We start from the raw sequence: 71717 nt of genomic DNA, 5'->3' as shown, positions 1-71717 counted from the left end.
CATCTGGACGCGCACGATCATATAAGTGCCTTGCGGGATCCAAAAGAGCTGAAAAGGTTGAGTAGCTGTTTCAGAATCAAGGATCCTTTCAAACTGTTCTTGCAGGTCCAGCCGACAGGGCCTGTCAGTGGAGGAAGGACGCATTATGCGTCTACAGGGATACTCTAAGGGCAGGTATCAGGCTTCCCTTTCACCCGTTTATCCCCAATTCTTTAGTTGGGATTTTTCTGGTAAAAAAGAACATTATTCGATCTAATATAATTATTTTGCCAGCTGATGTGGGCATCAACCCTTTCCAACTCCCCCCTAATTCCTGGAGGCTCATTCTGTGCTATCTGTCGCAATGCGCCAAGCACAATGTCCCCACTTCTGTTGTTATTTTCAGAAAGATTTTCCAGTTCAAGAATAGCCCCGATAAGAATCCGGGTTGGGTTTCTTTAAACCAGCGCCCAACTATTCCCCACATAGTGAATGGGAAGTCCATCCCTGACAACAACTTGGGGTGGAAGAAAGATTTCTTGTTCGTCGTTTGGGAGGGTGGCGATTGGGGTACCCTATTTCGATCATCTTTTGGGCTAGCCGTTGATGGGAGCCCAAACGATATAATTTTGTCTGAGGAGGAGGCCAGAGCTTTCAACCTCCTGACGCAAGATAATGGGACTTCCCATTCTTGGGATCTTATCAGGGAGACCGTTCTTGTAGAATGCGGCCTTTCTCCCGTCCCTAAGAAGAGTAAGTTTCCTTCCTTATATATTTCTTTCTTCATTTCCTTCATCTTCTAACTTTGTCAATTCCTCATCTTACTTATCTCATTTATTGTAGTGGCTGAGAAAATTGAGGAGGCTAAAAAGCCTAAGGACCAGGAGACGACCAGGATGAAGCGCGCTAGAAAGGTCTTTAAAGACCCGTGCCTTGGGGATCGCTTCCCGGAGTTCCTACTCCAAGCAATGGAACCAGGCGAAGAAGGCCCCAACCAAGTTTTGCGCACCAAGTAAAAGCCAGGTTCTTACTTTCAACCTTCTTGGGGAATCCGGGGCAAGGATTCAATTGTTGGCAGCACAACGCTTGCCAAGGAATGGTCTAAGCATTCCATCTCCCCGGTTGACTATCAAGACTTTGTCCTTCAACAAGACTTAGATGGGAACGAGCTTTTTGGAGCTCAGGCTTTGGCGACGGTACATCTTTTTCCTTTGCCCTTCATAGTTGCCTTTTTGATTTTCCCATCTCATACTTTAGCTGTGTTTCTTGTAGGAGAACGCCCATTTTCAAGGGGCGATTCACCAAGCCAAGGCTTGGAAGGTTGGCCTGGTGGATGCAAACAAGAAGCTGGAGGAGGTCAACCAAAGAATAGAGGCCCTTGAAGCCCAACTTGCCTCTTCCACTTTTGATCTGGAAACGGCCCGGGCCGAAAATGTTATCCTGAAGGCTCAAAAGAATAAAGCCTTTGACGGCTGGATGGACACTCAGGAGTTCAAGGACTTAATTATGGAGCACGATGCCCTCCTTCATCCAGTTAGCTATAAGGAAGGCTGGGATGCCACGGTCGAGGCCATTCAAGATGAATTTCCAGAAGTCCTCGAACAGTCCTCCTTCCCTTGCCCTGTGTGAGTTCCAGCACTTGGGGGTGTTACAGAAAAGCTCGCTGATTTGATCAAGGACGGCTCATCGGGGAGTCAAGGCCAAGGCCAAAAGAGGAAGGAGCTCGAGTCCAGCTCTGGAGAGGAGGAAACTTCTTCTGAAGAGGAGCCTGAGCCCGTTACAAAGAAGGTCAGGGTAGAAGAGCCTCCAAAGGTAGCGCCTCATAGACCAGCGTCTCCTGCATCCAAAGCGTCTGAAGGCAGTTCCGAGGGAACCTCTGCGGGGACTTCCGAGGGGACGACTGAGACATCCGAGGAGACTTCGGATAGTGGTTCCGACGAATCCCAGCCTTCCAAGGCCTAAGTTTTTTTAAGTATTTCTTCTTTATTAGATAATATTTGAACTTTGTAATTGACTTTTCGCATTTTGTTCAAGTATCGACATATTTCTCTCTTGATTTTTCAAACTCAAGTTTATAACTTGGTTTTATCTTTCATAAAGCAATCAAATCTAATAGGCCAAGATTAAGTCGAATATTTTATATTATAACTTGGTATTCTGGATACCTTACATAAGATGGGTTCAACCCTGATAAACATATTTTCTATATAGAAAAACCCTAAATAAGCAAAGCTTCAAGGTGCTTTTAAACCTACTTGTCATACTGACAAGTGAGAATCGTACTTTAACTATCTCACACATAGTAAACCTTCAGGTTTTGTGCATGCCAAGTTCTCAGAACTTCAAAACCATCCATAGTCTCCAGCTTGTAGGTTCCTCTACCCTGAACGCTCTTGACTTTGTACGGCCCTTCCCAATTTGGGGCAAGTTTCCCTTTCTGCCCTACACCAGAAGCTTCCACTTTCCTCAAAACTAAATCACCTTGTTTGAAGAATCTTTCTTTAACCCTTAGGTTGTAATAGAATGAAGCTTTTTTCTGATATTCCACTATCTTCGCATGTGCCTCATCTCGTACTTCATCAATTAGATCCAGGGCTAACATTTGCCCTTCTTCATTTTCCTCAGCATTAAAAGCTTGAATCCTGGGGGAGGAATGTGATATCTCTACAGGAACAACTGTTTATGCACCATATGTTAACATGAAGGGAGTTGCTCCAGTCGTGACTCTACAGGTAGTCCTATAGGCCCATAGTATGGGGAGTATTTCATCCACCCAGTTATTCCTTGACTTCTCGATCCTCTTCTTTATTCCATCTAGGATTATTCGATTGACCACTTCCGCTTGCCCATTGGCTTGCGGGTGAGCCACAAATGTGAATCGTAACTCAATTTCATTTTCATCACAATACTTCTTGAACTCCTCGTTGTTGAACTGTGTTCCGTTGTCAGTGACTATGATGCGGGGAATTCCATACCGGCACATAATACTTTCCCACAGGAATTGTGCGACCTGCTTAGTTGTGATATTGGCCAAGGGTTCGGCTTCAATCCACTTGGTGAAATAATCAATGGCCACAATCAGAAACTTCCTTTGTGTCGTGGCCATGGGGAAAGGCCCTAATATATCCATCCCCCACATAGCAAAGGGGATGGCGGAGTTGATAGAGGTCAGCATCTCGGGGGGTTGTCTAACAACTGGTGCGTGCTTCTGACAACGGTCACATTTTTTCACATATTCTTTGGCATCAGCCATCATTTATGGACAATAAAAGCCTAAACGGGTTATCTTATGAGCCAAGGCTCTGCCCCCAAGTGTTGCCCACATATGCATTCATGTACTTCTTCAAGAGCCAAGCGAGCCTCATCAGGCCTGAGACATCTTAAGTAAGGAACCACGAAAGATCTTTTATACATTTTTCCATCTATCAAAGAGTATCTAAGTGCTCGAACAACCAATTTTCGTGCTTCAGTAGCATCGTTTGGTAACCAGCCGGTTTGAATGTGAGCCTTAATGAGATCAATCCATGACGTCCCCAGGCCTATAGGAGCCACAAGCTTAACATCAATGCTCCGTGTTTTCAAAACGCTATAGTATACACTTCCAGAACTTTCTTCCATCTCTGATGAAGCAAATTTTGACAACGCATCTGCCTTAGCATTTTCCTCCCTTGGAATGTGCTCAACATGGCATTCATCAAATTGGGTCATCATGGCCCTTACTAGGCGGACATATTTAGCCATCGTCTCAGCCCTTGCCTCAAACTCTCCCTTCACCTGGGATACGACCAACTTCGAGTCTCCACAGACTTTTAAGTTTTTGACTCTAAGTGTCCCTGCTAAGCCAAGACCAGCTATCAGAGCTTCATATTCTGCCTCATTATTTGTGGTTGGGAAGTCTAGCTTCATGACATATTCAATTAAGAACCCATCAGGGCTTTGTAAAACCAAACCTGCTCCACTTGAATTCGTTTTTGATGCTCCATCAAAATAGATAACCCAATATTCTTTTTCCTTATTAACCTTCTCTTTATCCCCTTTATCAACTTCTTTGTCTTGATATATGCTATCTTCCTGCCCCCCGACTTCTTGGTTGGGTATGGTACATTCCACCACGAAGTCAGCTAGTGCCTGAGATTTTATTGCCGTTGGTGGCTTATACTTGAGATCGAACTCTCCCAGCTCTATTGCCCACTTGATTAATCTCCCACTTGCCTTAGGACTGTGAATGATATTTCTCAGGGGCTGATTCGTTAGCACCTCAATCTGATGAGCCTGAAAGTAAGGACGCAGCTTTCTCGAAGCCATTACCAAGGCTAGAGCAAATTTCTCAATAGTTGAATAATTTAACTCAGCACCATGCAGAATTTTGCTGACATAGTATACGGGTTTCTGGACTTTCAGTTCCTCCTTAACCAATACAGCACTCAAGGCACTCTCTGAAACAGCTAAGTACAAGAATAAAACTTCATTCAAAACTGGCTTGGCCAACAATGGGGCATGCGCCATATATTTCTTCAATTCTTCGAAAGCCTTCTGGTTTTCCTCACTCCATACAAAGTCCTTAATGTTTTTTAGTGACTTAAAGAATGATAGGCACTTGTCTCCTGACTTAGAGATGAATCGTCCCAAAGCAGTAACCCTTCTTGTGAGCTTCTGAACATCCTTGATAGTTTTTGGCGGTTCCATGTCCAGGATTGCCTTTATTTTATCGGGGTTAGCCTCGATCCCTCTCTTGGAGACCATTAATCCCAAAAAATTTCCAGACCCTACTCCGAAAGCACAATTTGTAGGATTTAACATCATCTTGTGGTACCTCAGGACCTCAAAAGCTTCCCTCAAATGGGCTATATGATCAGTCTTTACTAGACTCTTGACTAATATGTCATCAACATAGACTTCCATAGTCTTGCCAATAAGATCCTTAAAAATTTTATTTACCAACCTTTGATAGGTGGCTCCTGCATTCTTGAGACCAAATGTCATAATAAGATAACAATAAACACCAAAGTCAGTGATGAATGATACCTTTAGGATGTCGTCCTTATGCATCTTGATCTGATTGTATCCACTAAAACCATCCATAAAGCTCAGCATTTCATGCCCAGCAGTGGCATCTATCAAGGTATCGATCCTTGGTAACGGAAAACAGTCCTTAGGACATGCATCATTTAGATCAGTGAAGTCCACACACATCCTCCATTTTCCATTAGCCTTCTTCACTATTACAGGGTTTGCTAACCACTCTGGAAATTGAATCTCCTCAATGAAACCAGCCTCCAAGAGCTTCTCTACTTCCTGTTTTATAGCTTCTTGCCTTTCTGGAGCAAAACTTCTTTTCTTATATTTTACCGTCTTCCGATTTGGGTCCACATTCAGCTTGTGAGTAATCAATTCCGGGTCTATGCCTCGCATATCAGCCGCTGACCATACAAAAACATCACTATTTTCTTGCAAAAATTTCACCAACTTCCCTCTAAAAGGCTCCTCGAGCGTTGCTTCAATAAAAGTCACCTTCCCAGGATCTTTGGGGGCCAAAGGAATTGAAACCAAGTCTTCTGCTGGCTTTCCCTTTCTCATCATTCTCTCGGATATCCAGATCTTCAATAGAAGAACCTGCCCCCCAACTCCATCTACCCTCAAAGAGGCCACATAGCAGCTTCTAGCCATTTTTTGATCTCCTCTTTCTTCTCCAATCCCATCTCGAGTCGGAAACTTCATAACTGAATGATAAGAAGAAGGAATTTTCTTAAAGGCGTGTATCCATGTTCTTCCCATGATAGCGTTATAGGTCGAACTAGCCTTCACCACCACAAAGTCCAACATCTGAGTTGCTTGCCTTGGTTCTTGTCCTATGGTTGTTGGCAACTTGATTATTCCTTCTACGGGGCATTCCACTCCTGCGAATCCATATATCGACATATCAGTTGGGGTCAATTGGGAGTCATTATATCCCATTCTTAAAAAGGTGTCATGGAGCAAAATATCCACTGAAGCACCATTATCCACAAGGACCCTTCTTACCGGGTTGTTCCCTATTATCGGGGTTATGACCAACGGGTCGTCATGGGGAAATTTCACACCCTCCAAATCAGAATCATCAAAAGACATTGTTACTCCTGTCCTGGCCCTCTTCGGGGCTTCCCCAATAATATGCATAACTTCTCGAGCATACGCTTTCCTGGAGTTCTTGGATAACCCGGCAGCAGTTGGTCCTCCAAAGATTGTGTTGATCACAGGCCCTTGGGGGCGCGGTCCTCTGAAGATTGTATTTATCACCGGTCCCCTAGGTTGGGGATTTCGCCCCTGATCTTCTTGATCTCTCCTTCGGTCATCAAAGTTCCTTCTCACGTTGTTGCTTCTATCCCCTCCTTCTCCAGTATATTTGTTCAATCTTCCTTTTCGAATAAGGAACTCAATTTCATCTTTTAGTTGCCTACACTCATCGGTGTCATGACCAACATCTTTATGAAATCTGCAATACTTACTCTTATCTAGCTTGGCAGGATCAGCCTTCAAGGGTTTAGGCCAACGAATATCTCTATCTTTCTCGATCTTCATCAAGATCTGGCTTCTAGGAGCATTCAACTTAGCGTATTCAGTGAACTTTTGCCCAGGTCCTCCCTTCTTGGGGGTTGAATCAGAGTTTTGCTCGGTTCTAGGATACTTGTCCTTAGCAATATACTCCAGATTAGTTTTCCGCTTCTTGCCTCCAGTGGGCTCATTACTTACTACGGTCTTCCTCATGCTTTCTTCAACCTTGATATACTTCCCTGCCCTATCCTGAAGCTACAATATACTTTCAGGGGGACGTTTGGCCAAGGACATTTTAAAAAACTCATCCCTAGTTCCTTGTTGCAGTGCTATCATGGCTACCTTATCATCAAGGTCCGGGACTTTTAAAGCCTCCTTTGTGAAACGATTCAGGTAATCTCTCAAGGATTCCTTTGTTCCCTGCACAATGCTAATAAGAGATGCTGAACTTTTCTCATGAACTCTCCCACTGATGAATTGCTTAATAAAAGCCTGACTTAATTCTCTGAACGACCCAATAGAGTTTGGGGGAAAACAACTATACCACCTTTGAGCCATACCCGACAGGGTTTGAGGAAAGGCCCGACACTTAATAACATCATTCACGGGCTGCAACAGCAGTGCATTAGAGAATGTTCTGACATGATTAGCAGGATCTCCCGTGCCGTCATAAACTTTTATAGTTGGCATCTTGAAATTCCTTGAGATTTGGGCATTCATTATATCTTCAGTGAAGGGTGGAGTAGGATCATCAGGATCTCCAAGGGGAAGAAGATTGTTTGGATCAACCCTTGGGACAATAGCCCTTCTCTGCACTGGACCATCCAGGTCTATGATGGGAGGAGGATTTCTCCCCCTAGGAGGTGTCGGGGGTCTGGTGGTCTGGTGCGCCTCCAGGTGGCGCCTCAGCCTTTGAATCTCAGCCTCGTGAGCCCTGATTCTTTCCTGCACTTCTTGAGGATTCGTCCCTTGGGTGCTTTGAGGGCGTTGGCTACCATCAACCATCGACTCTTTGCCTGCACGTCTCCTTCTTGGGGCTACTTCATCATCCGAAGATTCGGAGTCTCTCTCAGTGTAAGGACCAGAAAATTCCTAATCCTCAGGGATATGAGCTAAACCTCGTATGTATGGGGGCGATCGCCCTCGTGCTTCACTTCGCCCAACATGTCCGCTTCCTCCAACCTCGGGGTAAAGGGGCATCCCATAAGGGGGGTTAGTAGTAATAACAGTTGAATATTCATACCCGATGGGTCGAGAATTCACAGGTGCATGTACTTGTTTAACTTGAGGATTCGTACCTTGAGTAACTGAGGGGATCGTCCCTTGTTGCTGAGGTTCAGTTGCCCCTATCTGGGCTTCTCCTTGCGTGGTTGCATAAGTTGAATGAGGAGGTACCTCCACAGTTGAAGAAATCACTTGGATTGTCCCCGTTGGTATTCCTCCTCGAAGGGCTCTAACTGTTCTCCGTGTATTCGCCATGGTTATTGTTGTGCTTTCCCACAGACGGCGCTAAATGTTATGGATAAAAAACTAAGGTTATTATTTGCTGTATTTATTGCTAAGGTTCGGGAGCTCAAGGCCTTTAATGGCTGCTCTCGTGTTTCGTAGCTTAACCCTGCATTTACGAGATGCCTACGCATCTCTGTGAATTAGAGAATTAAGCCAAAAAATGTAGTTCTGATTTGTGGGGTGAGGCCCCTTATATAGATGCTGGTGGTCCTTGAATTGGACTTGATATAGGATACTTGGTGGGCAAGTCTCATAATTAGAATGGACTTTGGAGTCCTAAATAGTAGGAAACTGATTCCTTATCCTTTTAGGTCTCTTTGAGGCTAATCTGCAAGGATTTATATCCTTATCGGGACTCTTCTCAATGGTTGTTTTTTCCCTTATTAATTAATTACGAAATTAATTAATATTCAGGGTTTTTGGGCCTTCTTTGTTCCATCAGGCCTGATCTGGTCCATCAGGCCTGATCTGGTCCATCAGGCCTGATCAATGTGTTAACCTTTTTGGTCTGAATGTCATACATCTTCTTATTGGGCCTAGCAGCCCAAATCATTTATAATTAATGTAATATTTAATTACACAATCAGATTTATTTATAATTAATGTAATATTTAATTTTTTTTTATGAGGGTGCCCAGGAAACGGAAGAAGGTTAAATGAATGAGATTACATATTTGTGAAAATCGTTTAGAAACGATTGAGTGCGACGATTTTGTATTTCTTTTTTTTTTGCCGGATTACTCCCTCTTATTTATTATTTTCGGTCCGTAGTGGAACCTGATATCGAAATCAGTTGAAGATTTTAACATAACGTTAACGATTACTCAGCTATAGAAACTGTACGTTTAAGAGCTATAAAGTAGTAGTGGTAAACATAATGTGGTGATGTCATAATGTGGTCCGTGGTATATGAATGCAGAATGTAATTTAAGATTGAAAGATCCTACCTGAGAGGGTGCATTCTCTACTCGGAGCTTCAGTAAGACCTCACCTACCTTCTTTATGTTAGGAATAATTCTACCTTCTTAATGGTAAGCAAACATGTATGTAAGTCATTGGTATGATGTGGCTGACGTTAATGGCTAACTTTGTACACGAAACAAAATTATAATCTGGTTGTTCAGTGGTTAAAGATTTGGAAGTAGAATCCTTTCTAATCTCTCCAACTTGCACTTCAATAATACTGTTACAGGTACTCAGTTAGATTGAAGATTATGTTATCAACTCATTCCAGTACAACACAGCTAACTTCTGCAAATACTAAATACATTTTCAAATTTAACTAAATTTAATATAAGTCTACATATTGAAAGTGTTTAATTATTTTATTTCAATTTTAGTCATACGTAAACTGAATTGTTCCATATCTTAAACTTTTACTTGAATAATATTGGAGATATCATTTGCAGGAGATATATTCTATAATTAACTTTTTTTTAAAATGAGAAATAGTTCAAATTTAATTTACGTTGTATAGTTTAAGTTTATTTATTCAAAACCAATTATTCAGGTAAATGATAAACTATGTACGTAGCTTGATAAAATTTATTAGGTGATCGATACGTTTTTCACCTCCAATTTCCTAAAATTACATAATAATATCGTGTACTCATCATGTTAAGCAAATTATAATTTATAAATTTACTACGTTTAACTTCCCTAAGTTTCTTAAGAGCAAAATATCAATCTTAATATTCGGATGTCATTACTGATTGTAGCATTTGTTGTTACAACATTTTTTTGGTTAGTGCGTTAATTTGAAGAATAAAGTTTGTAAAACCTTTTGTAAGGAGTTAATATGTACATGTGAGTAAATAGTGCATTTTTTAACTGTTTCATTTAAGTGAATAAATACATATCTGAATTTTTAAATACAATGGACGTTTGTAAGTTCTTTTTCGTTGTATAGTTCAAGTTCATTTATTTTAAACCAATGATTAATGTAAATTAAAAACTATGTATGTTGCTTGATTATTTTTATTAGGTTATTTGCAAATTAACTATTTTTAACTTCTATAGGTTGTTAAAGAACACATTTCCAATCTTAATATTCAGATTTCATTACTCTTTAGCAATGTTAAAAAAAATGAACAACGTAGCTGTAAATAATAATTGTTTATTAATATATGTAGTTCTTAAACAATGTATTGGTTTGGAAAGAAATTAAAATTTTTAAGTTGAAGATAATTGTTTAATAGCACTTTTGTTTACTGTTATAGGAATTATGTGATTCTTTTATAATAAGTCTTCATAATTTACATAATGTACTTACGTTACAATAACCAAACTACATGATTACAGTGTCAAAATAATTTCCCTTTTCAGTATCCAATATTTACGTAATGAAGTACAATTAATGTTTCATTTTAAAAAATCTATATAGAATTTTAATCGCATATTAATCTCTGGATAGATGTAATTGATTGACATACTATTTTTTGACATAACTGGAGCCATCATTTGTGATTTAAAAATAATGTAATCTATGTTTTTTGTAAAAATCAAAATTTTTTATTTTTTATTCAATTAAACTCATAATTATGTATTTAAATCAAAGTTATTATTATGTATATAATTATTTATTATAATTAATATTTATTGGTTGAAACGTTTTCATCTGCTAACTAACCATTCGTTGAAGAGACACGCCTCTTAGATATCGTATTTTGGTGAACGAACAGATGGGTCATTGCATGTGATACTCCTGGACTATTCATCTCCCCCAACACCTCTATTAATGCATACTGCATCTGATTAGAAACGGTTCATTCATCATATCCTCTCACTCATATTCCTATTTCTCTTCTGCCTCATTCAACTTCAGATCAATCACAGCAATGGCCTCCGCTTCAAAAAACAGGTGATTCTCTTAACTCATGCATGTAGATACTTATGTAAATACTCCCTTTACTCTGAAATTGTACTCCCTTTATATGATTATTTTGCGTTTGCTTACTGTTATATGATTTTCTCATGTCTTCTTCTTACTCACTTGCATGTCTTCTTCTTACTCACTTGCATGTCTTCTACACCTTTTGTCCTCTTCTCACTTCTATGTGTTGTATAATAGGATGTCCACACCCATATTTGTTGTCCTCACTTTATGCCTCAACTTCTGTAGATTAATGGTTCATACCTTATGTCAAATATAGATTAACTTAGGCCTCTTATTAAATTTTTGATTCATGTGTTGTAAGTGCTAAATCGGGGGTAAAAGTCTGTAGTTTTCCAGGGTTGGGTTCATTCCTCTTACTTGTCATATGATTTATTTCCCTGTTATTTCAACAGACTTATGGCATTCTCATCATTTCATTTCCTGTTATTACATTATTGGTGAACTTAAATTTGAATTTTTTTATTTTACTCCTATGATATGGCCTTTTTTAATGTCTCCTAACAGTGGTAGCAGTTCCGATGAGTGCGAAAGTGCCAGATATGAGAACCGGAGATTCATCAGGTCGGAAAATATGGAAAAAAGCATGGCTAATCTCAATGTTAACTTGGCGGCTGTGTCGAGGATGGTGTTGGGTTCCGAAGGCATAAAACGCAGCGGATAAACGTAAATAAAACAAAAATTTCGAAACCCAAAAACAGGATCCATGTATAATTATGGGCAGATTATGGAGATAACGAATCATACCTTTCAAGATATTAACTTTCACGAACTCAACGGAGATCCTAGCTATCACGCTTTGTGTCTACCTCTCGGAGAAACACCTCTATGGTATCCACACGAGCACCTTCAAGAACGTCTCACGAACTTGACTACGGAATGGATGTACTAGCCTCCTTCTTGACGATCTGAATTGCCTATGCCTCTCTTTGCTGCTAGGGTTTTCTTAAAAAACGTACAAGCCTCTTTAACCTCTCATTATCTATTTATAATGACTGAATAAAAAGGCCCATAATAGCAAAGCCCAACCCTAGTAGGTATTGGATTAAATAATAAAAACAAATTTCTATTATTTAATTAATAACTAAGTCATACTTAATTATTATGGGCAAAAACATTCCTTTTAATTCGAATTTATATTATCTCAATTAAGTCTTACTTAATTATAATAAAATTCAAATAATCATCAATTAATTTAAATCCATAATTTAAATTAACTATTCCATTAAGTGCTCTATTTGTGCAATCCTATAGGCTATTATTTAATTGGCAATAATTTTATTCTCTAATAAAATTATAAACAATGAGCGGTATCTAGTAATACATCATTGTTACCCAATTAAACAATAATTAAATCGTGATTAGATAAAACCTTTCGTGATTAATGTTTTTCGTGTAATATAATCCCTTTAACCATACATATTATAGATTAAACTCGAGGCATGTATTTAGTCATCCTCTTCAACATTTAATCCGGGTTTACTTGATCCATGAGTAGATTATCGAGACAAATCATTATTTGAGCATGACCATGCTTTTATAATCTCACTCAATCAAGAGGCCAATAATATCTCTCCTAATTATAGGAGGGTTAAATCCTTTATCTATCATTCATATTTCTCATACGACTCATGATATACCCGATGTCCATATTTATCATCACCCGATCAAAAGTAACTTTTAATGTAGTCAAAGTATATTAATCCTCGTATAGAAATATAATAATTTCAAGTCAAAGGATCGTTACACCATTATCACTGTGAGTCTTTCTTATGACTTTATTAAACATGAAGAATCTCACTGTGGGTCTGTCCAGTACCATGTACTCTCACATGTACCTATGTATTGACTTTAGTATCCCCACACTTATAACCAATGAGATGTGGTTATCTTGTCAAACAACATACTAGTCTATCTATGTATTATTATTGTCCTATATAATAATACTCGACTAGGGACCTTTAAGAATATGATATATTATATAATCTCAAGTTCAAGTCATGTACTTAAACTATACAATTTGTATCATGATTCTAAGGACATTTATTATGCTAACAAAATATCGCAGTAATTAAGGATATAATAAATACATTTATTGAATGATCAACTAACATAAAGATAAAAGAATAATGTATTGCCTCTAGGGCACCTACACTAACAGATGGTAGAGGAGCTGGGGGAGAGCCACATGCAGTTCACTGGGCACATGACCATGCAACAGGAAGAGTTCAACAATAGGTTCAGGGTGCAGCAGCAGCTTCTGCTTGAGGAGATTAGGCTTCTGAGGATTGAGCATGGTGAGATCCGCATGAAGATGAATGAGTGGTTCTGAAGATGTAAGCTTGTGGCTGATTTTATGTTTGTTTCTGTTTAATTATATTTTTATTAAGTTTTAATGTTTTGATGAACAATACCGTTTTATTTTTGATGATCCGATTGAGATGTAAACATATTTATTGGTTTGCACTAATGTTTTATGAATGTGGTTTATTTCTGAATATTGTCATTCATTTTCATTTTATTTCAAAACTAATTATATCGTGTATTACTATGAAAAGGTAATGCTTCATTACCTATCTTTAAAGTAGACATTACTAAGAGTAGGGCTACGTGGAAAAATAGTGTTTAGAGGCATCTGTAAGTAACTATTAGTAGGAGGAAGGCCAACAGACTAACGTAATTAGTAAGGCTGGTTGGTAGGTAAATATACTCAAGGTTCTGTACTCTGGCAGAACTATTACTTCACTTAAACGTACTACTACTCCTAAATATAGATCATGTTAGTAGACAATTAGTATTGTGCAATATCGAGCCACTCAAAAGGAGTATGGCTGATGTCCTGACATATACAGTTGACGATACAACTCCTCTTCTGCAACTTGTACTTCAGCTTCCTTCTACTCTTGTCAAAACTGTTGTCTTACACTACAAAATTGAAGCTCCTGTATACATATATATTCTTTATTACATGTACTTCTATACATAATTTAGTTAATTAAATATTTTGGGAGATTGAAATGAAATAGTAAGGTCTGATTACAACTAATAAATGAGTACTCTTACTTTTTTATTTCTATACGGGTTTGTGCCAATATTGTTTCTCGTGTTAGTTTGTAACATTAAATTGTAATTTTTATTAAGAAGAATATAATTTTTGGCATAATTTTGCTTTTAAAAAAAAATTATATTTCGATTCTGGAATTTAGTTTTATAAATTTGGTTCGAATTTGAATGTACCTTTAAACGTAGGATGTAATATAACTGTATTTGAAATTTATTTATTTTAGTCAAAGTTATTAAAGCGAGTAAAGTTAATCAATTTATTGAGAAAAAAATTATGTAAAAATTGGAGGAAGGAACATGTATATTATATAACACTATATTTAAAAACTGACAAAATTTTGACATCATTATGAAAGAAGAGACATGAATCCATATATTACAATATATTACAGCCATAACAATTTGTATGGTTATATTTAATTTTAATTAAGATCTTCATAAGCGTGAAATAAAATGGGTGGGTTTGTCAAGTTAGTTGTAAGACCAAATGCCTAAAATTCGAATCCTAGAAATTACGTAATAAAATTTTTCAGCATAATCATAAGTTATTTTGTTAAAATAGAAAGGTGTGATCTAATTGCCGGAGATATAATAAATTTTACAATTATTTATGCAATTACACATACTGTTATATTATTATTATACGTATACATGGTTACACTTGTCAAATATAACAGTTTAGGATGATTACACTTTCCATAATTATTAGAAGAATTAATTAGCTCAATTTTGGTCCAAATGTTACGAACAATATGTCATTGTCCTGTTCCCCTTTATGCCATTTCCCATAGTGGTTGATCGGCCTAAAGTTGGAGTGATTCAGGTACAAAATTGGACAACAATAGTGTATTACTGTTTTGCAATTTATTAAATTCAAAAGTGCAACATAAATTTAGGCCAACAATATTCAGATGTCTAAATCTTAATAATAATAAAACCTTAACTTTTTAGGTTATATATATCCATTGGTTTTTCAATTGAATGTTAATATATATAGCATGCATGCCCGCTTCGCGAGTCGTTCATTTTTTAATATATTAAGAGGACAATCTACTGATTACATATAATCGGTTCTCCAAATTCAGAAGTTTGGAAGCGTATTGTTCTTGTTTTTAAAAAGACGTAAAAGAAATGCAAAAGAGTTAAATTGATGGAGTTACATAATTGCGACATATAATAAACAAAATATATTTGACTCTTTCGTAACATTGCAAGGAACGAATGGCTAATGCGTATTTGTTGTACTATGATACTGGCATAATTAGTAAGGAGCACATCCAATGGGAGGTAGTCCTGCGACCACCACTTTCCTTATATTTGGAATATACAGATTCTGTATCATCGAAAAAAGGTAAGGAGTATGAAAGGCTAGCTCCAAAATTTGATATCTAAGTGCTACAATTATTCAAATACATGCAGAAGAAAAAGGAAAGCACACACAGCTATTGAAACCCCAAAGAGATAAAACTGAAACTAAGAGATCAAATACATAGTACACAGTAGAAAACTTTGATATGGATGATTTACTTAAGACATATATGACAATAGATATGGATGATTCGTAAATAAATATTTCTACAATGTGGGCAAAAGGTCATCACTTCAATCTCCTGCTTCAGCGTCCGTCCTAATGTTCAGGACCTCCGTTTAATGTGGCCAGGCTTTAGACAACTGCAAAAGTCCCAAATATTATGTACCCCATTGTTTGTTAATTAAATTATAATTTAAACCAAAGAAAATATTAAATAGAAGAGGTAAGAAACTCTAGTTGGAAAATAGTGACGTGAGCCAGAACCTATGAAATATTAAGATCAATTTAAATCTTTAGTGACATATTTTCTAAATTTAATACTGAGAAATGCTTTCACTTTAACTAATAGAGCTTACTTAAGATCAAGAAAATTAAGTACGAAATAATGCTATAGAATAACTGCATAATTTTGAAGGAGGTATCTACTGTATGTTCTCGTCATACTTCCCAGACTTTTTGTAAGTTTTAGTGGTGTTTGATGTTGAACGGACTTTTATCCAATGTTCTTATTATGACAATACATTATGGTTAATATTATCACTCTTATATCCCTGTAGAGAAAATATAAGTATGAACAGTTATATCACTCTTCTAAACAGCCTGACCATCAGTAATCTCCAAAACCTCATGTTAATATTATTTACCTGAGCATCATTTAAATGGTTAAGAGGTGAATATGAACTCAAGGTAGTTGTCTTTTCCGAAGACTGGCGCTGCTGCTTTTTCATGCTACCACTGACACACTGCAATTTAGCTTTCATTTTCTTTTTTCTTGATGTTGTTCCCGTGTTATTTGCCTAAATGTTTTCAAATTTAAAATCAGAAAACTATTTAAAATACTGATATAAGAAAGCAAACTTGTTATGCCCAACACCACTTATCAAATACATTATGGTTTAAAAAATATTGGATTTGTAACCTAGTAAATAAAGGAATCATTCAGATATAAACCATTTAAAGGAATCATTAGGGTATAAGCCATAAGAATCTAACTATGAAGGATTAAAAGGTCACCTTATACACAGCTTCTTTACTGAGGATAACTTGATCAGTCGATCATTGCTTGAATCATCACTATCATCATCCTCATCTTCCTATCACCCAGGGTCTGAATTTTCATAAACAACGCAAGAATCTCACAAATCTCAACTGTCTAACATACACACACTTGAGTCACAATTCATGTACAAACTAAAAAACCAAAAGATAAATCACAGTATAATGTATATAAAGAGAATAAAAGAACAAAAGAAGAGAAAGTAAATCTTGAATATTCAACTCTTACAAATCCAACATAATTCTATAGCACTGATTAACACCTACCACAGAATATGCCAGAAACTATTCCCCGCCATGTGCTTAACAACACTCAACACAACTACAAAATTGATTTTAAAAAAAAACTTAATAATACAATAACAACATCACTGAATTCAATTCTATTACACATTAACTCCTAATAAACGTAAAATGCTTCCACTAAATCATTCCATAAAATTCAAACCACTAACATAAACATCACAATTGCGGCAAGCTAGACACCTTCCTACTATATACTACATTCATCAAATTCCGTCTTTCTCAGCCACAATTACCGCATGCTAAATAGCTACACTCATCAAACTCCATCTTTTTGCAATTACAATTACCGCAAGCTAAATATCTTCCTTCTACATACTACATTCATCAAATTTCATATTTCTGCAATCATTCAAAGCTACAAAAACTCCAATTACAATAAACACAAAGCAAAATCATTTTCGTTAAAATTTAGATCTTTGTACGTTAAAATTTCTGAAATTGCAAGGGAATGGAAAAGAAGAATGAAGAAAGAAAGAAAAGGCAAATACCTCTTGTTGATTTATTATTAACATTATATCCTTCAGCATAATGCACAACATCTCTAGGGGTAACATCGAATATGTCATTGTTGAGTTCGTTGTTAAACAGGCCAAAACCATCAAGTTTTGGAGATGCATACATAGAAGATGTTGGAGCAATATTGCTGCGTGTGTTCCTGGAAAAACCTATCCGACCCAAGTCAAGACTGTTGTCAACACTATCAAAATTTAAACTGCCTCCGCTGCTTAAAGTAGAAGCCATTCCTCCTCCTTGACCTGAGATGGGAGGTGAACCCCAAATAGCTTCAGTATTGTTAGTGGAAATTTAAGCTTTATTCACCATTCAAACACCTACATATACAAAAACACAGCTGAGGTACCAATATGAATCAGTCAGAGTGCTATTCATACATACTATCACCTAGAAATCAAAATGATTTCTATATACATTCAGCACAAAAGAAATTTCCGAAATCTCGTAGCTAACCACACAAACAATTATAGTATCAAACACTAAATTATTCATAAAACCAAATCCAAATAACAATTTAAATCTAGCAATCAACAAAATTAAAATTAAAAGTGAATATAATAAACAATTATACAGTACATTCTTAGCCAACAAAAAACTACAGGCTACAACTTTTATTTGGGTGAAATGAAATTCATGATGTGAGCTGTTGAAAATGAAGACACTTTTTTTCTTGAGCAATAGATTGGAAGTGAAATGGTAACATGAAAGGAGCAATGGATTGCTTTTCTTGAATCCAGAAGTCAGATCATTTTTTAACCTCATTCAGTACTTTGCTACGTTTATTTTACTTGCACATGATGGTGTATCCACCCAAACACTATTATAAACTTGTTAAAATAACTATGAACTACATTAAGAGAGGATCATAAAAATATAAACCTGTCTTAAGCTATCCTCAAGATTTATGCTAGTTCAGAGCACTTCTAGAGCTGTTTTCAGCCTGGGTTTGTCTCGGTAAATAAGCCTATTCCCGCGTATCTGCACCTTTAAGAGAAAAACAGATGAAAGATTTGGTAGATTAAAGAACAGAGTATCTAAAAATTATGAATATAAAAATCATATACCTTCTTATATCGAAATATATTTACAAATTACAACCCAAATCTGTAAAAGGAGAAAAAGGTGTTAGACTAAGAATAAAAAAGAAAGTCAAACACCTACATAACAAAAACACAGCCGAGGTACCAATATGAGTCAGTCAGAGTGCTATTCATACATACTATCACCTAGAAATCGAAATGATTTCGATATACATTCAGCACAAAAGTAATTTCCGAAATCTCGTAGCTAACCACACAAACAATTATAGTATCAAACACTAAATTATTCATAAAACCAAATCCAAATAACAATTTGAATCTAGCAATCAAAAAAATTAAAATTAAAAGTGAATATAATAAACAATTATAAACTAATTGAATCAGAAGCATACCTGTGAAAGTAGAGTAAAACTCTCTCTACATACGCAAGTCAGCCTGAAAGCAAAATCCGCTAAACAAAAATGTCTTCGTTCACCTTGATAACATTGATACAAAATATGTAGAGAGATTTAATACAAATTAAATCTACAAAATATGTAGATAACATTAACACAAAAAAACATGTTAACCTTTTTATTTAGTTTAACATGTGAAGGTAAAAAATATGAGATTTACAAAACAAATTACAAAAATTTAAAACTTATTAGAAACACTGCCTTCTGAAATTTGCTAAATAAATATTGTCAGGTATTATAGATGAATAGAGTCATAGCCCACACTGGAATTTGCTTCTGGCAGCAATGGTGTTATATACACTTAAAAGTGAAGTACAGAAGAAAAGGAACAATAATTTCATGTGATAATGAGGCACACATATTAATAATTATTTTCTGCTCAAACTATCATTCAATATTCAGTAGGCAAAGTTGCATAGTACTAAACCACAAAGCCACTTACCTTCTCTATGTTCTCCATCATAACAACTTCGACTTCTGAAACAGGGGCCTTCACCTTGGCCAATTTGTTGATTTCCTATAGATGGTCAACGCAGTATTTCATATGCTCCTTCATTTTGATCTGAAAAATGCAGTATTAGTGCGAGATAAACTGTGCACTTTAGTTATGATTATTATCAAATAACATACCCATTTTTCTTGGTTAGGCTATTAGCAGGAGCTGTAGCTCCTTTTCCACTACCATATTTAGACACAAAATCATCCTTCACATGCTCTAAAAATGCAATTGGAACTTATCCACCAGCTGATTCATCTGCGCCCATACAATATGCTGCATCTCCAAAAAAATATAACTATAAACTTAAAACATTTTCTTTCAGGCATGTCATCGAACACTTTCTCAGCAATAGATAACCTGCAACAAATACATACGTAGTGTATGTAGTATATAAAATAAATAAAAGATTTGAAATTTGAATAGATAGAAGAAGAGCATATAGATCAGAATCAGTGAAATTTGTTTGAGACATTTATTTAGAGGAATGTTCCCAAATTTGAAATTTGAAAACATAGCTTCTTTTGGAAGTTTTAAGTAGAAAATGTGTTTTATTAGCTAACATGGTGGCATATATGGTAATTTTTTACAATTTGATGGATACAATGCTAAAATGGGGTTGAAGTTATTATTCAAAAGGGCCAGTAGGAACTATTATATACGTAGATTAGAATTTATAATATATAATGATAAAAACAACCGTGCATCGGATGAATTTATAATTTTTTATTTTCAAATTGGCGCCTACCAAAATTTATTTCTTCGAAAGTTTTTCTTTATCACCGTTGATAATTGATATCTCAACATTTTTTGGATATATAACATTTTCTTCTTTGAAGTGTCATTATTAAATTTCCTGGAATTAATTGTTAAGTTCCTTCGAAAATTTGAGTGCCACTCATTTGAGGGTACTTTATTTACTTTTATTATACCTTTACTTTACTTCATTAATACAACAAGGCTAAGCAGTCGTGTATTTGATTCTCGCTCATTCTCATAATATTTAAAAAGTTTGATTATAAAATTTTCTTAAAACATGTATTCATTTATGAGATTATAAGTAATATTTGTAAAAAAAACAGATATCGCGATAAAAAAAATCATGATTAAAATATACCAAAAAATTACTAAATATTTGTTATTTGAAAAATATATCAATTATTTATATGACTATAAAATATAATTTTGTAAATCAAATAAAAAACTTCAAAAAAGCCAAAATATTTTATCTTTTCCATATTCATCTGGATCCATCCTCATTTCCCCAGTCCTCTTCCATAATGTATACATACATTCTACGTATCTATCTCCCTCTCCATTGATCGCCGACGTCGGTCTTTCTCACCGGCGATTACAAGCGGTACAATCTCTCTCTCTCTCTCTCTCGCTCGCTCTCTCTCTCGCTCGCTCTCTCTCTCTCTCGCTCTCTCTCTCCCTCCCTCTCTCTCCCTCTCTCTCTCTCGCTCTCTCTCTCTCTCTCTCTCCTTATCTATAAAATAACATATAAATATACACACATGTTCGATGATAGACGTGCTTAAATTTTACAATAATTATATGAATTGTTGATCTGTTAACAATTATAATTATTATATGAATTAATGATTGAATATTAAATTGGAAATTAAATAATAGATATAATATAAATTGATTAGGTTAGGGTTTGTGATTGCTGTGGAGAGGAAATGTTTAATAAGATAATTAAAATTGGGCAACGTAAGCCCTCGAAATCGGAAAGTGGTTCGGATGTTGATGGAACAATACCTAGTGTTACTGTGAATCACGCGTCGCGAGGGGGTCAAGTTAGTAATGTAGGAGGGGGGAGTAGTGAAGTTTGTGTCCCGACTACACCGCCTCCCGGGACAATTCAGACTCTACCAATGTTTAAGGATGTTCCTGCAGCGGAACGACAGGGACTGTTTTTGAAGAAAGTGCAAGTTTGTTATTATCATTTTGATTTACGCTATTTGATCAGCAAGACAGTACTCTTTTTAATAAAATCAAACTCTTTTTTTATGATATTCGATTAGATAGATTGTACTCTTTTATCTATTCTCGGCTTGCCTGTCTCACATGGTTATGTTAGATTTTGCATTGATTCTCTAATTTGTGGGCATATCATCCTTCCGAAATCTGTCATCTTCTAATACTTACAATCTAAAGTTTGGTCAAGCGAGTGTATGACAAATTGGCACTTAATCTGATTTAGTCTAGGCTGATTGCGTGTTCTTTATCCAAATTGGATCTAGATTAAATTCCACCCTTGCTACTGCTTCGGGTTATGGATGATGAGGTCAACTTAGCCTACCCCTACAAATTTGCTAATGCAAAATTTAAGTATGCCCTGCTCTGCGATATTAAAATATTAGACGTTGATTAGGGGAGTATATATTTATAAAAGAGCAGAAGACCTGGATTTAGGATCACCTCTAACTTTCATCAATACGTGTTACTACTCATATGTCCATTGTTCATGCAAATTGAAAAGTGTAATATCATTCTACTAATGTCTATAGCACCATTTAGCGTGTGTTCTATTATCAGGAAAAAAAAACATTTTTTAGATATGTAAGACACATTTTGACCTTTACGTTATAATTGCTTAGATGACAACTAGTATTGCTGATGAGCTCTATTCAGAGATATTGGAGCAGTCGAATGGTGAGGTGGGTTCAAAATCGACTTCCTTAGCAAATCATTTCAATTCAAGTGGTATGTATTCTCATCTGATTTACTTCAGCATAGTAAATGATCAATTTATATGTGTGGTATATTACATAGTCTGTTAAGGATTGAGGATTAACTAGATGTTTTATCCTTACTGGTCAATATAAAATAATAGGTACCCGCCACCCGGTAATTCAGATTTTTTACTTATGCCGCAATGAAATTTCCTTTCATTACTTAATGAGGTGAAATCTTGAATGGTTATGGTAAGTCTTGAACAGGAAAAAGACATCTGGAAATGTACCTAAAATAGTTTTAAAGTAAAACATTTTGATATGATAATTAATCATGTACCTTGAGTTATTCTGGTGCTCAGTTGTGTAATCAGTATTAAGTTCTTGAAAATATATTATGTTGTATATATTTGCCTATAATCTGTATGAATTATATACTCTTAAAGATGTTCTTTCTTGATTGTTTTTTATAGGTTATTGATTATTGGTATAGCACTAGGCTTTGATATTTTCCTGCCCGACCCTTGATCGCATGTTATTTTGCAATCAAAATGTCTAGTGCCTAGGGTCTTCCTCCTCCAGTGTTTTTTAGGAATATTTATTTTTTAAAGGATTTTCACAAGTTCTAGCAGCCCTTATTATCCTTGATTTTTTTACCTATCCTCTTTTTACAAGTTCATTAAAAAAAAACACATTTATGTTGCTATAGATTCCCATGAGGATGACTTGTGGATTGAAGATGGATTGTCATGGAATGGTTCAAACAATGAATCAGGAACAGAATCTGATTTGGATAGGGAATGGCAGAGGAGGCGAGATCAGTTCCACACGGTAACTTTACACACTGATTTATTCATCAGATCCTAAGAAGCACGAGTGTGGGTGCGGGTTCGGGGGTACGTAGTACGGGAATACAGGCATTCGGTAAATTCAAAATTATAGGGATTCGGGTGCGGCGGGATACGGCATACATAATAATATTATAAATATATATTTGATGGTAAGAATGAGACAATCTAGTAGCAAAACTAATAATTTTGTACAAATTGATACAAATATATGATATAAGCATCAAAATCACAACAATTTATGTCAAATCATTTAATTTTGTTGTACAAATTGTGTAAAAGAAAAAATTGAGGTGGGATATTATGAGTAATTAAGCATCTTCAAGAATCTGAGTATCCGATACGAGGGTGCGTGGGGATACGGGGATTCCTTGGCTTACCAAAGAATCCCTGCTTTCTATTCAGATCACTTAATCCTCAATCTGAACTGAATATTTATATGTGGAAGTCTATTTATATGGATTTCTTTGATAGTTTCCTGTAATGCTGTCAAAAATGTATCTGAACTGAATATTATAATTCCTTTTTAATAAACAGATTGGATACCGAGATGGTCTCATGGCTGGGAAAGAAGCTTCTGCACAAGAAGGTTTCAATACTGGTTTTAGTGAGTCTGTCTTTGTTGGATACAAGTGGGGTCTTGTTAGAGGTGTTAGTAGGTAAATGGACATTTTCTTTTCTAATGCTAGAAACAAAGCCTATGCTTCCTCTAATACTTCGCAAGTTGATTGAATTCGGAAATTTTTAACTTAGTTTTTCCATGTCTCACGTTGTTGAAGTGCTCTAGCCTGCCTTCCGGATGAGGTTAAGAAGAGGTTGGTTGAATCCGAGGAACAGAGAAATAAGTTCATTCACCTACACGACTCTGTTAATGGTCTTTCTACATCTGATGCACTGAAGTTGTTCCATGATGATATGTCCAACAGTGTTGAAAAACAAAAGGAGCATCCCATGCCAACTTCACTCAAGGAAAAAGAGCACGCCTCAGGTTCAAATGACAATCTCCTAGAAACATATTATGAAGATATGCAGGCACTTATTATTGAATCTCCTGCGATAAAAGTACATTTTGAGATACCCAAGTAGATACTTGTATGTTGTAATGCCAAGCTTGTATATGGTATGTTTAATTGCTCCATAGTAATACTCTGGACAATGGTGCAAGTAGATGATTTCCATATGGCGAAACTCTGTTGTATCTGAATTTTTTTATATAAAGAAAACCTTGTCAAATGTTGCAAGATCATCTACTGCATAAATATTACTCTATCTTTGTTTAAGATCTGGCTGTTGACATTTTTGGTCTGCCCCAAAGCATAGTTGTTGTAAACTAATCCACACTCGAGTGAATAATTTGAAGTAGCAAATGAGTGATGTGCTTTTTTTGGTAAATTTGATCGTAATGTATAGAACTTGATTCATTAATTCTAAATAGTTCCGGCAGAGCACATTAGTATCCTCTGACTTGAATGCATTGATCTCCTTGTACTATAAAGAGTTCTTAGATGATTAAAATGTGACAACCTTGTACTAATTGTTACAGAATGCAAACAAATATTAACAAGTAAACACAAAAAGATTAACAATTGGAGCATTTTGATGTACATGAGAAGCCATCTGAGAATTGCAATTCTGCTGTTTGCTTTGTTTGCTTGCTTTATGGGAACGAATTTGATTATATAGTTACTGTTTTCTAGCTCTTTGTTTTTCTCTAGTGTTTCTAAATCTGATAATTTTTATTACTAGGTCGATGTTGATAAAGGTCTGCAGTCTAAGAACCAGAAAGGACTTGACCGAGTAATCTTCACTTGATCAAATCAGCAGGTTAGTAAATCAAAATTTATGCGCATACTTAAACTTGCCCTACCTGTGATCGACACTCACAAGCATGTTGAATGTATGGTGCATCAATGAAACATTACTCAATACACTCCACACGAAATATGTCCAGCTCATTTCTGGTTACACCTTGGCTCTCTGATAAAGTATCTAGATCTTAAAAACTTGCAATGTGTTGAAATAAAATCAGAAACTGTGCAAATATCCTTGGAGATCTACAGGCAAAAAATTGAGAAGCCGTAAAAAGTAACAAGTAGGTGTGCACCCAAAAAACATATCAACATTTCTTTCTTTCACTCTTCCTTTACTTACAAAAGATATTGATCATTTCTAGTACTTGATAGAAGTTCTCAAGCCAAACAAGTAAGCTATAAATATCTAGAAACCCAAGTATAAACATACCGAACAACAAATCATTTTTTCATCTTACTTGATGCACTATTTCTTAAAAGTAACTTGACTGAGGTTGCAATAGCTCGAGCTGGGCCCATAGTTTAGCGACTGTAGGTTTCAATTTAAGATCGCCCTTCTGGGCGAGCTCAATAAGTACCACTTGAGCAGAGTTTCCATACTCTATTCTGTGAACCTCAGTTTTAAAAATCCTGTCCAACGCCCATAACCCTTTTTGTTGAGCCTTTACGGTTCCAAACTCCAAAACTTTTATAATGGCTTGGACACTGGATAGTTTTGCAATATAATTGCTTCCTGATTCCGATATTTCATATTGTAGAAGTGTGGAGAGTGCAATAAGAACTGCTTCATCTGCATCCCTTTCTTTACCTTCCCTTTCTTTACCTTCCAATATTCGGATAAGTGGACGAATTGCGTCTGCTTTAACCATGCAGAAAGTACTTTTGACAAAACAGTTACCATTATGGACTTCACAAAATGCAGTTCCCGTATGTGAGCCACATAACCAACTTGGCTTTCTTGTTTTTCTCTAGGATACTGTGTTCTGTGATAAATGAGCTAGAGCTGTTGCAGCATTACATTTGGTGAGTATTGATCCAGTTGATAGTAATTTCACTAGCACCGGAATGATTCCATTTTCAGCAGAGTAATGTTGTAGCTTTTTGTCAGAAGAAGTAGTGAAGCGAATCAGTATAGCTGATATGCTTTCAAATAACCTCGACATTGCATTTGTTAATATTCCCTGGCTCGAGTCCACTATCGTAACTAGAATTGGTAGTAAATTTGCTCTTTTAAGTGTATCTGTCGCTTTCTTTTCCCTAACAGGCAAGTTACTGATTATCCCAATTGAAGCAGTTCAATTGCCCCATTTTCTCCTATTGAAGCTCTTGTTTGATCTCTTAGATCCATTCTTGAAAGCGCAGTTGCCATAAGGATCTTGCTCATGTCCGAACCTGACAGACATCAATAGACTCCATTAGATTATTAAATAAACTGTTTTGAAGCCTAAATGAGATTGTAGTACATTAGTACTAGAAAACAATCTAGGTTCATTACTTACCTTCCTTTAGGTACTGAACTAGTGGCTTAAAGTAACCAGCCTCTGCCATATGCAGAGCATTTTGAGTATTGTTAGACAAAGTATTTAGCAGTTTCCCTGCATCATTTGAAGCTACTTCATCTTCTCCGTTAAATATAGCAACCAGCATAACAATGCACCCCTGGATTCTTCCAATCCTTCTCCTAACCGCAGATACATCAGAAAGCGTGGACAACAACCCCACGGCTTCCTTCTGCTCCTCCAGATCTCGCGTCAATGATTTCATCCTCCGTATCCTCCTCAGTACCAAACTCTTCCACAATCTCCTCAGATTTCGAGTCAAAACAGCTGACAGCATCACTGCCAAACCTTGCATTCATCATTTCCTTCTGCAAAGACCTGATGTTATCTTTCCCATCAATCAAAATATCATGTCCTGCAAACAGAACAAGGCCTAGTGATCTTCCAACATTCTGAGTAACTTCCTGAATTTGCTTAACGTGCAACGATTCACACTTTGGGCTTCTGATCAATGATTTCGTCTGAGAAATCAGACGAAATCACTGACTCTTGAAGAAACCTCATCAGCAGATGCTTGTAGCTCCAAAACCAGGTCACATAAACTCTTGCAATCTGATTCTGCTAACATATTGGAGTCACTTGCCTTCATAATATAGCACCAATAAGTTACAACATATATGTTTATTTATAAACTTTGTCAAGTAGACAAGTGAAATCAAATGAGTTATGTATTCATATTTAACAAGAACTGATGAGCCTGAAATGTGCTGTCTGAAGAAGATAATAAAATAGGATGACTTGGTAAAATCACAAACTTATTTCATGGGTCTACTCTTTTGTCATCTTACTTCAAACGTAAAACACAAGGTATATATTATATTAGGCTCCTACTAAAATTAGAACATATTTGAAAATATAACTTGAAAATTCCAATAATTGCATAGTTAAAATTAGTATTGGGATACGAAATTTTACTTCAATATAAATCTTTTGCTCAGATAATTATAATATTTTGGATCAGATCATTAATGATCTTACAAAATAATTTAGGGGTTTTTTCAAAAATACCCATATTGCATAAATTATTTTCAAAAATATGTGTTCAACATTTACAACCTTATATGCAACATGAAATGCAACATTGTAATCTGATATGCAATTTCGAGCAATTTTCTCTGCAACCTCATATGCAATATTAACCGTATTTTTATAAATAAATTCAAAAATATGGGTTTTTTTATAAATTCCCAGTAATTTATCGATTTAACAGTTAATTAAACTTATTCTAACACCATAATATCGACCAATTACTTGATAGAATATCAGGCACGAAAGCTGAGTTATAATTTTCTCTCATTTTTTATATTCCTCCCTAATATTTCATCATTGCCAACACCAATTTATAATTGAACTAAGATTCTTGTACACAAATCTTGTGTTAGAAAATTAGGATTTTAGAGCTTAATTTAATTATGTTCTTGATGTTAATCCTAAAATCTAATGATTGGAAATTGTTCAATGATATTTGAACTTAAATTTTCATGTATGGTTTTAAGAATTTTCTTAATGAAATCCATATGAAATGAGAGTTGAAAGTAGCTTGGAAAATTTGAGAATGTTTGTCCCACATTGAAATAAATAAAGGGGGTTGTGTGCTTTATATGGTATTACCCACATGAGTAGTATACAACTACTAAGGTGTGTGATGGTCCATTGTGTTGTTGTGTGCTTCACGCGCGCGCACACACACGCGCGCCCCGCACCGCACCGGACCGGGTCGGGTCGAAGGGCGATTTGGGCGATTTGGGCGAATGTCTCGGCGTCTCGCGTACGCGAGGCGACCTGGGCGAGGATTTTATTTATTTGAGAATTATTTTAATTCGAATTTATTTATCGGTGATTGGATTATTGGGCTGGGTTCTGAAATAGGCTAAGTAGTCTAAATATATTGAACCTGCAAATAATCTGATCTGTAACAAGTTCTGATATAAGAATCAGAACTTAAGAACTGATGAATAAAATCAGAACTTAACAAGTTCTGATATCAGAATCAGAACTTAAGTACTGATGAGTCGAATCAGAACTTAAGTACTGATGAGTCGAATCAGATCTTAACTTAAGTTCTGATAATAATGTGGGTGTTAATGTGAAAAGCTGTTACAAATAATTTAAATTCAAAAGCTGTTCAGTTTTGATTTTTTCATTTATGAATTCAAAATCTGATCAGTTTTGATTTTTTCATTAATGGAGCAGTTTAATTCAGACATTAAGTGTGTGGACAGTTTCATTTTTCCTCTCCTATAAATAGAGGCTAAACTGAATGAATACTATACACTACATTCTCATCTCTTCTCTTCAACCTCTCTGCATTTCTCTCCCATAAGTCCTGAAGTGCTGATATTTTCCGGCGACTGAGGTGCTGGTCGAAGTGGAGGTTTTGTTGCTGCTGTTAACATAAACTCCGAGCTGTTTTATCCTGGTGGAGATATTGCGTACATCCCAAACGCAGCAGGTAGGGGGCAATAATCTCTTCAAGAGCAGCCAGGACTTCGAGTAAGGCCTGGTGACTCAGCTGTAATCATTTTCTTGGCGTTTTGTATCTGTAAACCTTTATTTCAGTCACTGTTGAAAGCTATGGTTTCAGGTACATCTTTCTTTCTCTCTACGTTATTTCAGTTACTGATTTTGTTTACCTGCATGTTTTGTTTTGTTAACTGTGGTCTTGGCCTAAACTTGTTAAATTCTTTATACACTTGCCTCTATGTTGCTTTACTTGTTAGTGAGTTTCTCAACATCTTGTGTATTTATTTTATATGATGTGTGTAGAAAATGATATTTGAAAACAACTTTAAAGGCAATAAAGAAAGTGGAGATAAAACAAATGGGAAAAAGGGCAGCCGTTAGTGAAAGAAGGTATCAAAGTTGTCATTTTATAAAATGAAGTGTTTTTGTCTTTTAGAATTTAGACTAGTTTCAAATAACACACGGAAAACAATTAACCGCACATGATTTATTTCCTTTTTTTTATTCCAATTGATTATTCCTAAGAACATCTTTAATAGGGGTCGTCAATGAGGTTGCCAAACTTATGTGGCATGTCACCTTTCGTTGCCTGTCTATTAGAGTTGGATGGTTGCCTAGAGCATCTCCAATAGGGATCGCCAATAAGGTTGTCAAACTTATGTGGCATGTCACCCTTCGTTGCCTGCCTATTGGAGTTGGGGGGTTGCCAAGAGCATCTCCAACATGGTCGCCAATGAGGTTGTCAAAGTTTATGCGGCATGACACCCTTGGTTGCCTACCTATGGGAGTTGGGAGGTTACCAAAAGGTTGTCTACCAGGTTTGCCAAAACTTAACGACCTTTGGCAACTTACTAAATTAGCAAAAAGTCATAAAAAAACATCTAAAATGTATATTACTCAACCCACTTTTATATTGAACTAAATATAAAATTAATATAGAGGGATCACATGGACAACCTTTAAAGTTGCTTAACTATTAGAGTAAAATTTTAATAGATGTTGCCAAGAATGAAATGGATGTGAGAGAAAATTAAAAAATACTCCCTCTGTCCCTAAATACTTTTCCCATTTGTGTCGGACACGTTTGTCAATGCACATTTTTTATTGTTAATATCTTTAATTTCATATTTGTATTAAATATAAAAATTTCACTGTATTAAAGTACTCGTAAACACGAATACAATAAGATCACTTATGACTATGTTTGATTTTATAGATTAACCGTAAATTAATAGTCAATCGCTTAACGTGAACAGTGACAAAAGTCAAAACGGGAAAAGTATTTTGGTACGGAGGGAATAATATATTTAATAATTTATTATGATTTGTCAACTTTGTTAGCAACCTATATCGGAGATGTTCTGGTAAGTCTTGGCCCAAGTTTCATACGATTTGTTTCACTTTACTACGTATTAATTTATTTATCCAACTCTTCCTCAATTCCTGCACCCTTTCAATTTGTTGTCTGGCTTGGCGATGATTGTATGGTGGTGCTACGTGGTCGAATTACAGATTTAACATTTAACAAATAAATAAGGAAACTTCAAAGAAATGTAAGAGATATGTGATTTCAAGGGACTCTGCATCCTGACAAACTATCACCTAACTCAATATACTGATTTCTTCAGCAAAAATATTCGAAGTACTTCCCGGAGGACTTATGGAAGATCGTTGTGCTACTAAGATCAACATTTATTAATGGTGATCTTTAATTACATATAGTATCTTGTATGTAATGTACATATCAGGTATGAAATTAAAATCATATTTATAATCGATTATAAATATATTACGTTCTCCATCTTGTTACATAATATTACGGAATATCATAAATTTACTTTTTCTATAGTTTAGATCTTCTGTTTTTAGTAAGGTTTTACTGCCCTCCGAATTGTTTTTTAGTGCAGTTTATCTTAATTTTTTCGTAAATAGGAAAGATATTCATTTCTTATTTCTTTTTGTCTTTTTTAACTTCTAGTAGATTATATTTGTTACATATTTGTTAAAAGTAATATTTGTTAAAAATAATGTACATCCTTGATCTCTTGAATATCAGTTTTGTTTCTCAATATTCGTGATGCGTTCTGAAAATTGTATTGTTGATTTTTGGCCTTACTGGAAGATGATGTTATTTGTTTAGTTTTATTTGTTTTATATGTCATTATCCGTTTGATTGCAAACACTTTGTTTTTCTGTGTTTTTTTATCGCGTTTTGTTTAACAATTGTATCTCATATTATTAGGTTTTCGTATTATTCTTTGAGAGTAATTATAGTTTTGGTTATAAAATTTAAATGCATTTAATTTTTCAGTTACGATTGATATTATGTTGAATGATACATTTATTGTGTTTTAATTTAAATTAACGTTTACATAATTTGAATTTTGCTTTCTAATTATTGAGTTATTTTTATGTGGTTTGATTACTTTTAATACTCTAGTGTATGTATATGTATATATATTTATCCTATATATATGTATTTGTACCTTAATATAGTTTTTATTAGTGGGATTTCATATTTTTATAATTTTCTTTTTATTTTAGTAATTGATGTGTTTATATGCTTTTAATGTGTTATTGATTAGGATTAAAATATTTCCTTAATTGATTTTAATTTATAAAAGTTTTTTGGCTAGGTTCATTTTTAGGAAAATTTATGTCAATTGGTTTTTTAACTTTTTACAGGATAGTAGTTATTATCTCTTTAATGTTCTTATTATAGGAGTTAATTTTTTTGAATGAAACTTTATGTTTTATTAATTAACGTCTTTTAATTATATTGGTTTTTGACTTGGATGAGGCTAATTTTTTCAGTAACGGTTTTTAATTAATATTTTTGAAGAAACATTTTTCAAATTGTGCATTATTATGTTTTTAAAAAAATTTAAGGGGCATTAATTTTAACATAAATGGACTACAAAACTTAATTTATAGAATGATGTGTTATGTAAGATGACTTTTCAGTGCCAATACAGGAGTGTTATATATGATGGCTTTTGACCATTTATTGGTTTTATGAGTCTTTAACGACTGATTGTTTCCTATTATCAAAATTTGTGTCTAACCAAATATATCGTCTGGTTATATTTTATTTTATTTTAATATCGTATTATATGTAGATTTGTTTTATTTTTAATATATTTTTCTTGTTTCATTTGTTCTTATTTTCAGGATAATTGAAAGAGTGTACTTTAGTTCTTTTTCAGACTTTATGTCACAATAATCTAACAAGGGATCTTGAAGCACATAACAGTTTAGTTTTATAATGATGATACGAGAGTTTCTTGCAGTTATCGGAAGACAATATTTATTATTAATTTTGTATAAATGTGAGTTATAGAGGACACTCCTTTTCCTCACTGAGTTTTTTCTCCCACATAGTTTTTTGCGAGATTTTAACGAGGCCTTTCTCGTGGGTTATCTATTTCATACATTAAGTTTTTATTGTTTAAATGTCCGGAGGCAACTTGCGTGCCTTACGGTTAGATGATGAACTTGGTGATTGGAAGATATACTCTTTTGTATTTCGAAATTTTATCAATAAATTTTTTTCATTCTTGACAAAGAAAAAGTTCCTTTTTTAACAAAACTATAAAATTACTTAAAAATGAGTATTAGATTTTGAAAATCGGAACTATTCGATTACGGTCATATATCGGACAATTTTTTTAAAAACCGGGTAATTTATTGAAAATCGATCATTGAACAAAAATTTTCAAACAAATTTTAAACAATTCATTAACAAATTTTTGAAAAATCAACCGATTTTTATAATCATGAAAATTAACATCAGCTTAAAGCCCAATATATCAAGTCCGTTGGCCAGACAGGGATCAAAGAAAAACTGTAACTATACAAAATGAAGGTGTCCATTTATGTATTGGGCTTCGGCCACAAAAGTTGTCACACTTTTATAAGAAAACCTCCTATTTAATCGATTAATCCTCCATTAATTCGTTATAACGTGGCCGACTGATTCGATTTTAAAATTTTGATTAATCCTTCTACGATTTTTTTATCGGGATATATATATTAATTTTAAAATTAAAATATTAAATTCATTTTAATATGAATAATTATAAAATTTATAATATAATAAATATATATATATATTGTTAGTAAATAATCAATATAATCATAAAAATATATTAAATAATATTTTGATATTAAAATACATCTAATTTTCATTCTGATTAATCATTTTGATTAATCCCCGATTTTTGATTAATCCTAAATGAGTAGGTAAACCGATTAGAGCTCTGTTTGGGAGTGTAGTTGAAAACTGCAGTGCTCTGAGAAATAGTGCTGTCATTAGATAACTGTTTGATAATTTTTTTTAATTTACGTATATTTTGAGATATAATATATAAAAATAATATTTTTAAGAAGGTTTGATATTGAAATTGATGCAAAATCCGAAAACAGCTTTTCCAAAAATACAAAAAACGTTTCTCCAAACGGCTTTTTGGCAGTTTTTTCTTGCAAAAAATTGTATTTACTAATAATGCTTGCCAGTGTTACAGATTTCGGAAATCGGAATTATTGGGTTGATGTACTGATTTACGATTTATCGAGAATCAGTCAAATCAGATCAATATTTTATGACCGATTTTTGAGCGATTTATCGGCGATTTTTGAAAAATCGGCCGATTTCTATATAAGAGATACTTGCAAATTACAATTGATTGACAAGAAAAAGAAAAAAAAAGGAGAGAGAGAGGTTGAGAGAGAGAGAGAGAGAGGAGAGATGGCTGGAAAGACAATAACATACGTAACCAGCTCCCAGTTTCTCAATCTCAAACCTCGCCCTAACATAGCTGTTATAGATGTCCGGTAATAAACACACATCTCTGTCTTTTTTCTTTTTCTTTAATTCAATCTATTTTTATTTATGCTAATTCATTCAATAATTTATATATGAATAAAAACAGGGATGATGAGAGGGGTTATGATGGCCATATAGCTGGATCACTCCACTTTGCTAGTGATACTTTTCGCGAGAAATTGCCGAAGCTCGTCGAAGCTGTCAAAGACAAAGATACCCTTGTGTTTCATTGTGCTCTTAGTCAGGTCTATTGTTAAGTTTTCGTGTATCGAAAATTGGTGAAATTGAATTGTTTCTTGTACTGATTCGTGTTTATTTTTTATGTTGCTATTTAGTTGGTTAGTTGCTTGTTTTTACGGATTGTTAGGTAAGGGGTTAGGTGATTTTAATGTTGCGGAATTTTTTTTAGACAATGTATAGGTTATTTAGATTGCTCTTCGGATTAGATGTATGGCTTGTGGTTTTTGGCGGGGAATGAAAGATGTGAATGGTCAGAAATGTGACAGAGGATTAGGGTAATAGCTATAGATGCATCATTTACTAGTAAAATAGATTAGACGGGACTCACAGTCATTGTTTACACAATAGCTAATTCTTTCGATGATGGACAATTATGATCGTCAATTTACAGAATTTTAGTACACTGTCATAATTGGCACAAGGGACGAATTTACTATCCACACTAACTTCTGAGAAATGTAGGTATCTCTTATATAGTAGTAATAGCCGAATGAACCCCCCCCCCCCAACTTCTTGGTTCACTTCCTGGATTTTGGTTCCTAGGATCTATTCCTTGTCCTCCTTTTCACTTTTTCGGTTTACTTGTTTTACTACAATATACGCCCTAAGCTTCAACTTTCCAAAAAGTGTTATTGTTATAGTGGCTAGTTTTTTGACTTGCAGCCTTGCTTAGGTTCTAATCACAACACTTGTAATATATTTTTACCTCTCATTAGCTAAAACAAGAAAAATTCTTTCATAATTTTTCCTTACTGCCAATAAATTCTAGATATGTGACATATGTCCCTGATTAGTTCGGGATAATGACCAAAATAGCACCAAAATAGAGTTAATTGTCCAAAATAGCACCAACTCCAAGTATGGCCCTTCAGTAGCACATACCTAATGATTATAACACTTGCGTTAATATCCCTCACAACAAACCCATACTACGGGTTAAACGAAGTAGCCAAGCGGAAAAAGCAGTCAAGGCACATAGGTGGGGTCCCATTTCTTAGTCAGTATGTGAAGCGAAGTGATAACGACAGGTAGGACACAGCTTCTAGTCAACGCAAACCTATCATGTGTTATTATGTTTAACACAAATATGTGATGCGTTAGTTTTGATGAACTAAATAGTCTGATGCGTTACTACGGTTAACGTGGGTAAAGTATGCATTAATGGTGCTGATCTTTAAGTAATTATACAAGTGACATAACCTAACTGTGCATCCTGTAGTAAGGCATGCTGTAGTTGCGTTAGGAGAGTGCATTTTGAGGGCCAGCTTTCCTGTAGTGCTGTTTTGAACCAGAACCCGATTAGTTCTTTACTCCTCTAGAACGGTTCACTACACTTTAAAAAACATTCTTCAAAATAATAAATTTAAAGAGTGCTTGTTTGGTTACAGCCATGAACTAATTTACCTAGGAATTTATACTTCCTTTCTATATAGACTTCCTGGGAAGTTTGGTAAACTTGTTTGGTTAACAACGGGTATTGTAATTACCTAACTTATTTCTTCTTTTTTTTTTCTAACAATTTTTTTAATTATTCATTATTATTTTTTACTAATAACTATTAGTGTTTATCTTAATTTTTGAAATATGTAAAATTTAAAAGAAAAAATAATTATACATAATGTCTTTTCAATTTTTTTTATTATTGTCTTAACAAACATTATTACTAGTATTATAAAAAATGACTTGAAATTATTGTTATTATCATTAATATTTTAGTTAAATATAAGTGTACCTTTTAAATTTTAAATAAAACCGAGGTTGAAATAATAATAAAAATTTGGATTTAAATATTAATGTTTCTAATTACAAACCCCTATGCTAACTAAAATTTTAAATATGAAATAATATTACACGTGTATAAAAATGAATATTAAAAAGTATCATTAACACCTATATTATACTTATTATGTTTCTTAGTTTCTAAAAAAAATAATAAAAAGTTATATATTATTTGCAGATGTATATATTCGACTTTACTTGACAATTTATGATTTTTTTTTAGAATAAGGACGTGTGGAAGTGTGACAACCTATGTAGGGGTGGGTAAGTGACTTCCCACGTTGTATAGGTATCGGGAGTTCCTAGATAATTCTAATACCCTTATTTTGTCCGACCAAACAACTATGTCAGTTGTTACTTCCCACCCATTTAAATGTCTGTCAACCAAACAACCTAATTGTTTACTTCAATAGAAAACATAATGTAACAAAGAAGGAAAAGGGCAAGATGGTAAAATTCATGTTTTTTTCAATAAGATATATAAATATTGATGTTAATTTAATCGTTTCTCTAATAATAGTATTCTTTTTTAACTCGAAAAATGTAAATTAGGGTTCATATTCATCGAAATGTAAACTAAAATATTTGAGCTTAGATAAAATGGACTTGATGAAATCACTTTGAGAGTACGAAAGGAAACTTTCTAACTTTTAAAATGTGAATTTCTAATTCTAAACAATCGCAAGCTAATCCACATGAATTTACGAGACAGTAAATAACTCAAACTATTGATGAAATTAAATCAATTAGTAGGAAATGATGAACTAAATATATATAGGAAGAAACGGTTTTAAAATTTACCAGGGATTTGATAAACCAGCCCCTTTTGTTATTCTGGTGAGTTAAGAACAAAATGAGTTAGTTTATCAAATCCCTATTAAATTTTAATATTGTTTCTCCTTGTGTATATATGTTCATGATTTGCTACTAATTGATATAATTTCATCAATATTTCAAGTTTACTGTGTCATAGATTCATGTGGATTAGTTCTGATTGTTTAGAATTAGAAGCCAACATTTCTAATGTTAGAAAGTTTCGTTTTGTAATAATCTCAGAGTGATTTCGTTAAGTACATTTTACCTAATCTCAAATATTTTAGTTTACATTTCGATGCAGATTAACCCTAATTTACATTTTTCGAGTTCAAAGAGGAATATTATTATTAGAGAAACAATTACATTAACATCTATATATCTATTGAAGAAATCATGAATTTTACCATCTTACATTTTCCTTCTTTACCATCTTAACCTAGGTAGTATATTGTAAAACTCCACCTGTCCCAGTGTAGAGGTTATCTTTTGTTTTGGCACTGATTTAAATTGGTACATCCCTAATTGTACTTTCACCACCATTCTTCTTTCTCTCTCACTGTCAAATTTGGTGACCTCTGTCAAATTTGGTGACCTATCTGTTTCATATCAAAACTAATTCACAAGTTTAAAGTCAAGACTAAATACTTCAAAGTAAGTAGTGTTCTTGATGGGGAGGCAGGTGATTCTATTAGGGGTTTCATTTCAAAAAGAACTCATTCTCGTAAGAGAACTTTGAGACAACGATAAAACAATCTCAATAATTATAGTCTCTGACTAAAATATACTCTAAATTACCTATATATAAAAGACTAGACTTTTTCTTTTTTTTTAAACTCAAATCAAACTCTATTGGGTAATAGATAACTCAAGATTATTATCCTACATTAATACGTAGCAAATAAACTATCTAATTGGCTTCCAGAGTTTTTCTAATTGTTCCCATGTTAAACCTTTCTTTTGTCCTTCATGATTTCTAAAATTGCTAGGTGAGTCTAGAAGGTGAAGTAACTTCTAGAGATAATGCGGGGATAAGTTAGATTTTTTTATTTAGTTATTTCCCAAAAACAGTTAATCACCCAACTTTGCCTTTTGCCTAATTTCATTTTTTTTAAAAAACATTGCCCCATTTTTCAAAAGATCTTGGTATTTATTTACTCACCGCATAGTACCAAGTGTTCGCTGAAATTCTAACGCGAAAATACACGCAAGCGTACGCGATCACAAGTAGTATAAGATTTAAGTCAAGTTCGTTCCCACAGGGACTGGTTTAGGTTAATTTCAGATTATGCACTTATGCAACAATGTATGGTTATCGTTCAATGCTAAGACAAATAACAAATTGAGTTTTGATTTAACTAAGAGATTATACTAAATAGCATTAACTAAGAGAATTAAGATTGAATTACTTATATGAGAATAAACATGGGATTCTAACTTCATTAAATACTTCATTCAAAGTTTATGTCTTTAACCTTAGCATGTGATGGTGATGACAACTAATTAGATTACACGAAATTAGTATACGCTAACTTTCGTTATACGTATACCCTACTATCAAATATCCATAATTAAGATAGAAGTTGAATAGACACCAATTATGTTTAGTCCTTATATGTCTATAAAGATTGAAAACATAATGGTTTAAGAACAAGTTATCTATCGTGATTACATAGGGTGAATAAGATGGTTAAAATTACCCACGAATTATGCATGTCAATTCATACATAAACCTATGCTAGCATGGCAAGTTCTAAACCTCTATATTCACTGTCGCTTCAATAGAGATTAACAAACAATCTTAGATGTTAGCTACGCATCAAAGACGAATAAGCACAACCAAACTAGGAAATCATAAATCACCACACACTAAAGATTATAAAACAATTAACTATTGAAATCCATAAATAAATCCGTTAGAACCCCATGACAACGATTAGTTCATAATCGAACTTATCGTCACCATAGGTTTTAATGAAAACATGATAATAAACAATATAAGAGTACTAGGGTTTAAAGACAAATCGAAAATAAGCATCCGAAGTATCAACTATATTGAAAAATACAAAAGTTTTCTTCTCCGTAGCCGTCTTGTGCTCTCTAGGTCTTCGTATTGCTCTCCCCTTGGCTCCTTGTTATTAAAAACGAATTATTATGGGTATATATAGGCCCCGGATGGACCTAGACTCTCCAAAACTTCAATTTCTACTAAAATCAGGATTCTGGCAAAAAGGGCCGCGCGGGTTTGGGCGCGGGCGCGCAAGTTCTCGGCAGAAACAGGGCGCGGGCGCGCGGGTTTTCTGGATTTTTCTGCTGTTCTTCTTTTGGCCATAACTTGAGCTCTGTTCATCGGAATTTGACGATTCAACTGCCCACGCGAAGATAACGAGATTCTCTTTAACTTGAGAATGACCTAGACTTCCAATTATGATCTCTTTTCAGCATAATTCCTTGAAAAACTTCTTTCTTCCTCCAACTAATGCCTGCAATGCAAAAACAAACTTCTTTCTTCCTCCAACTAATGTCTGCAATGCAAAAACACATCAAAAACACCATATCAAAAACACCAGATACCTGAGTCCAAAACACCAACTTAAGCCTGAAATGAAGTGTTCCAAGTAAATATAAAATCCACCTATCACCTAGGGAGTCGGTATGCCACTTTTTACAACACCTTTTATAATTTAAATTTTAAAAATTAGAAAGGAGGCTTATTTTAGGGTCTTATTTTTGATAAATTGTAATATGACCTGACTATAATTAATGTTGCGGTGCGGTTTCTACATGTCACTTGCAATAATATTTTGTCATGTGTCATAATTGGTAAAGTATGCTATATTGTTATAACAAAATCTTACTATTAGTCACCAATATAACTTTTTAGTAACAAGAATTATTCTAAGGTAAGCCAAGCGGGCCTTTTCTCCATATGCAGTACAAGCGATTAAAGACTATGCATTGGTGCCACTAATCTTCGATACATTCATGGTTCAGAAGTACAAAACATCAATGTTAAATTCAGGATTAGTACTATTCAGTGGTATATTAGACTTCAATTGGTTGGTGAAATACTGAAGTCATAGTTGGAAATCGATTATCTATTGGATCATTCTTGAATCTTGTCGTGGAAAAATGTGTTTTGAACGTTTGCAAATTGCAACCTTGCATGATAACAAATTAATCTCACTGTTTCAACAAAAGAATGAGTAGTAACATTAAACTGAAAAATCTATATATTTTTGTAGCTTGCACAATTCTCAGCACAAACTTTACATGCTGTATATGTTTGCTTATATGTTTCTTTTCAACTGACCTATTCCTATCTGATTCCATATTTTGTTCATGACATGTTTATACAAGGAGAAGCATCAAACATAGATTTGATCACGTTTTGTTTTTTATTCTTTTTATAGGTCCGTGGTCCAAAATGTGCTAGAAAGTTTGTCGACTATCTTTCAGAATTAAATGAAGACGTGGGAATAAAGAATGTGATGGTTTTGGAACGTGGCTATAATGGCTGGGAAGCCTCTGGTAGACCTGTGTGTCGCTGCACTGATATTCCCTGCAAAGGTGGATGCGCATAAGAGACAGCAAAAGTGTAATATTTCACTTGGATACTATGATGTATGTGTGGTGATTTATGTACTGGAAAATTCTTGAAGTAATAATATATATGCAGTCTTATGGATGAACTAATTTTTTATTTGGTCTGTAACTTTGTTCTTGCATATAAGTAATGTTTCCAAATAAAGCTCATGTAGATGTAGTCATATGCTATATACTTTGTGGGAGTTCCAGAATGAAGGGCCTAAAAGCAACCAATTTTCTTACTGAGATAGATTATGATGAGGAGGGACGAACTCCTATTTCTCTTCATTACGCAGTTTTGTTAAGTGAATTCCCTTCCGGTGTTCGGGCTTCTTAACCATGATTCTTTTATTAGAAATACACAATTACAATTGACCTAAGCTTTTGTCATCCTCTTTGCATTGGATTTTCCATAGCAGTTTGTTTTGATTCTTCTATTTACATCCGGGTGCAGTTTGTAGGTAACTCGTAATTGTGTGATTTCGAGTTTTATTATTATCATTTTTGTTGGAGCTCTATTGTAGTTAGAGCCGGCCAAACGACCGGGCCGACCGTGCCGGGCCGAATTTCCGGCGGTCCGGTTCATCAGCCAGGTAACTCGTGAACGACCCGTAAAGCTGCACGAGCCGTGCCGTGCCAGTTCATCAGCCAGGTAACTCGTTTGGCCGGCTCTAATTGTAGTTCACCATGTTTCCATGCACAGAAACTGAGTAGTATGTCTGAAGGATTGTCAAGGAGTAAGCTAATGTTATTTTAGTTTGAAGTATGCTAACTGTAGCATTTCAATTATAATCTCAGTTGCACAGCCAACGAGTATAATGACATTTAAATCTTTGCACCAGATAATCACTCTCATATGCTTGTTCAATCTGTTCTGAAACTGATTCAAAATCAGTTGTACATACAATGTAAGCAAAAAGTAAATTACATGTATCTCTGTTGAAAGTACTTGCATCATTGTCTCTATCGTTCGCTATGTACTTCGTCTGCAGATGAAGGTTCTTACAGTTTCCAGTATATGCCCAACTTATGTAAGATGCCGGAAACCACTCCCCAGAAGGTAATTTCTGCAAACAATACATATAACAAAGTTCCTACCCTCTCCGAGTGCCAAACGTTGTTAAACACATGTTCTTGAATCCAGTTAACCTGATCACAGTATCATTTCAAGCTGTAAGTTGATGGTGTTTTGTCCAAGTGTTCTCGAGATATAGAAGAGACATAGGTACTTACTAGATTGTTATCCGGGTTCTTGTAGTACCATCCATTGATGAATCCTGCAAATATACCTTGTGCTGCCATTACAAACACCAGCATCGCGTTTAAGCCTATCCATTCCAGGAACAGGAATGGAGTCCGATATCCCCAAATATCAATCTGTTCATACGAGGAAGGAAACCCCAAGAAGAAATTAGATCGATTCAAGGATTCTCAAGTTCAGCTCAACGTATACACTGACCTACAGATACGTTACATACCAGTACGTAAAATGCTGAGAAGACAATGCCAGCAGCTCCAGCTGTGAAACAAACATAGCTGAAACTGTACAGCTGCTTGTTGATGGGAATGGCTGTAATTCAATGCGACAGAAGTTCAAGTCTAATGTCGAGTGTATACTACAGTTTATGAAGAGATTCGATAAAAATGCTCACCATCAGTGAAATGAAGAACGATTGCCAGGATAAGCAAGCCAAGCCCCATTGATACCCATTGTTTTAGCCTCTCAGCATGTCCCTGCAATACAAATTCTTACACCGAGTTGTACATTTCAAATTCACACTTTCGAGTTGTTAGTTTGTAGCATCTCCGACCTTGAAATGGATCAAGACATGTCCATAGTGAATGCCAATAGTGCCAGAAAGAATAGCTGAAACTGTGCTGTAAAAAGATAAAAGAACCAAATTAGAATGAGCTGGTCTTTTGATCTTTTCCTATTTTATCAAGAACAAAATCTTTTGTTACCTTAACAAGCCTTCTGGTTCAAATGGAGCACGACACCAAGTTGGAGCATCTTCGCGTAAAGGGCCAGAACTAGGGGAACTTAAAGTGCAAACCTGGAGAGAAAAGAGAAGTTCATCTGATGATGAATATGAGCATGAAGCTAATTCAGCCTATCTCAGTTATGACGGATCATTATTACCTTTAAACGACTCCAGACCGGTCCTGAGTAAAGGTGATTGATTCCCCAGACTGCACGATCAACATAACCAACAGCATTGCATCCAGGTCCTAAGTGTCCTCTCATACCACATTTAACCTGAATATATCGTATATTATTTTTATCAGTTTGTTACACGTTACAGGTCAAGGGTACTTAATTTATCCCAGAACAATGATGCCATACCGTGTATCTTTCTAATTTATGATGGTGCTCAATCACAAAACTCCAATCTGGGACGTATAGGGCATACGTCGTGATCATGTAGATGAGGAATGCGACAAATCCTCCAAGCCTAGCAAGTAGCAAGTATGTTCTTAGGCCATATTATTGCAAGTAAAAACTGCATTTGAGGATATTTCAGGAATCATAATTTAGAGAAATGATTGAATTACCATTGCCATCTGTATGCTGTGAAAATGGAGAAGTGACCTGGGCTCAGGACAGAAGATCTAATCTTGGTGGTCAGAGCCTCTATCAGAGCCACTATCATGTACACCAGAGCTATTCTCTTCTCGTTCAAATTCAAAAAAATTAATGAAGTTTGAGTATAAGAACAAGAACACATGCAAGACTAGGCAGGTTATGGTGAGTTATACCTGAAGGATGCCACACCATCGAATTAGTTTCATGTCAACTCCATAAGCCAGATCATCTGGTGCATGAGAGTATCCTCCTGCCAGAATCCAGATTGATGTTAAATAAATTTTTGCGTTATATTTATCCCTGGAGAAGTTAATAGTACATATACTTTCTTTACCTTGCAAAAGAATCCCCCAGAATAGCATTTTTAAGGTCCTTGAGATGATTCTTCTGATTGCAGAACCCAATTTAGGAACTCTCTGTGAACGTTAACGATAATTAGTGTTCTGATAATCATATGGATGCATGAGGTGAACTATTATATTGGTACTGAATACTGATACAAGCCTAACATTACTTATAGCTGTATGAATTATTAACCGGTCTTTGTAAAATAGGAAGAAATAGAATCGTCAGGCTTGTAAAGGCGAGGGACCAAAGCATGTACCTTGAAGGCAAGAGCAATGGCAACCCCAACAATGAAGAGAAAGAAGGGCATAACAAAGTCAGCCAATGTGCATCCATTCCACGGTGAGTGATCAATACGTGCATATGCTCCACCCGCGTCATCCACCAGTATCATGAGCTGAAAACATGCAGATATAGTATGTTATCACTTATCAGTTCCTCTTACCAGTTACCATTCATTTCTTTAAAGAGAAAACTATACAAATTTGTCCCAGTTCACACAAAAGCATATCCACAGAACTTCAGTGCATAAAAAAGAAGACATGCATAATGCCTTACTTACCACAACAGTGAGGCCTCTAAAAACATCCAAGGTTGCAATCCTTTTGGATTTGGGACTGGTTTTAATCAATGGCTGTTCATCTTTTTGTGCCACTCCCTCATCTTTCTCGATACTTTCTACACGAGAATCTGTGGCAGGATGCTGATTACTAATGTCTTCCTCCTGTAATTTCTTTTCATGCATACTTAATGGCCTATTACCATACCCTTCTTCTATTCTCCTACCGGTATCCTCTTCTGCCATTACTTCCAGACTCTAGTTAATTATCGCGCCAATCAATTATATTGCTCGTTAAATGACTACATAATATTTCATAATAGCTAGCTACTTATAGTAGGCGGTTAGTTAGAGAAGACAACACTAAAATCAACCAGGCCGGCTAGAAGCCTATCTTAGGGCCAAGAATATGGATATGAATCTACAGCTAGAATCAACGGCAAACAAACAAAATATAATTTAAAGAGTGAAAAAAGCTAGTCTTCAAAGGCATTCTGGGTGGCAAGTGATTGATACACAATGCCAATAATTTGATTAGATAATACAGACAATTAAGTGGTGTATTAATCAATGTTTAATATTATAATCGACGTTTAATGCATCTAGTCTGATATCTTGTACTTCAACTTTGTTTTGATAGCGAATGCAAAGCTGTTTAATGTGATTTCAGTAAGCTAGCTTTATGCCAGAACACAATAAATCTCATCAGAATTCATCATTAACAATGTCAGATGAAAAACAAGAGAAAGAAGTTGTCACAAATTACTGGATACTAATCATTATTGTATAATTTAAAGTTTTAAATATCATCTTAAGCTCTGTTACTTGAAGGGGAATCATGTTTCTTTCTGTTGTCTCGACATTCAGTGTCACAGAATCTTTCTAAAGATAGCTGCACAAACAAAATTGACTTCTGAAGAACATATTGCAAAGCTTTTATGTTCCTTGAGGCGCAATTATTTATATCCGGGGGATCAGTTGAGGTTCAAAATATGGTGAATGGTCTTAATAGCAGATGTATACGACATATAATGGAGTCAACGACAATGATCTTGAATGTATGTAAACAACAAAGTTGTAACAGGAATAAACCGCCATTAATTCTAAAGAGGGACAAAAGCTAGTCTTCAAAGAAATTCTTAGTGGCAACTGATTGTCACACAAACCTCAAAATCTTGATTACAGAATGAAGACAATTAAGTGGTGTAATGATCAATGTTTGATCTTATGATCTACGTTTAATACACGGAGTCTGTTATCTTGTACATTTTGTCTTGATACTGAACACAAAGTTGTTTAATGTGATTTCAGTAAGCTAGCTTATCTGTAACAGGACTAAACCTAAGCTCAAAAAAGGCTTATCTGTTTCATTGGGGTTCATAATAATTCAGCAGTCCTATAATAAACTAAACAGTATGCACAAACAAACTAATGATACAAATGTAATGCAACCAAATGAAACAAAATGGTGCATCTTTATTTTTTTTGAAGAGTCAAAACTCGTATCGTTGTTCTTCACTCACACTTGTATGAATCTTGCAAGTATATATTTATCGAGCAATCTGTCACTCTCTGTCCTCCATCCACTTCCTTCAGTTTGATCCCTAGAATTTTCCAGTACATTACCAACATTTGTTCAAGATGCCTGAAAGTAGCTATGGGCTAATTTACTTAATCTTAAAGTTATTCCTTATGGAATGTTTGGTTACTGTCGAAGAGTATAAGATCATGTTGGGGTCTTCCTTTACAATCTCAAGGTTTTAGATGGACTGGTTACTTAACATGGTATCAGAGAATCATACGACTGAGGGGGAGTGTTGAAGAGTATAAGATCCTGTTGGGGCCTTCCTCTACAACCTTCAGGCTTTAGATTATTGTCTGGCTTTTCATAGTACCATTCTCGCATCACCAGCTGTAAAACATATCTAAAGCTGTTCGACTGTTACTAGCCAGAATTATTAGAAAAGAGCGTCAAGGCATCTAATCTTAACTTGATGTTATTCCACAATTTCAAACAACTTCTGTATATTAAGATGTAAAAATTACAAGTGTGGAGGAAACCTCAGAAACTGCTCTTGAAAATTTTCTGGCAATGTAGTTCTTTCTTCAAATTTCCTTTAGAAGTTCATTCTAGGTCGATCAGGGAAGGTAACGTATTCTCTTGTATGATGGCAAGAACAATTGATCCTATTCGTGCTCGAGGCATTACCCTGCAAAGCATGTAAATCTTATCCCATTGTCATCTATTGTAAAAAGGTCTTACTGGTAACACAGCAAAACAGCCTTCTTTCCTTAAAGAGCTCGAAGGATCACAGAAAACTCACTCCAGATAATACTCATAAACATACTGAAAAGAGATGAGAACAGACAATTGTGTCAAAGAAAACACATGGCCATTTATGTGGTACATGAATATGCTTGTCCCACCTTACAGTGTTTGCAAGGCACTTGATCTCTATCTGCTTTACTCATTATGTTGCAAATAGTTCTCTGAAATGTTGCAGACTCGAACATTCTCAACATTAACTCCAGATATTTATTTACATACCTTACTGTCTTAGAAATATTGTGATGGTTTTGATTCAGTTTCTTAAGGTCTCGCTTTACTTCAAGTCTAGCAGAGTCGAGCCCTTTGTCATGTAAAAATTTGATTACTTTTAGCACTTCAAAACGCGGAGTTGCTTGTTCTTCCCCAGGCAGGTCTTCATTTTCAACCAGTTTCAACAATTCAAATGAAATTAACAATATATTTTGAATATGCTCAATCTCTTGCAGATTTTGATCTTCATTTGCTTGCGCCCCTCCAGCATCCTTAAGTAAGGACAGCATTCTATCTTTGATATGCTCGATCCTTTGCTGATTTACATCTCCATTTACTTGCACCACTTCTTTCTCACACATAGATCTCTCAGCCTCTCGAATATGCTCAATTCCTTGCTGGTATTCATCTTGATTTGGTTGAACCTCTCGGTACTCCCTAATGGATCTTGTTGGAACTTGAATATTCTCCGTCCACTGAGCAAAGGATCTTGAATGATTTTGAAAATGCTCAATTCCTAGATGATTTTCACCTTCATTTGCTTGCACCACTTTACAGTGTTCACAAGGCACTTGATCTCCCTGTGCTTTACTCATTATGTTGCATATAGATCTCTGAAATGTTGCAGAGTCAAACAATCTCAACATTAGCCCCAGATATTTATTCACATACTGTACTGTCTGAGAAATATCGCGATGGTTTTGATTCACTTTCTTAAAATCTAGCTTCACTTCACGTCTAGCAGAGTCGAGCCCATTGTCATGTAAAAACTTAATTACTTTTAGCATTTCAGACCGCGGAGTTTCTTGTTCTTCCCCTGGCAGATCATCATTTTCACCCAATTTCAACAATTTAAACGAAACTGACAACATTTTTTTAACATGCTCGATCTCTTGCTGATTCTGATCTTCATTTGCTTGCGCCCCTCCAGCATCCATAAGAAAGAACAGCATTCTATCTTGGATATGCTCGATCCCTTGCTGATTTACATCTCCATTTACTTGCACCACTTTATTCTCACACATAGATCTCTCAGCATCTCGAATATGCTCTATTCCTAGCTGGACCTGGCCTTTATGTTGATTTGCTTTCACCACTTCATTCTCACACATCGATCTCTCAGCCTCTCGAATATGCTCAATTCCTTGCTGATCTTCATCTTGATTTGCCTGCACCACCCCGTATTCCCTAATGGATCCTCTGGGAACACGAAAATTTTCCATCCATTGCTGATTTTGATCTTCATTTTCTTGCACCACTCCATAATACGCAGAAAATGATCGTGTCCTCTGTCGAATATGCTCCATCCCTTGCTGATTTTTGTACTTGTCTGCTAATTTCACCACTTTCTCTTTCTCTGTTTGAACTGATTTCTGTTTCTAATGCATAATTTATATTTTACAGAACTGGTGATTTCTGTTTAGTAGTTTCATTATATTTAGTTGATATTAATTGACCGAGTCAGACATCCCATGTGAACTGATCCCGTTATCGTTTAGAATGTCAACGCTGACAATTATCTCAGTGTTGGGCGCCCGTGGTCCACTATTCGACCCAAAAATGGGTTTTCGAGTGAGTTGGAGCCTTCGTCTAACTGCAACTAGGAAGACCATTCATAGCACATAAAACAGCACAGCTGGTTTTTCTTCTACTGCATTGTCAGATCTTCCTCATTATCGCGATTTTTTTAATTTACATCCCCGAGTTCTTCCTCCACATCTCTCAGTGCAGTGTCGACCCCCATTGTTATGTAAACATTTAGTTAACCCTAACTTTTCAGATCACAGAGTTGCTGGTTCCTCCGGAGGATCTTTATTTTCGACAAATTTTAACAATTTAAACAAAATCGGCATTTGTGATTTCTCTTGCTTGAACAACTAATCCACATTGACAGTTTCCTGCGTGCTGATTATCATTCACTTTCCTCCTCTATCTCGTATATGCTCGATCACTTGTCGATTTTCATCTTCATTTGCTTGCACGACTACTCGCTTCATCTCAATAGACAACATTATGCTGTTGTTTGAATTGTCGGATCTAGGTGTGTTTGTTATTACTGTTGCATACATAACAATAGCGTTCGGGAAAGGGTTTTTAGTCCGAAAGTTGCGGGAAACAGATGCTGATTTTATCATCAAACTTTACCAAAATCATTATTTTTTTTTATTTTTTCATCAAAACATATACTTATCAAAAAAATTACCAAATAATCATCTCATTTTTATAACAACACTTTTTTCAGCAGCCCTTTTTTTAACGACACAACAACTTTTAACAATAATCCTAAACAGAGACTTAAACTATATTCACAAGATACGAAAATGAGAATTTAATACATTTTTGTATTGAAATCGCCTTAAGCGAAATATTGCACATTCTGTATTAGTTTACGTATGGAACTAAAGCTAAAGAACGAGTCTTGTGCGGCTGTGCCTGGAATGGATCACAATTTTAGATGCTCATATTTGTTATTAGTTTTTAATTTCTAACTGGCGCCTACCAAAATTTAATTTATCATATATTTCTTCGAAAGTTTTTTTTTATCACCATTGATAATTGATATTTCAACATTTTTTGGATAGATATCATTATTAAATTTTCTGAAATTAATTGATAAGTTCCTTCAAAAATTTGAGTGCCACTCATTTGAGGGTACTTTATTTACTTTTATACCTTTACTTTAAAATTAATACAACAATACTCGATAACGAGTTTATCATCTTTCGTCTTAGGTCGCGGATTCGATCCTTACTCTTTCCGACGATTTTTTAAAAATTCGATCATTGCTTACCCAAAAATTTCTTAAAATAAATACTCATTTGTAAGATTGTAAGTTATATTTGTAAAAAAACAGATACCATGTTATTTGAAAAATATACCAATTATTTATATGACTATAAAATATAATTTTGAAAATCAAATAAAAAACTTCAAAAAAGCCAAAATATTTTATCTTTTCAATATTCATCTGGATCCATCCTCATTTCTCAGTCCTCTTCCATAATGTATACATACATTCTACGTATCTATCTCCCTCTCCATTGATCGCCGACGTCGGTCTTTCTCACCGGCGATTACAAGCGGTACGATCTCTCTCTCTCTATCGCTCTCTCTCTCTCTCTCTCTCTCTCTCTCGCTCGCTCGCTCTCTCTCTCCCTCTCTCTCGCTCTCTCTCTCTCTCTCTCCTTATCTATACAATAACATATGAATATACACACATGTTCGATGATAGACGTGCTTAAATTTTACAATAATTATATGAATTGTTGATCTGTTAACAATTATAATTATTATATGAATTAATGATTGAATATTAAATTGGAAATTAAATAATAGATATAATATAAATTGATTAGGTTAGGGTTTGTGATTGCTGTGGAGAGGAAATGTTTAATAAGATAATTAAAATTGGGCAACGTAAGCCCTCGAAATCGGAAAGTGGTTCGGATGTTGATGGAACAATACCTAGTGTTACTGTGAATCACGCGTCGCGAGGGGGTCAAGTTAGTTATGTAGGAGGGGGGAGTAGTGAAGTTTGTGTCCCGACTACACCGCCTCCCGGGACAATTCAGACTCTACCAATGTTTAAGGATGTTCCTGCAGCGGAACGACAGGGACTGTTTTTGAAGAAAGTGCAAGTTTGTTATTATCATTTTGATTTATCTGAGACGATGAAAATGGTGAGGGAGAAGGAAATTAAGCGGCAGTCGCTTGTTGAGCTTGTGGACTACGTGCAGTCGGGGTCGGGCAAGATATCGGAGAGTAATCAGGAGGAAATGGTTAGGATGATTGGTGTTAATGTGTTTAGGTCGTTACCTCCTGCGGCGTATGAGAATACGGGGTCGGAGAATTTGGAGGTGGAAGAGGATGAACCTTATCTTGATCCGTCATGGCCACATTTGCAGCTTGTGTATGAGTTGCTTTTACGTTATGTTGTGTCAGCAGAGACGGATACTAAGGTTGCTAAGAGGTATATTGATCATTTGTTTGTGCTGAAATTGCTTGATATGTTTGATTCGGAGGATCCTAGAGAGCGGGAATATTTGAAAACCATTCTTCATCGGATATATGGGAAATTTATGGTTCATCGCCCGTTTATTAGGAAAGGAATCAATAATATCTTTTATAGGTTTATATATGAGACAGAAAGACACAGTGGTATTGCTGAGCTACTGGAGATTCTTGGGAGTATAATTAATGGGTTCGCGCTGCCTATGAAAGAGGAACATAAATTATTTCTTGTCCGGGCACTTATACCCCTTCATAAACCTAAGTCGGCTGGCATTTATCATCAGCAGCTGTCTTACTGTATAACTCAATTTGTTGAGAAGGACTACAAATTGGCAGATACTGTTATCAGGGGCTTGTTGAAGTACTGGCCAGTCACCAATTGCCAGAAAGAACTTCTTTTTCTTGGAGAACTCGAGGAAGTTTTGGAAGCAACTCAACCAGCTGAATTCCAGCGTTGCATGGTTAAACTTTTTAAACAGATAAGCCGTTGCTTAAATAGCCCTAACTTCCAGGTACATGGAACTTTTAACTTTGAGGGTTACATTATTTTTGTGGATAAATTGAGTCGCTAAAATGTTTCTTGTGTTTTATGCGTTTCCCTTAAACTATTTTGGTATCGGTTTGCTTGTGAGTAAAATCTTTGTTCAACTTTATCCTTCTTAAATGCCTGCACACATCTTTCTATGGTTTCTAGTCCTAGTTGAGATTGATATGTTCCTACCACCTTTACTGGCTTTATATACCAAGAATACAATAAAGTAAGGTATTCCAGAGATGGGTTATATCGTAAGCTGTTTGGTTTAGTATTCATTTAGAGACTTGGGATGTATTCGAAGAATATTAGAGTTGGGATGCTTTTGTCAGTTTTTTGTAGTTGACACACTACTATTGCTCGTAGTTGACAAACTAAAAAAAGGAACAAGTTGTAAAAGGACGTAATACATGTCTCAACATTTTGCATTAAAGACTCCTATCTATTTCTTGTTGGAAATTAGAATGATCGCATGAGTTTGGTTTACCCTATCTTCTGGAATGTTTATGCTACTTTGCCAATTCAAAATGTTGCATGAATTTAGACAAGGACCATGCATGCAAGCGAGTTTCTAGAATGTGCCTTCTCTTTTCCTTTTAACAGTTTCTTTCTTAATTGTTACATTATAAATTGTCATTATAGTAATACTTAGTATAATGTTTTCTGATGCAGAACAAGAATTTGAAAGCAAGTTTTATGGAATATAAACAGTGAATATAAAACTAAGATGATTCAAAAGCCGAACTGTTATGGAAGTACCCCTAGGGTTCCCAACTGTAGAAGGGAGGAAAGATGATAGATCACAACCCATAAAAGTAGCGTGTCAGTTCAATAATGTCTAACAATACTATGTGAGGATTACATTTTAATAGAGAATAAACCTGATACGGTAACCGGTAACCTAATGGAGAAAGGCTTATTAACAATCGGGTCGTAAGGCTAATAACCTTAAATAAACATCTAATAGATACCTATTACCACATGTGAACTATATACATGGACATAATTTTTTGTATACTAGAAATACAAATTTATTTAGTGATCATTTTTTACTATTTCCTTTAGTTGTTTTCTTTATTATTTTCTTATAAGCACGTGTAACTACAAGTAGTAGAATTATTTTGATCAGTATATTACTCTCTTCAACACTATCTACAGTTGTACACTAGTTAGTAGTTACTATTTCTGCATATTTCCCTTCTTCTTTTTTCCTTTTTTAAGCAAGTCATTCTTCACTTATACTAAGCAAGTCATTCCGGTTAATCTGGCAAGTCATCACTCACCTATACCATGAAAGTCATTCCTATTCACCAGACAAGTCATTCCTCACTTATACTAAGAATGTCATTCCGATTCACCAGGAAAGTCATTCCTCACTTACACCGTGGCAATCCATCTTATTCCTCACTTCCCTATTCGCTTCCCCTTTGTTCCCATTCCCCATTCCTACATTTCATGACAATTTAAATGCCCCTAAAAAATCTTCATATTCAGCTTATGGTTTTTAAAGTTATAGTCTCGCACCATCTCAATTATAGTTTTTCTATTAATTTTGTAAATCTCTTGTTGTAGGCTGTCCTTCCTGTTACATTGTTTACTGAGTACTGACTTTGTGCAGGTTTCTGAACGGGCTCTCTTTTTATGGAACAATGAGCATATTGTGGCCTTGATTGCCGAAAACAGGAAAGTAATCTTGCCAATCATATTCGATGCACTTGAAAATAATATCAAGTCCCACTGGAATCAGGCAATAAATGGCCTAACAACAAATGTTCGAAAAATGTTCTTAGAGATGGATCCTGAGCTGTTTGAGGAATGTCAAAAGCAGTATGAAGAAAAAGAGGCAAAGGCCGAAGAGGTGGAAGCTATGCGGGAATCAACTTGGAAGAAACTGGTCGATGCAGCTAATGAAGGAGGCTGAACGAAGATATCATAAAAACATTGATGGGGAAGAACAAACATGATGAGACGAGTCAAGTTGCATGATCCTCCAAAAGAGCACATAAACAAGAATTTGCTTTCATCTTCTGAAATACTTTTATACTACTGCTCATCAAACTTTCAGGTCAACTTTTGGTGGCATTGAAGATGCACACCGGGAGTAATTTACTGGTCTTTTGTAGTTGTACAATTTTCGTTCTTTCGTTCTTTATGTAGAGGAGTATGAATTCTCATAGAAATTTAAATTTAGAATGGATATGACTCCTGAGCCTTCCATATTCTTTTTTTCTTTTCTTAAATTGTAATAATTATTTCTGCGGGTAGTACATAATAACATAAACATCAAAAATGTGATATTTGATGAATTTTTTAATTTTTTTTTTGTGAATATCACCATCTATCTTGTAAAAGATTTATACTAATTCTTGTTTCTGCTATAGCAGTAGTGGTGTTAACTGTTAAACAGGAATCGGAGGAATTTGATGATAACAAATTCGGGAGAGAAGAAAGAAATGCGATTGTGTCTTGATTTTGGTGATAATAATTGAGGTATTGATGGGCATAAAATTATAATTTTAAATGAGAGGCATAAAATTTAATTTCAAATTCTCGCACTTTAGCGGTTGTGATTTGGACGGATAATTTTTTTTAGAGTAATGACGGTTCCTCCGCCGAATTGGATCATGATTTTTTTTAAAATGATGTGATATAATATTTGACATATTTTAATTCGTGAACAAATATATAAGTACGATCTAATTTTGAAAAATGTTATCAGTCAAATAGGTTACATATAGATAGTGGTGAGAAAAAAAAGTCAAACCGATCGACCGGACCGGACCAAACCACCTTTTCGGTTTTTTTGACGGTTCAACTTGGTTTAGGCTTGCTATGAATAAAAACCTTTATTTTACGGCCGACCCGTTTTTTATATCTAAACTGGACCGTTAAGGTCGAACCGGACCGTTTTAATATATTAATATATTTATTATATTTGTATACCATATATATATATCCATAAAAATCACGGTCTAATTCGGTCTGATCCGAAATTTCAAACGCCCGATCTGATTTGAAATTTTGTAAAACTGTTATCTATGATCTGGTGCAATTGGATCGTAAAAAACTGACCAAACCGAACGTTGTCTCCCGCACACATACATTTAAAAAATATTTTGGGACTTTATCCAACCAAACAATATATTTGGAGCCAAATCATTTCAAATAAACGATGCCCAATGGGCTATAAAGGAAAACACAACAAGCCCATGAAGTAAACACAATAAGTTGGAGGCCCATTCTCCTGATCAAACCACCCCCAATTTCTGTAAACAAATTATAAAATTTCTGAGGCTTTGCAATTTGTAAAAAACCAGTAAGAAAATGGCGGTACCAGGAAGACGCAACGGCTTGATTGACAGTGACGATGACGAAGAAATAGCTCTTTTTGAAGAAGACGGTGTCTTTCCTCAACCTGATTCCGATGTTCCTCCTCATCTCCGTCATCTCGCCGCCGCCGCCGAGCAAGGCAACGCTGATGCCCTTCGTCAAGCTCTCGGTACCTCTCTCTCTCTCGCTCTCGCTCCCTCTCTCCCCCTCTCTCCCCCCCTCTCTCTCTCTCCCCCCTCGCTCCCTCGCTCCCTCTCTCCCTCTCCCTCTCTCCCTCTCTCTCTCTCTCTCCCCCCCTCTCTCTCTCTCTCTCTCTCTCCCTCTCCCTCTGCCTCTCCCTCTCCCTATATATTCATATAGTAATACTGTCTCTCTCTCTTCTCTCTCTCTCCCTCAATATTTTTATGTAGATGCTGTATTTTTAGGGTTAGGATAGTGATGAAAGTGTAATTCGACTTTGCTGTGCTATGTGTTGTTACTTCAAATTGAACGAGGAATTAGGTTATTATTATTTAGTAAGACCTTAAAATTATGGAGCTTGTAATTTTGTACTATGTTTTAGGTGTAGCTGAATTTTGTATGTTGAGTGTAGTAGCTGTGGCTAATATCTATGTTACTTATTATGTGTCCGATTTCGACTTTGATATTATGACCAATGGAGAGTGTATGTAAGAGACGTTGTTAGGATGAAAAGAAGAGGATGAGAAGAAAAAAGACGATGCCTCATATACTGAGTCTTTATGAAGTCGTATTCAATTTGAGTTCTATTGTTAATTTTTGTTATTTTTGTGTCCCAACTCTGTACTTGAGTTCGAGTTTGAGATACACAGGACGACTATTTGTGGGTTGCTAATGTCGTGTAATTTAGAGAATCGTCGTATCTGATTTAAAGAGTTGTGTTGTATACATAATTACATGTATGAAGCACTCAAACATATTCCACATACGTGCATCGTTTACAACTTTGATTTCAATTGTGGATGTACTTCGCACCTGTGGATGTTAGCGAAAAGTTGCGTGCTAGATCAGCCAGAGTTTTCTGTTCATTCTCAAATTTATCATTTTATCCAAAATTCTAAAACGTGCTTTAAATGTAGAGAAGTTACGCAACGATTAAATAATCTATGCACCAAATTTTCATGTTGATGGTTGTCTGGAAACTGCATGTTCTAGATTCTCTGAAGGTTTACCTGTCTTTTCTGTTTTTGTTTTGCACCTCTATTCCCTTACTATGAGTCTGTTAGTGAAGGCGGGCTTATGCTTGTAAATTTACTGAATTTTCCCTCGATTTCATGGTTAACTGTAGATACTTTGGCTGGAAGCATTGATGAACCACTTGAAGATGGAGACACCGCTCTTCATCTGGCTTGCCTCTATGGCCACCTGCCTTGTGTTCAGGTCACTTAGAACTCTCTATGTTTTTCCCAGTGCTAGTATCTACAATTTTTCAAATCCTCTTATTGCTCACATTATTCCTATTATCGGTTGTAAGTCTGAGTTTTACGGACCTTTAAAGCTTGTACTTGCTATAATTCAAAGTCTCATATCAAGTAATGCTATTTAATTTTTTGGTAAGTTAACCGTAAGATTTTTCACGCAGATATTGTTAGAGAGAGGGGCTTCATTGGAGTCTAAAGACGAAGACGGTGCAATACCTTTGCATGATGCTTGTGCAGGAGGTACTCTTTCTTTACTGCCATCAATTTCATGCCATTTCATCATATGTTCTTTAATAATTCTCCGAATTATGAATTGCAGGATATACGGATATTGTGCAACTTCTTCTTAATAAAGCGAATGATGAAGATATTGTGAAGAGAATGCTCGAGTCGGTTGATGTAGAGGGTGATACTGTAAGTAATTTCTTGTTTAACTGCACTTGGATGCATTCATATTTTCTTGGGCAGAACTTATTAAGACAATGTAAATGTGTAATATAAAATTAATATGGAGCAGCTCCATTATCGTTCTTTTGTTGAGCCTATCCCTTCTTCCAGTTTCAGCCATCCTCGTAACCAGTAAAAGACTATATTTATCACAGGCTATGCCTCACTGTTTGTAATCAGCAATTTCTTTTTTTAACAGCCTCTTCATCACGCGGCAAGGGGTGAACATGTAAACGTTATAATGTTGCTGCTTGCTCATGGAGCTTCTCCATCCAAGAGAAATACCTGTGGACAGGTTTGTACACAGCAGGCATATACTAGTGTTAGTCCTTGTGTTTTCATTTTCTCTGAATACTTTGATTTGGCAGATTCCAAGTGAGCTTGCTGATCCAGGAACCTATGCTAGAGAAATTTTGGCGCGTGCTGCAGGCGTACCCGTGGCTTGAGACAAAATAGGGAAACTTTAAACCAGAGCCAGCTATTCGTTTATAGATGGATTTGAGAAACAGAAATAGTTAAGTTTTACTCTCTTTGTTTCTATACTGTGCCAGTTTAGATACTTTCAGCTTTGACCAGTCACAACTTCTGTTATGCTGGGGTGAGCTTAGTGCGCCAGTGTTTGATTTAGATAATTTGTATGGTTAAGTATTTAAGTCGCAATTAAGCTGGTCAAATTGAATACATGTGAAGAAACAGATTTCTGAAGATATTGGTATTTGCAAAAAAATGGACACCGAATCACTTTTACCGGATGGTTTGTCTTGGTGCATTGAGATTATGTTAAGCACACGGGTTTTACGGGTCTATTCAAGCAATAAGTTTGGACTGAGATCTGTCTGGATACACTGAAAAATGTTTTTTCTAGTACATTGATCTTCAGAGAGTCAAAACTAATCCATTCTCCATTAATATCGACATCTTGAATCTAAGTCGAGATTAATTAAGATTAATTAAGTTGTGTTGTCTGACTTGTGCTTCCAGCAAATCGCTTGAACAGAGTTTAGGCGATGGATCTGCAGCTGATTTTTCTATTTAATACCTAGTTTGATGAAACAAGAGATCACAAAATATATAACTTTATACTAGTTCTAACCTTGTTTATAAACTTGGAGAATTTAACTCTCTCTAGATAGCGTTATGTGTTTGCGATACATTTTTGTCGCTAAAAATAATATTTTTCTCCGGTCCCAACATAATGGACACGGTGTATTTTTACTCTTGGTAAAGTAATAAACTCGTTAAAATAATATTTTTTTCTTGGTCCCGACCCTATTACTTTAAAGAGGTTTAAGTGTAATAGTTCTAAACTAGTTTATTAACACAGAAACCTTTGTTAAGAAAAGTTAGTTCAAAGAAGCCACACTAGTTTTCACTATTTTTACTATAATGAAAAAGATAAATCTTTATAACACATTTTTTCCTTTACCGGAAGAAGAAAAGAAGTCGAAGAAATGACGGAAATATTATTTTCCGACTAATATATCTCGATTACATTACGCGACATTTCATTAAATCATTCAGAAAATGCAATTACATCGATCAGGTAACTTCCTTTGTCCAATTTAAAATACATTAAACCAAACAGTGTAACTATTTTATAATCCAAGAAACTCCAAGTTACACAGTTGAGTTATATCGAAACAAACGAGGTCTTGATGTATAAATAGATGTATATGGATCTACTTGAAGTTCTTGCCCTGGTAGGTCTGACCAAACTGCCAATCCTTTGGTGTAACATGCCATGAAGTAGAGGATCTGCCATCACTAGCTTTAACTCTGAAAGTGAGAGACTCTCCAACTAGTTTAACATTTGTTTGCCACTTCTGTCCCCAGTTTCTTGTCATGGCGGTCCATTTCACTTCCCGGTCACCCTTCACCTGCACACCGGTTACATCTCCGGCTCCTCCTACGTTCCATACCAGCACTAGTGTGAAGTAAGGGTTCCCGGTTATCGTGAACTTGATCCCTCCTTGCTTGTTGCAGGGTACCCTGTTTAACATATACAAATAAGCACGTTGAGGTTTTGGAGGGTTCGGGGGAGAATGACCCTCAATGTCACTTTTGAAAAAGATGGCCCCAAATGTCACTCTAAAACGAAGTTTCGGTTGAAGTTTTTGTTATTAATAAAAAAGACAATTTCGTGTTTCGTTTTCAAAGCTTTTTTTAAAAAAATAATTTGAAAACGCAACTTCAATTCATGTTTATGGGGGTAAAACGCAATATCACGATAAGTTTTTCATATTAACTCATTTTGGATTTACGTTTTTTTTAATTTTTTACATCCTGAGAAAAACTCGGTTATAAACTGTGTTTTTACAAGAAACTATAAGTTTGAAAACCCGTTTTTATATCCATAAATTAAAGATGAGACTGCGTTTTTGACCAAAACAATTTCTGAAATTGCGTTTTCATCTAAAACACAGTTTAAACCACGTTTTTAAACAAAAAAACAAAACGAAACTGCGTTTTTCTTTTATTTTAAAAAAATAATAATAAATTGTTACAGAAAAACTCAACACGAAACTGCGTTTTTTACGTTTATTTTGAAAAACTTTAACCGAAAACCCGTTTTGAAGTAACATTTGGGCCAACAATTTTAAAAGTAACATTGAGGGCCATTTGACTCGAGAAAGTGATATTTGGGGTCTTTTTCGTTTTGGAGCGACGGGTTGCGAAATTGCATTAGTTAACTTAAATGTGATGTAAAAAATTTACCTTCTGTATTGGACGGGAACAATGCCGGCCTTATATTCAGCAATCTGAAGAAAAGCTGGTTGATCGATATCAAAATGCTCTCGCGGAGGATTACACCATCCTCCATTATCAGAAGATTGAGCAAAATTGGGAGGGCAAAGATTGGTGGCTGTAACAATTAGAGAAGGCTGTCCAGGCTTGCAGTTTGGTCCAGCTTCAGGTGCACATTTTATTTCAAAACAAGCTCCACATGTTTGTGCATTGTTGAACATCACCTGGCTTAATGCTGTAGTCTGTAAGCCATAGCCTTCTTGTTTCAGGTCCTCGTATCCACAAGCACCCCCTGTTTTAATCGGCAAATAAAATTTGTAACGTTAGGGGCGCTCAGAGATTTAGCAGGTCCTAGTCAAAATCAGTTTAGGTGGTCTAATAGCACGTATAGGCTACATTTTATACTTTTATACATTTTGACAATTTTAAGATTCCAGGACCCTTAAGTACAGGGGGTCCTAACAAGACTATTTCGCCTATAGACAGGGCCACCCCGAACGTACTTGGTAAGTGCATGTAGTTGTGCATGTTTACGACAATTTTGGAGGCTCTAGCAGAAATCAGTTTAGGGACGCTACATTTTATAGTTTCATACATTATGACAATTTAAAATTCCCGGGCCCTAGGCACAAGACTACTTCGCCTATAGCCAGGGCCACCCTGAACGTACTTGTGAAGGCGTATAATTGTGCTTGTGCATGTTTACGTACCCATAGTTCCGGAACCATCACTGCCTCCATAGAATGTTGCATGAGCATTCTTCCAGGGTCCAGGTTGAAACTTGGGTTTGTGATGCTTACCAGGCAATCCAACAGACCTTTGTGCTTTATAAATAGGTTGAATAGTACTGGTGCAATTCGCATTATGTAGAATTACAAACATGCATATCACATGAACCAACAGAGATGAATAACAAGTCATAGGTTTTAAAGACCAGGCCATTTATAAAAATATCTTTCACAAAATCTTCTGTGGATTTGATCACTTGAATCTCGTCAATGTTTCTTTTACCACTTGTTGCGAGATTTTATATAGGCCGTCAACATCCCGAAAAATGTGGCTTGTTGGTCTGTACATTTGCTGATATTTGGAGCCTATGAAACTAAAATTAGGTTTTCATGTCTAAGAATGTATAATTTTACTCCAGGTCCTATCTGTTTGTTCCTCATCATTCTGTTCACCGGAATATAGCGAAGACGGATCCTATAAGGGGCAAGAGGGTCAATCGACGACCTGTAAATCTAACACTAAAACTGATGAATCAATCGTTTACTCAGGATCCAGCAGTCCCTGGCTGTTTTTAGATATATACAGATGTCCTGCTAAAAAGACATTTTCAAAGTTACAGAATCAATTTTTTTTGCCTTATTTTAGAAATGTTATATTTGAAGTATCAACTTATTTTTAGCATCACATATATCAATTTCATTTTATCTTTCCTTTATCTTTTCCATATATTCTCTTCTTTTCTATTAAGATCATCATCTTCCTCTAGTTCATTGCATGCTATTTCTTTAGTTGTTTGTTATATAACGTTTGACTTTTCTGCACACATTTCTAAATGTTTTGACGACATAGTTAAAATAATAATTTTTAATATTTTTTTATAAATTAAAGTTATAGTTATATATTTTTATTCAAAAAAAAAAATTAAAAATTATTATTTTAATTAGGGCTTTTTTGAAAAATACCCAACACTAAAAACATTTTTGCAAAAATACTATCATTTTTTTAAAAAAAATTGCAAAAATACTTTTTAATTTGCAAAAATAATATTTTTCAATTTTTTTAACAAAATACGGTCTTTTGACAACTGGAATCAACTTGATGCGATTTTGACGGGTTTCTGCAACTACATGCAACCTCTAATCAACCAAAAAAACTTTATTCAACTAGTTGCATATCTGGTTGATTTTTGGTTGATTATGGTTGATTTCGTATTTTTGCAAAAAAATCAGAAGATAGTAAAATTGCAAAAAAAAATCAGAAAAGTTGGTATTTTTGGTAAATTCTCTTGCGGTGAAAACAATTAGAAATGTGTGCAGAAAAATCAAACGTCATATAATAAGTTGTCGAATAATTGCTAGGGAATAATTACCAAAATCTTCGAAAGTATATCCAAAAACGTTCTCAAATAATAAGTTGTCGACATGTTATTGAGTTTTTCTCGTAAATAAAAAAGCTTTATGGGACATTAATATAAATCTCGCAAATAGAAAGACAAAGAGGCCATGTTAAAATATCATAATAAACCCTAACATTGTCAAAAAAAAAAATTATAGCAAGTCTGTTTTTCCACCGACCAAAGTCTTGAGTGCCAACTGAGTAAACCCTACGGGCTTATGTAATAGCAAGCAAATCAAATAAATTTCGGCTATATACGGCGCGAGGAATTGCAGAAGTGCATGAATGAATGCAAGACAATCCAAGGATAAGAGATGAAATGATGTCATCATCACTCACTTCAACTTCAACAACCATGAATGTGTGTTGGCACCTTCACTTCCATTCTTTTTTTGTCCCCTCAGAAAGCTGCTTCTTCAACCCGTATCTATTTTCAGATTATCTGTATCTATATCATCATCACTCAGCCCCACATCATGATTATAATCAGCTAGGTGCTTTGGATCAATGTGCATTTTAATCAACACAAAGTCAATCCAAGATATACAAGAGATCAAATACCCAACACTCGTACACCCGACTAGTTGAGACCAGGACTTTGAAAGCTTATTATTCAAAGTTTAAGATTTGATTCCAAGTCGATGAACTGATTTAAGTAGGGGTTATGCATATGGAATACTATGTTCGGGTTCGGTAAAAACCGATCGGATCGGTATGGATCCGGTATCAATCGGCTCGGTACAAATTGCATCTCTATGTGTAAGATGACCTGAACACCTGGTTATACACAAAAAAGATCAAACGAGTATACGACAATATATAATCATCATTTACTTCGTACAACTACCAAGAACCATGTAGAATGTTCTCTTTCACTTCCATAATGTTTTGGCCCTTAAAAATTATGCTCCACCATCATCCAATATTTATATACAAAACAAATAATTATGATTATATTCATGGATCATGTGTCACCGACCGTTTATTTAACACACCACGGACGTCGGATCTATAAAATTATTACATATTGGTAAAAAGAAATTCTTAAAATACAGATCCTGGATATCTATATCTATAACTTCACCCTACTTCAGCGTCATCTCCAACTGTTAGTGATCCAAAAATCCAAATTTGGATCATCAATTGATCCAAATTTCTGACCAATTACAAAAGTGTGATCGAAATATGATCGGTTCGGCTCGAGTTCGGCTTGAAAACTCGAATTAATTAATTTTAATAAATATTAACAAAAACTCGAAAACCCACGGACGATTTTACTCGTTTACACTCCGGGTGCACATTGGATAAATCATAGTTTTTTTCCCTGAAAAACTGAAAATGTGTGTGCCTCGAATGTACCTCTACTGGACCATGCATGGGAGGAATAAGTTGGCCCTAAAACTCAAATGTTATCAATTTCGGCTGAGAAATCTGCAGAAGTGCATGCATGAATGAATGAAAAATGAAACAAGATATACAAGTCAAACGACAAACCAAGATAACTAGATAAGAGATAAAAAAAAGTGTAATGTCAGTTTAATTATCACACTCACTTCGTACACTACCTTTATATCTTTAATCTGTCGGCACTTTCACTTTCATGCCTTCTGGGACTTTGAATAAAAAACACTCCCCGTGTCTGATTTGATTTGCATCACCAAAATATATATACACAGTTATATATAACAATATATGCAGTTTTTGATGATTATAATTATCTATCTGGTAAAAAAAAACTAGCTAATAGATTTTAAGAAAGTGAATATAAGAGCATGTAAGGTATCTTTATTGGCCGTTTGGAAAATTTTAAAATGATTAACTTATAACTTAAAAAAAAATAAGTGACTGTGATAAATAGCTGAATCATTATAGGTTATATAAGTGTTTGGATAATCTTACTTATAAATCAATTTTTTTTACGTAAATAAATCAAAATAAATAATTTTCAAATATAATTATCTTAATTCATGAATTTTATATTAGATTAATATTTAAAAATATATTTTTTACAAATAAAGTTAATAAAAAGACGAAATATCAAAATAAGTTGAGAAAAAGTACGTCGTTACTAACATTCAACTTATCAGCTTATAAGTTAAAAATCTAACTTATAAGTTGGATCGGCAAACACTCGTCGATAAGTAGTTACGGGATTACAAGTTAATAAGTAACTTATATATTAGTCGCCAAACATGCCCTTAATTTTGTCATGGACTTTGGAACAAAGTTTTGGGGGCATCTAAGCAGGTGCTAAACTAAAGGGGTATATTCAATCTGAATTTAGAGAATTGATAATAATTTATAGATTGTGAAATATTATTATTAATTTAATTTTACTTAAATTTTGAGTTGATAAGAAATGTTATTCTTAATGATTTACCTAATTTTTCATAAATTCATCCAAATCTCGTCTAATTTGAAGAAATTTCAAAAGAAAAAAAAATACTAGTAAATCTATCAAAATTCACCAACATTTCAAACAATAAAATTACTTTTGAATACCATCTGATTTTGATGAATTTTTTAAATATCCAAATTAAATATCTTTGCATTTTGATGATTTTTTAAAATTCGAATTGAATACATTAGGATTGTATTGAAAATTTTAAAATTTAAGTTGAATATTAGCATGTTTTTTTTCTTCAAAATTTCAAATTGAATAACGCTTAATTTCAACAAGCCTAAAAAATAATTTAAAATATTGATTGAATACACAAAATCAACTTCCATTGCTTAGCTAAAAACATTAAAAATAAATCAACCTGCATGATGCATCTACATATCTGGTCTGAGTAGAGAACAATTATTAACATCGAAATAATAATTAAATAATTACAAGATAAGCTGGCTAATGACGCTGGTCGGTAGAGGTACGGCGGATTTGGTGCGATGATGAAGTAAAAAAATAATAACGAAAGAATAGCCAAAATACACCACTTTCCAGCTTTAAGTGTCCAAAATATTCACCGGCTGAAAAAGTGCTCAAAATACCCATTAAATACGCATGTTACATATGCCTATTCTGTTTTTTAAAAAAAATACAAAGAATACGCATGATGGTAATGCGTATTCAGCGGGTATTTTGGGCACTTTTTCCGTCGGTGGGTATTTTGGGCAAATATGCCAAAATGGTGGGTATTTTGGTTTTTCACCCAAAAGTAATCACATTAATTTACTTTATTTTAGAAATAAGAACGAAGGACTTTTGTTTTTTTTACCATAATTACAGATTTCAAAAATTGAAAATACTCGGTTAAGACATCGATTTACAATTTACCAGGTGATTTTTAAAAAATCGGATAATTTATTGGGATCGGTAAAGTCGAACAAATATTTTTGACCAATTTTTGAGTGATATATCGAGGATTTTTGAATAATCGATCGATTTTTAGAACCATGATTTTTACATCTTTTGTTTTGATAATTATTACGAGAATTTCCAATTTATTTGAGTTTGTTTTAAGCTCTCCTTGTGAGAACTTTTGATATATTGTGGAGTGATTTTATGTAAATCTACCGAATTTCAAAATTTTGAATAAATAATAAATTTTTTATTGAATGAAATTTATGATTGATAGCTCAAATTAAATGTGAAATATGTAAATGTTTATAGATCAATTTCAACAAATCGTCGTATCGCTGCCAAATCTGGTGAGTGATTTGACCTGTTTTATATTTGTTGCACTCCATTGTTTTCGTAAATGTCGTATTTCTTTTTATTATTATTATTAAAAAAGAATGAATTGATAACTTAATTTACTAGTTTGACTCGATTGAAATTGCCCCTATATTACATTAATGTTCTTTTCTATTATTATTTTTTACAAAATTAATTTTTTTCATTTTTAATATTGGTGCATATTTGATTAAGAATATAATAAAAATAAAGTAAATGAATGCATTAGTACTCAATGATTTTGGTGATAGGATTATGATTATATTTGCACAACCAATAAAGATCAATACAGAGCTCTTGTGTTTGGAATATCAATCGGGTCGGATCGGGTCGGGTACTACATAATCTATATTCAAACCCGAAAATTTTATCCATACCTAAACACGACCCGAACCCGAAAAATATCCGAAAATGTATACCGAACCCGATCCATCAGATTTCGTATCGGATTCGGGTATACCCGAAACCCGAATTTTTTTAAAATTAGATATTCATATCCGAACCCGAAACCCGAATCCGAAATCTGAAAATTTGTATAATTATTGATATTGCAAGTGCTTGAGATCGAACACGCGACTTGCATAGAATGAGTTTTAACGTGTCATTTTCAACCACTTCACCACATCATTAATTGTGTTATCATATATATAGCTAATATTTAAAAAGTAACTAAATTCATATCCATTTTTTTTAGATTTATCAATAAAAGATATTTTGTTAACCTTATAAACCTTATATCCCGTTTAAATGATTGAACAATTATATTTCATTAAACTTTTTAATTAGTTATTGAAAAATTATATAATAATATGTATAATGTATAATGTATATTATATATATATAATATAAAACCAATCGTGCATCGCACGAATTATATATTAGTTATTATTATATTAAAAATAAAATATAAAAAAATTGGTTGTTGGTCTTTGCTCACCATTATTTTGAAAACTCAAAATTTGTAATTATATTTAATATAAAACACCTTTCTTAACAGACTAATACTTACAATCTATACTATTATATTAAAGAGAAAATATTAAAAATTTGATTGTTGTTCCTCCGGTCACTCAATTCAGAACTGTCAGATTAAATTGATGAGCACCATTAAGTAGGTAATTTTAACAATAACATATCAAAACTATAGATTTATAATATATGGAGATAAAAATAACAGTATATCGAATGAATTATATACAAATATTTATATAATGCACTTGCTTTAATATTCATTGTTAAGATAATTATGTATATAATTAGCTTAGTCTAATCTACAGTTGTTCTCATAGTTTGTTACCTGATTTGTAGGATATGATAGGTTTATTTGTTTCCTGATTTGTAGGATATGATAGGTTGATTGGTGTATTGTTTCCTAGTCTACTGCCTTGTTTATAGCCAACGATTATGGCTGAATGATGGGTTGTAAAACTGTATATATATCAATGAGGAAGGAAGGAAACGGGAACGGAAAACATTCTTTTATGGTATCAGAGCCTAGGGCGATTTCTTCCGTTGCACCCTAGCTTATCTCTTTCTTTCCTTCTTCTTTTCTCTTCTTTTCTATATCTGTTTCAATGGGGGATTCCAAATCTTCTTTTCATCCTGCACTTACTGAAAGGCATATGTCATAGCCTACTCGTTTATTCGAGTATTTAACTCAACTCAAATAAGAATGTAATAAGTAAATAGTGGATTAATCATCAGAGAGATCTCACAATGTAATATCTGTCAAAGAATAAAGAAACATTGTTCATCTGCAGACTTGAAGATTCACTGGAAGAAGTTCAAGAATTTGATCATGCCTCAGTGATATAAATCAAGATCGTGGATTTAATCAAGTGACAGAGATCTCGTCAAGGTATCATTTATTACAAGGATTTAATCAAAGTATCAAAGTCAAGACATGAAGAAACGTCACGAAAGTTAGTTACTCATGAACCAGACAGTACATCGAGTGTCAGCATTGAAGTGGCGGAATTGATTCATAAGTCTCAGTGACTTTCAGAAGATTGTCAGAAGAATGGATGCTGCTAAGGGTTAGTATTAATTCTCTATTAATTAATTAAGTCATATAATTTAATTAAGAAAATAAATTATATCTGCAAAGATTAATTTATTGATTAATTGAATTAAATTGATTAATTAATTTAGAATTAATATTAAGGATTTACAAGATTTTAATTGATTTAAAATCTGCTTAAATTCAGCAAGACAATTTATTTGAACTAGTATGACAATCGGTATGACAATTGATAGTCATACCGAAAGTCATGCCAATACATTTAATTGTCTTATTAGAATTTCTGTTTAGATTAAAATCTGTTATTAATTCAGCAAGACAATTTATTTGAACTAGTATGACAATCGGTATGACAATTGATAGTCATACCGAAAGTCTTGCTAGCTCATTTTTAATTGTCTTGCTAGTTGTAAACATTGTCCTACCGAAAGTCTCACAAGCTTAAAGGATTGTCATTCCAATTCAATCTACTCGGCTGTGTTGTTTAAAAGAAGCAGAAGACCAGTTCATAAAAAAAGTAGCAGGCAATAAAACAGAATACATACTCAAGAACAAAAAGAAAAAGGAGCAGAAAAATATTACATCTCATCTGCAACTTCAAGATCAATTTCTAGATTGTAAAGTTAAATCCAATCAACTAGAAATACTTATCTTGTTCTTGTGTATCAATCTAGCGGATTAAAATCCCTAGAACTTAATCTCAAATTGCATTTAGCATTTGATCTTTTAATTACAAAAATAGAAAAAGTTCATGTCGAATTTATTCTAGATTTGTAATAATTGATTTGAGATTAATCCCTTGTAACCGATACCGTAGTTGTAACACCTTTCAAGTTTAATAAAAGTTTTATTTAACTTGAATTTTGTTTCACAATTTTATTCCGCATTTTATTCGATTAAACGGTATTGTTTGCATTCAACCCCCCCTTCTACAAACAAATTGGGACCTAACAATTGGTATCAGAGCCTTCTGATTAACGTACAAATCTAGATCCTAGACTTTTGTGTTTCTTTCACTTCTTGAATTTTTTATTCACTCAAAAAATTCATAATGACTACACAAAAAGTTGGAACCGTTAAAATTCCACTTTTCGATAAAGAAAATTATGTTATGTGGAAGAAGAAGATGCTACTGTTTTTACAGGTTGCTAATCCCAAATATTTGCAAGTGTTGAAGAAGGGTCCAAAAATTCCTATGGTTATGGAACCAGAGGTAATAGAAAATGATGTGGTGATCACCAAAGCGAGAACTTATGTGAAGGATCCTGAGGACTTCTCTCCTGCTGAAATAGAAGAAGCTTCCCTGGATGCTAGCCTTCAATTAATCTTAGTAGATTCCCTTAATCCCCTGATGAATAGACATGTGATGAATTGTAAAGATTCCAAACATATCTGGGAAACTATTGAGATTATTAATGAAGGCACAGAGGAAGTTAGGGAGAACAAACTAGAAATCCTAACCTCTGAGTATGAATACTTTAAATCCAATCCAGGAGAAGGAATCACTGAAGTGTTTGAGAGGTACAATGCATTGATCAACAACCTGAACATTAATGGTAAATACTATTCCATCAGGGAGGTCAACAAAAAGTTCCTTTTAACACTGCCAACTCATCTCGAACATAGAATCACTGTCATAAGAGAAGCAAGAGATCTGAGTGAGATTTCTTTGGAAAGGCTCTATGGTGTGTTAAAGACTTATGAGTTGGAGCAGATTCAGCGGAAGGAAGTTTACGGGAAAGGAAGAGTGGTCAGCACGTCTACTGCTCTAGTAGCTGATGAACAACAACAACAACCACAATATCAACATCAATCTCAACAGTCAGAAAGAATGGTACAGTCTTCCAAGGTTGAAGATAATGTGATAGTAGCAGAATTTGATTCTCCTACTACAAATCAATCAGGAGATGATTATTATTCCTTGGAAGAACTGGAGCAATTGGAGGATGAGTCAATGGCCCTGATTGTCAAGAGATTCTCAAATGTCAGATTCAAAAGGAATCCCAAGTTCAAGTACAAGTCCAACTACAACAGATTCCAGAAAGGTGGATCTTCATCCTCTAACACCAGCAGTGGTGGGTATAAAACAGGGATGGTTGATCGAAGCACCATTCGATGCTTCAACTGTAATGAGTTGGGACACTTTGCCACAGAATGCAGGAAGCCAAAACAAGCTAGGAAGAACTCTTACGATTCTAATCAAAAGAGTAAATCTGAAAGGGCGTACCTGGCAAAGGGAAGAAGCTGGGATGATACTGACAGTGAAGATGAAGAAGTTGGGAATCTTGCTCTCATGGCTAGTAATGCAAGCACCTCATCGTCAAGAAAAGAGGTAAAATTTACTGATGCTGAATTAGTTTATCATCTAGGAGGTTCCTTAGATTGTGCTCGTCGTGATAATGAATTGTTAAATCAACAAATCAAAGACCTTGAGAAAGAGGTCAATGAATTAAGACTTGTGCACATTAATCAAGATAAACTAAAAGAACAAGTATCTTTTCTAGAGAATAGAGTTGACTGTTATAGACAACTCGAAACTATTCTCAAAGACAAGATCACCGGTCTTGAGGCTAAGGTTAAAGCTTACTTTAATTCTTGTTCGAAGTCCAAAGAGTTTTACAATAAGCAGGCTGTTAATCAAACACATGGAATAGGTTATGATTACAATGCTGCTATTGGAAAATTAGGCATAAACTCCCCTCCTCATGTATGTGCTAAAGGCAGGGAAGTACCACATGTGCTTAAGGGTGTTGATGAACCCCTCTATAAAGAATCAATTGCTGAACCATTTGATGAGACCTCTTTTATTATTCAAGAAGAAATCCGTGCTGAAGATAATGCTAATGGGAAAGCTGTCTCCAAGTCAAGTGTGTCAAAAGTTCCAGTCAAGGTTGTGAAAGCAACTGAGACTAACTCAGACACACATGAGTTGGATAACACAAATGCCATGTCTACCATGCATAAGTTGCCTATTGTTAATCCTTCTCATAAAGCATGTGGTGTTCCTGATTGTATGTCTTGTGCTTTTAATCTGTTGTTTGCTTATTTTAATGGTAAGCATGTTTCTAATGATAAGACTACTCCTCGTCAGCATGTGAATAATAGAAAGCATGATAGGTCTAAGACTGCTAGTCCTCCTAAAGCTAGAAAGGAGATATTTGTGCCTAAGCCTAAACATAAATTTGATAAGGCTATTTTAAAGGTCAAATGTTCAGTCATTGAGAACGTTGAGAATAGTGAAATTAAGAATGTTGTTTTGCCTGATAAAGGCCAATTTTACAAGTATGCCGGACCCAGCCAAGCTTGGGTTCCGAAGAAGTTCTAATCCATTTGTATTACAGGGCATTAAACAGGTACAACCGGTAGTGTGGATTCTTGACAGCGGATCGTCAAGACATATGACCGGAGATAGAGCCCTGCTATCAAATGTGGTTGAGAAAGCTGGCCCAGTGGTTACCTTTGGAGATAACAGCAAAGGTTTAACGGAGAGATATGGCTGTTTGCAAGCTGGAAATGTTATCATTGAAAATGTATATGTTGTGCAAGGACTTGAACACAATCTGCTTAGCATTAGTCAGTTCTGTGACAACGACTACAATGTTTTATTCGACAAGCTGAAGTGTCAGATTCTGCACAAGAAAAGTGAAAAACCCTCCTTAATGGGAATCCGGAAAGGAAATCTGTTCGTAGCTGACATGAACTCTGGAAGCAATCTTGAAGTCAATTGTTTCTATGCAAAGGCATCATCAGATGAGAGTTGGCTATGGCACAAGAGACTTTCCCATCTCAATTTCAAAACAATGAATTCTCTTGTCAAAAGAGAATTGGTAAGAGGTCTGCCTCGGCTGGAATTCTCTCCAGAAGGACTATGTGAGGCTTGCCAGAAAGGAAAGTCAAAGAAAGCAAGTCACAAAGGCACTGACACATCTTCCATAACTGGTGTTCTGCAATTATTGCACATGGATTTATTTGGTCCAGTTAATATCCTTTCTATGTCAAAGAAGTGTTACTGTCTTGTGATAGTTGATGACTATTCCAAGTATACGTGGGTTTTATTTCTTCACTCTAAGGATGAAACACCACAAGTTGTGATTGATCATATCAAGATGATTGAGTTAGATTCTAACGTCCCTGTTAGAGCAATAAGGTCAGATAATGGGACAGAATTCAAGAATGCACTTCTCAATGGATTCTGTACAGACAAAGGGATTACCAGACAATTTTCAGCTCCTAGAACCCCTCAGCAAAATGGAGTGGTAGAAAGGAAGAATCGTACATTGATTGAAGCTGCAAGAATGATGTTAAGTGAATCAGGTCTTCCAATGTACTTTTGGGCTGAAGTTGTCAATACTGCATGTTATACTCAGAATCGAACTCTAATCAACAAAGACTTCATGAAAACTCCTTATGAGATTTTGAATGAACAGAAACCTTCTATCAAATACTTTCATGTATTTGGTGCCAGATGCTTCGTGCTCAAGGATGGAGATGATCGTCGTGGTAAGTTCGAGGCAAAGGCATATGAGGGTATTTTTGTTGGATATGGAAGAAGATCATATAGAGTGTATATCATTGATCAACACAAAGTAACTGAAAGTGTCAATGTTACATTTGATGACACTAAACTCCCTAGTATCCAAACTGAAGATCCTTCTGAGAAACTGAAGTTTGATGATACGTCAGATTCAGAATCAGAACATGATCAAGAACCTGAGGTTGTTGCTGGTGAAGAACCTGTTAATCCTGATGATACTCAAGGTAATAGTGATGGAAACTTTGGCAACAATGGAGATACCACTGCTACTGACGGAGAATCTTCAAGTCAACATGGCAACAACTCAGGGGGAGATGCTGAAGGATCATCTAGTAGGACACAACATCACAATGAATTTCAAGGCGAATCATCAAGATCAAATCTTCCAAGACAGACTGTCTGGAATAAAGCTCACCCTTTTGAGTTGATTATTGGTGATCCAGATGTTGGAGTCAGAACTAGACGTGCTACTCAAAATGAGTGTCTGTTCTCAGGATTTCTTTCTGAGATGGAACCTAAGAAAATTGAAGAAGCACTGACTGATCCAGATTGGGTGATTGCTATGCAAGATGAACTCAATCAGTTTGAAAGTCAACAAGTCTGGAAACTGGTACCTAGGCCTGTACACAAGAAAGCTGTTGGTACTAGGTGGGTATTCAGGAATAAACTAGATGAAGATGGTGTGGTTACAAGAAACAAGGCAAGACTGGTAGCTAAAGGGTATTCTCAAGCTGAAGGCATTGATTATGATGAAACCTATGCTCCAGTGGCTAGACTTGAGGCCATCAGGATATTTCTGGCATTCGCAGCATTTTCAAACTTTAAAGTTTATCAAATGGATGTCAAGAGCGCC

The 71717-nt window shown here is 34.9% G+C and overlaps 6 protein-coding genes and 1 pseudogene across 10 annotated transcripts; 4 read left to right on the top strand and 3 right to left on the bottom strand.

Moving 5' to 3' along the window:
* Positions 1 to 20595: 20595 nt before the first annotated feature.
* LOC141709029 (uncharacterized) lies at positions 20596 to 32224 on the top strand. Of its 5 annotated transcripts, none has more exons than XM_074512917.1 (7): positions 20596 to 20732; positions 21979 to 22084; positions 22763 to 22884; positions 23439 to 23560; positions 23681 to 23889; positions 24648 to 24725; positions 31906 to 32224. In XM_074512917.1, the coding sequence occupies exons 2-6, from the start codon at positions 21979 to 21981 to the stop codon at positions 24656 to 24658; spliced, it is 570 nt and encodes a 189-aa protein (XP_074369018.1). In that variant the 5' UTR covers positions 20596 to 20732; the 3' UTR covers positions 24659 to 24725; positions 31906 to 32224. The 5 variants fall into 5 exon arrangements, with proteins under 5 accessions (XP_074369018.1, XP_074369020.1, XP_074369021.1 ...); XM_074512919.1 differs by lacking the exon at positions 31906 to 32224 and adding an exon at positions 25685 to 25821; XM_074512920.1 differs by lacking the exon at positions 31906 to 32224 and adding an exon at positions 25471 to 25615.
* LOC141704926 (U-box domain-containing protein 44-like) lies at positions 25186 to 26359 on the bottom strand (annotated as a pseudogene).
* Positions 32225 to 33406: 1182 nt separating the features above from the next.
* LOC141709028 (dual specificity phosphatase Cdc25) lies at positions 33407 to 40087 on the top strand. The gene is made up of 3 exons (XM_074512915.1): positions 33407 to 33567; positions 33666 to 33804; positions 39805 to 40087. The coding sequence occupies exons 1-3, from the start codon at positions 33482 to 33484 to the stop codon at positions 39973 to 39975; spliced, it is 396 nt and encodes a 131-aa protein (XP_074369016.1). The 5' UTR covers positions 33407 to 33481; the 3' UTR covers positions 39976 to 40087.
* Positions 40088 to 40981: 894 nt separating this feature from the next.
* LOC141704918 (uncharacterized) lies at positions 40982 to 43713 on the bottom strand. Its single transcript, XM_074508061.1, has 13 exons — positions 43471 to 43713; positions 43168 to 43305; positions 42898 to 42979; positions 42737 to 42813; positions 42533 to 42648; positions 42355 to 42432; positions 42120 to 42267; positions 41942 to 42033; positions 41791 to 41857; positions 41632 to 41713; positions 41458 to 41549; positions 41213 to 41356; positions 40982 to 41128 (listed from the first exon to the last, which is right to left on the bottom strand). Exons 1-13 carry the CDS (start codon positions 43711 to 43713, stop codon positions 40982 to 40984), a joined length of 1506 nt encoding a protein of 501 aa, XP_074364162.1.
* Positions 43714 to 48975: 5262 nt separating this feature from the next.
* Positions 48976 to 52846, top strand: LOC141709026 (serine/threonine protein phosphatase 2A 57 kDa regulatory subunit B' beta isoform-like). The gene is made up of 3 exons (XM_074512913.1): positions 48976 to 49089; positions 49363 to 50529; positions 52168 to 52846. Exons 2-3 carry the CDS (start codon positions 49393 to 49395, stop codon positions 52468 to 52470), a joined length of 1440 nt encoding a protein of 479 aa, XP_074369014.1. The 5' UTR covers positions 48976 to 49089; positions 49363 to 49392; the 3' UTR covers positions 52471 to 52846.
* A 968-nt stretch (positions 52847 to 53814) lies between these two features.
* On the top strand, positions 53815 to 56517 carry LOC141709027 (uncharacterized). Its single transcript, XM_074512914.1, has 6 exons — positions 53815 to 54048; positions 55186 to 55277; positions 55480 to 55558; positions 55638 to 55732; positions 55965 to 56060; positions 56134 to 56517. Exons 1-6 carry the CDS (start codon positions 53874 to 53876, stop codon positions 56209 to 56211), a joined length of 615 nt encoding a protein of 204 aa, XP_074369015.1. The 5' UTR covers positions 53815 to 53873; the 3' UTR covers positions 56212 to 56517.
* A 691-nt stretch (positions 56518 to 57208) lies between these two features.
* LOC141709025 (expansin-A9-like) lies at positions 57209 to 59574 on the bottom strand. The gene is made up of 3 exons (XM_074512912.1): positions 59221 to 59574; positions 58481 to 58802; positions 57209 to 57754 (listed from the first exon to the last, which is right to left on the bottom strand). The coding sequence occupies exons 1-3, from the start codon at positions 59450 to 59452 to the stop codon at positions 57445 to 57447; spliced, it is 864 nt and encodes a 287-aa protein (XP_074369013.1). The 5' UTR covers positions 59453 to 59574; the 3' UTR covers positions 57209 to 57444.
* Positions 59575 to 71717: the final 12143 nt, after the last annotated feature.

This window comes from Apium graveolens, chromosome 2, assembly GCF_009905375.1.
Source record: "Apium graveolens cultivar Ventura chromosome 2, ASM990537v1, whole genome shotgun sequence".
Lineage (NCBI taxonomy): Eukaryota > Viridiplantae > Streptophyta > Magnoliopsida > Apiales > Apiaceae > Apium > Apium graveolens.
The sequence above is the reverse complement of the archived record's forward strand: the minus strand, read 5'-3'. Positions and strand labels throughout refer to the sequence as shown.

Coding starts and splice junctions, on each gene's coding strand:
- LOC141709029 (XM_074512916.1), top strand. CDS start 21,979: ATGACAACTAGTATTGCTGATGAGCTCTATTCAGAGATATTGGAGCAG. Junction 22,085..22,762: donor AAATCATTTCAATTCAAGTG/GTATGTATTCTC, acceptor ATGTTGCTATAG/ATTCCCATGAGGATGACTTG. Junction 23,561..23,680: donor CTTGTTAGAGGTGTTAGTAG/GTAAATGGACAT, acceptor ACGTTGTTGAAG/TGCTCTAGCCTGCCTTCCGG.
- LOC141709028 (XM_074512915.1), top strand. CDS start 33,482: ATGGCTGGAAAGACAATAACATACGTAACCAGCTCCCAGTTTCTCAAT. Junction 33,568..33,665: donor ATAGCTGTTATAGATGTCCG/GTAATAAACACA, acceptor GAATAAAAACAG/GGATGATGAGAGGGGTTATG. Junction 33,805..39,804: donor TTCATTGTGCTCTTAGTCAG/GTCTATTGTTAA, acceptor TTCTTTTTATAG/GTCCGTGGTCCAAAATGTGC.
- LOC141704918 (XM_074508061.1), bottom strand. CDS start 43,713: ATGGCAGAAGAGGATACCGGTAGGAGAATAGAAGAAGGGTATGGTAAT. Junction 42,980..43,167: donor CCATTGCTCTTGCCTTCAAG/GTACATGCTTTG, acceptor TAACGTTCACAG/AGAGTTCCTAAATTGGGTTC. Junction 41,858..41,941: donor GAACCAGAAGGCTTGTTAAG/GTAACAAAAGAT, acceptor ATCTTTTTACAG/CACAGTTTCAGCTATTCTTT.
- LOC141709026 (XM_074512913.1), top strand. CDS start 49,393: ATGTTTAATAAGATAATTAAAATTGGGCAACGTAAGCCCTCGAAATCG. Junction 50,530..52,167: donor TAAATAGCCCTAACTTCCAG/GTACATGGAACT, acceptor GACTTTGTGCAG/GTTTCTGAACGGGCTCTCTT.
- LOC141709027 (XM_074512914.1), top strand. CDS start 53,874: ATGGCGGTACCAGGAAGACGCAACGGCTTGATTGACAGTGACGATGAC. Junction 55,278..55,479: donor GCCACCTGCCTTGTGTTCAG/GTCACTTAGAAC, acceptor TTTTTCACGCAG/ATATTGTTAGAGAGAGGGGC. Junction 55,559..55,637: donor GCATGATGCTTGTGCAGGAG/GTACTCTTTCTT, acceptor TATGAATTGCAG/GATATACGGATATTGTGCAA.
- LOC141709025 (XM_074512912.1), bottom strand. CDS start 59,452: ATGGCCTGGTCTTTAAAACCTATGACTTGTTATTCATCTCTGTTGGTT. Junction 58,803..59,220: donor TGATGGTTCCGGAACTATGG/GTACGTAAACAT, acceptor CGATTAAAACAG/GGGGTGCTTGTGGATACGAG. Junction 57,755..58,480: donor GTTCCCGTCCAATACAGAAG/GTAAATTTTTTA, acceptor TATGTTAAACAG/GGTACCCTGCAACAAGCAAG.